Source organism: Notolepis coatsorum, assembly GCF_963971535.1.
Source record: "Notolepis coatsorum genome assembly, chromosome: 7".
NCBI classification, from domain to species: Eukaryota; Metazoa; Chordata; class Actinopteri; order Aulopiformes; family Paralepididae; genus Notolepis; species Notolepis coatsorum.
The window spans coordinates 19,631,846-19,703,934 of record NC_140171.1 but is presented as its reverse complement, the minus strand read 5'-3'; the positions used below and the strand labels follow the sequence as shown (position 1 = coordinate 19,703,934).

At 43.7% G+C, this 72,089-nt stretch overlaps 1 protein-coding gene across 1 annotated transcript; it reads left to right on the top strand.

Annotated features, from left to right (window-relative positions):
* Window positions 1-20,318: 20,318 nt before the first annotated feature.
* Window positions 20,319-69,693, top strand: lonrf1 (LON peptidase N-terminal domain and ring finger 1). Its single transcript, XM_084318581.1, has 12 exons — window positions 20,319-20,854; window positions 29,166-29,284; window positions 31,133-31,255; window positions 40,054-40,254; window positions 41,762-42,000; window positions 45,550-45,636; window positions 47,186-47,300; window positions 50,429-50,550; window positions 51,130-51,288; window positions 54,372-54,534; window positions 55,054-55,206; window positions 69,432-69,693. Exons 1-12 carry the CDS (start codon window positions 20,413-20,415, stop codon window positions 69,588-69,590), a joined length of 2,082 nt encoding a protein of 693 aa, XP_084174707.1. The 5' UTR covers window positions 20,319-20,412; the 3' UTR covers window positions 69,591-69,693.
* Window positions 69,694-72,089: the final 2,396 nt, after the last annotated feature.

The window sequence follows — 72,089 nt, the reverse complement described above, 5'->3', positions numbered from 1 at the left end:
TATAATGTTCGGGCGGAACTCTTGTTCCTAACAATAGTTCCGTGGGTGAATTATGTACAATTAACAATCACTACAATCTCCACATTAAAGGTATTAGTTGCATATTCCTGCTTTAAAGATACAGTACACTGACAATACAGTACAATTGTCATTGCAATTTTCTTGTTACAGAAGGTACGTATGTTCATAACTGTTGTTGTGAAAATGATGACTATCCCCCTGGATATCAACTAAATCAAGTCGTTTAAGATATCCAATCTGCTTCCTCTGAAATATTGCATAATAGCGATTGGCCCATCAGTCACATCTAGCTACTCTGATTGGCCCATCGGTCACATCTAGCTGAGTGAGAGGACTCAAGAGAGGAGGAGCATCTATAGAGTCTAGTGAACAGAAGGCCACGCCCCCTCAGCCTACTGAGAGTTGGCTGTGCTCAGAGTGGGTGACCTAAAACACTTGTAACAAATCAAATGATACTTCTGGAACTGAAAAAATATACTTATTATGACGTTAACAGTCCACAATAAGTAATTTATGTGTGAAATAAAACATCATTGTACTGTATCTTTCAGAGCTATTTAATGGTGTGGAAGCGCTAACGACGTATTGCAAGTTATCGAGGCAGAAATAAATGTTTCCTCAGCAATAACTGTCGTATTCGATTTATATAGAATAATCTTCAGGATGAAGAGATAGCGTTTATATATTTATTCAAAGGTAAGTATCATTCAGCATGAGTGTAACTCCATTCACGGCTGGCAGCCAACTGACTGTCAGGACCCCTGGTCAGGTATACATAAGCAAGGTGCGCCTGGCGCGCCTGTCGTAAATGATATATTCACAGCATGAATAATATAGTAAAGATATATTCAAAGCATGAATATTACATCCTCCTTCTTTTAAAGAAAGCTTAATAAGCTATGAACAAAATTGAAATTAAGAAGGGTTGTGCAATACTCTGTAAGAGTTTCTTTGTAAACAATAACAAGTGCGTTACCTGTGTCAGGACCAGGCAATGTAAACAGGTAGGAATAATATGTTAAACATAAAGATTCATGTATCAAGGTATTACAGTTCGTATTGTGTGCCCTCTTATTCTGGATAGTCTGCTTTAATATTTGAATACTTCAGCTGTGAATAAGGTATGTATTCATGGCTTATTTGGTCGTGTCTCAACACTCTTACCATATGCAGTTCTTATTTGTAGAAGTAGCTTGCTAACAAAATGGGAAAATATCGACAATTAAGCAAGGTAAGTAGGTCATAGATTCAACACATATAGTAAGTCATCATTTCAGCATACATTAATATTTGTTACATTTCACCACCCCCTTTTTTTTTTTTTTTTTTTTTTTTCAATTGGGCAAATGGTGTTATAATAGGGCAGCGATCCGCCTGCACCCTGTACATTTATAGGTCTAAAATGTCCCGAGGCTTCACTGCTCGGCCGGATCTGGTGTAGTATGAAGCTGAGTTCTCTTCTGAGTCCTTTGACAGTTCAGGGTCGTTGGTCTCCGGCGGTTGATCGACGCACTCTGGACTTGGCATACCGTCGCTGTCCTGGAAGTGTTCCTCTTTTGTGTCCCTCAGGTGCCTGCGGTTGCGGCGGTATTCGCGTCCATCTTGGGTGCGAACGTGGTATGACCGCGCAGTGTCGGCTGGTTGTATGACTACTGCTGGCCTCCAGCGTCCAAGTTCTTGTAGCCTGACAGATTCACCACACTGTAGTGGGGGCAGCGGTCTGGCTGACCTGTCATAGTATTTCTTCTGGTGCTTTTGTCTCTGCACTCGCTTGTCATGTCCATCTTTTTGGCTTACTACCCCTGGCCGCAGCTGTTGGTTGGTGCTCGGGAGGGTTGAGCGTAGCCTGCGGCTCATCAACAGCTGTGCCGGCGATTTGAAGTTGTCGACTGGGGTGTTACGATATTCCAGGAGGCTTAGGTACGGGTCTCTTCCGTCTGCCTTAGCCTTGTCCATGAGTGATTTTGCCGTCTTCACGGTTCTCTCCGCTAGTCCGTTGCTTTGCGGATAGTGTGGGCTTGACGTGACGTGTGTAAACTCCCACGACTTGGCGAATGCCTCGAACTCTTTAGACTTGTATTGTGGTCCGTTGTCTGAGACTATGGTCTCTGGGACGCCATGCCTGGCACAGGCTGCCTTTAGCTTGTGGACAACAGCTGCCGATGTGGTGCTGTGAAGTCTGTCTAGTTCGAAGAATCTGCTGTAGTAGTTGACGGTCACAACATAGTCCTGGTTGTTCCAGTTAAAGAGATCTGTCCCTACAACCTGCCAGGGGCGGTCTGGGATACGATGAGGCATCATGGGCTCCTTGGTGTTTGATGGGCGGCGCTCTTGGCATATTGAGCACTTCTCCACGACTTGCTCTATATGTCTACCCATTCCAGGCCAGAACATGATGTCTCGTGCTCTCAGTTTGCATTTTTCCATTCCCATGTGGCCTGCATGGATCTTGATCAGCATCTCTCCTCTGAGGCTGGTAGGGATGACTATTTTCTCCCCTTTGAAAATTATTCCATTCGTCTTGGATAGTTCATCTCTGTGATTCCAGTATTCGGTGATGTTCTGGGGGCATTGTTTCCTTTCCTCAGGCCATCCCTCCAGGATAGCCTGGCTGAGCAGCTTTAGCTGTGTGTCATTGTCTGTTGTTTCTCTGATCTCCTGTAGCCTGTCGTCGTGTACAGGTAAGCTGTTGTACACCATGTGTACCTGAAGGTCCATCCCTTCACTGAGACCGTCGTCGTGAGAGGTGAGTGATTTCCTGGACAGCGTGTCGGCTACTGGGATGTCTTTCCCAGGGCGGTGCACGATCGTGAAGTTGTACTTGTGTAGTTGTAGTATCATCCTCTGTAACCGCGGTGGGGCTGCGGCGATCGGCTTCTTCATGATCGACTCCAGGGGCTTGTGGTCAGATTGCACCATAACATGGCGACCGTAGGCATATTGGTGGAAACGTTTGAATCCATAAAGGACTGCGTACATCTCTTTTTCGATTTGTGCGTAGTTGACCTCGCTGTCCGTGAGTGATCTGGATGCGTAGCTAATGGGCCTTCCTTCCTGCATCAGCACAGCACCCAGACCATACTTTGATGCGTCCACTTGTAAGCTGAGCTCCTTATCTGGGTCAAAGTAGATGAGGACTGGCCCAGGTTCACTGGTAAGTATGTCTTTCATCTTTTGGAATGCAGCGTCGTGCTGCGCATCCCACAGGAACTCATTCGATTGTTTAAGCAGCTGTCTCATGGGTGCGTTGATCTCGGAGAGGCTCGGGGCGAATTTCGCCAGATAGTTGACCATACCTAGCACGGTCTCCAGTTCTGCACGGCTCTTTGGCGCCTCCATCTCCTTGATGGCAGCTATCTTGCCTGGGTCAGGCTTCATGCCGTCAGCTGAAAGGATGTGCCCGAAGTAGCTCACTTCGGTGGCTCCGATGGTGCACTTGTCTGCATTGAGCCGAACGCCTCTCTCCCGTGATCTCACCATCATTGCATGTAGGTTCTTATCGTGTTCCTCTCTGGTCGCGCCATATACAAGGATGTCGTCTACTATAGCTGCTACTCCGTTCAGTCCCTCGTATGTCTCGTCGATTTTTCGTTGGAACTCGTCCTGGGCAGAAGCGAGCCCAAATGGTAATCGTAGGAATCTGTAACGTCCAAACGGTGTGTTGAACGTCGTCAGCTTCGATGATTCTGTGGAGAGCTTGATGGACCAGTATCCCGACCTTGCATCCAGTACGCTGAAATAGCGTGCGCCTGTTAGTCTGGGTGTGATGTCCTCTAGTGTCGGCAGAGGGTAGTGCGGGCGCTTGATAGCCTTGTTTAGCTCCTTGGGATCCAAACATAGTCTGAGCTTGCCTGTGCGTGGTTTCTCAACAATGACCAGTGCACTGACCCACTCCGTCGGTTCGATGACTCTAGCGATGATCTGTGTGTCTTCCATACTCTGTAGCTCCTTCTTTAGTCGGCCACGCAGGGCGATCGGTGTCCTTCTCAGTGGGCAGACTACTGGCGTGGCGTCTGGGTCTATATGGATGTGACACTCTCCTGGGAATAGTCCTATCCCTTTAAACACGTCGTGGTATTCTTCCATGATGGTCTGTTTATCTGTGTGTGCATTTACTGACAATACTAGTTTAATGAGGTCCATATTCAGGCATGCCTGTAAACCTAGAACTGGGGGTGCCTGAGTGTCTACTATGTAAAAGTCTAACAACATGCCACGCTCTTTGTATTTACACTTTAACGTGCATGTGCCCTTTACCACTAGCTTCTCTCCACCATATCCTGTCAGTCTGCGTGAAGTAGGCTGTATTTTTCGTTTATCTTGTAAACTGTGATACTCTCGCAAAGGAATTACATTTACTTGTGCACCTGTGTCTAACTTAAATTTAAGCTCTGTGCCCTGTTTTCCTACTTGTATGTCTGCGAACGCTTGTTCTGTTGCATCAAACCGTCTGTCTGTCACGGTGTCTACATACAGTTCGTCTGACTCTTCTCCTGACTCAGAGCGCATGCTAATCTCGTGTACTGACTTTTTCTGGAAGCTACCGGCCCTGCAGACTTTGGCAAAGTGGTTCCATTTTCCACACTTCGTGCACTGTTTTCCCCTAGCTACACAGTTATCCCCTTCCTTGTGAGCTCTACCCCCACAGTATCCACAGTTCTTACGTGTGTCTGTGTCGCTCGCTCTGTTCGCTCTCTCTGTCCACTCTGCTCTGGGGCGATATCTCTGAGCGCTATACTTCTGTTCATGTCTGTGCACCTCGTGCACGAGCTGCTCCTGCGCGCTGCTCGTGGCGCCAGTAAAGCTCTTTATCTGTGATTGTGCTAGCTTTTGCTGAGTGTATGCCAAACACTATGCGGTCTCTAACCATCTCATCATTGTTCACATATGCACAGTCTTTCACCAGTAGTTTCAATGCAGTGACAAATTGTTCGAATGACTCGCTCGGTTGCTGGGTTTTCTCATGGAATTTGTACCTGGCGAAAATTGTGTTCCTCCTTGGAAGTACGTATGCTTCGAAATTGTCATAGTAGTTCTTCAATACCTTTGCTTCATCTTCACTGAGAGTCCATGTGTTGTGAATGTCTCTCCCTCTTTCTCCGCTCCACAATAGCAGGTAGCTACATTTCTCGTCCTCTCCTTTCTTCTTGAGTGGGCCCGAAAACATCAACTCTGCATGCTGCCTGAACTTCTTCCATTCTCCCGGTAAGTCCAGAGAATCCCAATTCATCCGTGGCGACGGGACTCCGTTGATATCCATGTTCATCCTGCTTCTGACACCATGTCGTATTCGATTTATATAGAATAATCTTCAGGACGAAGAGATAGCGTTTATATATTTATTCAAAGGTAAGTATCATTCAGCATGAGTGTAACTCCATTCACGGCTGGCAGCCAACTGACTGTCAGGACCCCTGGTCAGGTATACATAAGCAAGGTGCGCCTGGCGCGCCTGTCGTAAATGATATATTCACAGCATGAATAATATAGTAAAGATATATTCAAAGCATGAATATTACAATAACCTCTGTTTTCCATAACTTAACTCGTCACTAAATCGCTTTTTTAAAACTTTTTATTACAAAAGTTGAGCTTCTCTTTTCTTTCTCTACCAGTCGGGTCTTACTTGAACCTCGTCTATTGTTCGACAATCCGAGGTTATCTTACTCAATTGGAGTCGGACACAGGTTCAAGTTAAATGGTATTGATAAGCATAGTCTATCATATGAACACATCGTGATATTGTTCTTATTCAACGTTTTAACACATGTATAGACAAAACAGACACACTCCCAACTCCCCACTACAAGACACCATACATGCACAACAACAACAGCACAACAACAACAATGGAAATGTACTAAACAACCTCCCCCCTTCGAGCCTAAACATATGTCATGTCTTAAAAACGGACAGGCACATATACAGCAGTATTCTTACATGGCTTTGTGTAAGAGACAAATTCACAGCTGCCATTCAGTCCACATAGTCCAAACTAAATCATTGTACAACGTGCCATCAGGCTGTCAGGCGATCAAGAGTCTCTTCAGTTGAGGACATGCCTTTAGAACAAGGAGCTGAGGGGGAGAAACACAACAAGAAAAAAAAAATGTTCTCTATAAGTTCACATTGTTCATCCATATCACATATCACCTTTGACGGCCAGGTAATCCCCCTCTCCCCCTCAGTCACAAATCTGGGGGTTCGATTTGACCCCCACCTGACCTTCAACATCCACATAAAACACCTCTGCAAGACCTCATTCTATCACCTAAAAAATATATCAAAACTCCGTCCCACTTTAACCCTGTCAGACGCAGAGAAGCTTGTCCATGCCTTTATCTCCTCAAGACTGGACTACTGTAACGGACTCTTCATCGGATTCCCGGCAAGAGCATCCAAAAGCTGCAATACATCCAGAACAGCGCTGCCAGGATCCTGATGAGAGTCCGTAAACACGAGCACATAACCCCCATCCTCCACTCACTACACTACTATCTGTTTAAAAAGGCCTTTGACTGTTAGCTTTTTATTTTTATTTTCTTGTGCTGTTGTTTTAAATGTTCTGTTTATACTATGTTTTTAACTATGTTCTATTTTTATCTTATTTTTATTCTGTATTTTATTTGTTTTACTAATAACTATTTAATTTTTTTAACTATGTTTTAACCCTGTAGCACTTTGGGATCCCGGAGAACAAAAAGTGCAATACAAATTCAATTTATTATTATTATTATTAGACATCTGTAGTACGTGTATAAACACATCTTATCAATAATGTATGTCACACAGCTTTTTAAGATGATGAGGGAAGCATGTTAAGAGAAAAGGCTGGACATACAGATCACTCAGAGAATTCTTCTTTGAGAGACTTGTTTCAGTTTATAATTCCCCCCCCTAAGCTATCACATCAGTAGGAGTTGTTGCTTGTTTGTGGGCGCCGTACCAACCACACTAAACCAGTACAGCTTTTAATTTTTTTGTATCTACTTTTTTTCTCCCATTTTCTATTTTTCTCCCATCCCAATTTCGTATCGTCCAATTCTACCCTCCCCTGTCTCGAACGCTGTTAGGCCATGCCTCCCACAAGCCGGCTGCAATGTGGACGAAGCCTTACATCACATGTCCCCTCCGGTACTCGAGGAAGCAGCAGTCGCATCTTTTCACCTGCACAGCGCGATCTCTCAGCGTCGGGGGTCTGCGTTTGGAGGGCACGCCGCCCCCGTCGCTTCCTGATTCTGCTGCGCAGGCGCACCAACCGACCTGTAGGAGTCGCTGTCCACAACGTCCGATCCCCACCCATCAGCTTCCCACCCCCTAATACTGCCAATTGTATTAGTATGAACGACCAGCCAAGCTGATAGCAATGCGGAGAGCTGGGCTCGAACCCAGCGTCTCCCGCATTGGTGGTGAGCGCCTTGCCCACTGCACCACCTAGCCGCCCCCAGTACAGCTTTCTGAGTCACGTCTCCACCTCTCTATCCAACCCCTTATTCTAATAGAGAGTTATAGCTAAATAAATCCACTTAGTCTAGCCTTTATGAATTATAAAGGTATTGACTTATTGATCAACCAAGCAAAGCCCTTCTCAGCACGAGTGCACAGAGTGCTTCACAGCATTTTAAAACATCAGTGAAAAGATAGTAAACAAGAAAACAGATGGTTGCCTAGCAACATACATTTCGAGTCTAATTTACCAAGAGACCGTCGATGCTATGAAAGAGTTCATTGTGAAAAGATATTACGGGACTAAGCATAATTCATACCAGCGATTGTCTTGCAGTGAATGGGTGGAAAAAGTGAAACAGCTGGAAGCTAGCCTAGCATCCCAGCAGCGGCTTTTTACACAGGTGAAGGAGTCAAAAGAAAACACTACCAGGGCTAACGACGCTAATCACTAAACACTACCAAGGCTAACGATGCTAATCACTAAACACTGCCAGGGCTAGTTATGAAGTGGCTATGCTAATCACTAAACACTACCAGGGCTAGTTATGAAGTGGTGATGCTAATCACTAAACACTACCAGGGCTAGTTATGAAGTGGCGATGCTAAACACTACCAGGGCTAGTTATGAAGTGGCTATGCTAATCACTAAACACTACCAGGGCTAGTTATGAAGTGGTGATGCTAATCACTAAACACTACCAGGGCTAGTTATGAAGTGGCGATGCTAAACACTACCAGGGCTAGTTATGAAGTGGCGATGCTAATCACTAATCACTACCAGGGCTAGTTATGAAGTGGCGATGCTAATCACTAATCACTACCAGGGCTAGTTATGAAGTGGTGGATGCTAATCAATCACTAAACACTACCAGGGCTAGTTATGAAGTGGTAATGATAATCACTAATCACTATACCAGGGCTAGTTATGAAGTGGCTATGCTAATCACTAAACACGATGCTAATCACTAAACACTACCAGGGCTATATGAAGTGGTGATGCTAATCAATCACTAAACACTACCAGGGCTAGTTATGAAGTGGTGATGATAATCACTAATCACTACCAGGGCTAGTTATGAAGTGGTGATGATAATTGCAAAACATGGAAAGCCTTTTGCAGAGGGCAAATACTGTGTAGGCCTACTGTGGATAAAATTTGCTCTGAAAAGAAGCAGGTTACAAATGTTTGCCTTGCTTTCAACACTATGGCACAGAGAATCGAAGAAAGACATCAAGAGACAAGTGAGTAGCAGGGGGCGGATTTAGATTCCCCCCCCCCCCATTTGCTTATTTTAGGAACAGAGGCCTTGCACTGGATGTTTGTGTAGTTCTTTATCTTCCAGCAAATGCCTAATTTCTGTGCAGTGGTAGAGGAGTTAACACACTGGAAAAGCACGCTATTGCTATTCTACTATTAATTATTTACAAGATCCAGTTATAAGACACCCAATTATTATGTGGTTGTTGATATATTTCTCATAAATCAACACATAGCGACCATTGTTTTTGCACACAGCAACCATTGTCTCTCGCACAAAATAATGGTTGCTATATTACAGGCAGCCATGCTGGAAGAAAGATAACTACACAAACACTGATGTGCAATGATGGTATGAACATTTCAGAAAAACTACTTGACCTCCAGAGTCAAATAAGGGACAGATAAGAGGGATGGATTTATTCAGTTAATCTCTTCAGTTCTTCACATTCTTTCTATTCTCTTTTATGATGGCCTTATGCAAGCTGCAAAACCATCTCCACTCATTCCCTCATACAAATCAAACCCTGCGGGGGAAAGAAACCCTGTGATGTTGTGAATAAGTATGTAAGGCCAGAGAATAAGGGTAGAATGGGTTAGAATAATTCGTTCATATTCTCCTTTGACAGACTATCAACTGAACCTTTTTTGGCGTCGCTCAGAACAGCCAGGTACCATCAGGTTACCAAATCTGGCCCTCTGTGTAAAAAGACACCCCTGACCAATGTAAGTCTCTACAACAAACAGTTCATGAGATATGAAAGGGGGGACGTTTTCAGAGGAACAATGTTTTCAACCTTTATTATCTTAATGGTACCTTAAGAGTATTGTTGATTGATTTGGAGTGATTTTACAACTGCAAATACAGCTGAACGGACGTTCATCATTATGGTTCATCAGTACAAGGGTTCAACGATGACACAATACTGGTTGTTATGGAGATTTGAGAATAGTTCTGCATTTTCACCCCAATGCAAGAGCAATGTCTCCTCTAATGTATTCTCTGTGGGCAGTCCCTCTAATGTATTCTCTATGGTTCCTCTCCATTCATACACAGCATGCATACCGAGAGAAGTGTGCATTTTAGATCAAATAGTGAATTCTATCTAGTCTGCTAGATCCACAAAGAATGGATTGCACAGAGCAATTACTTAAAATTCATTATGAATTGAAAATGGGGGACCCTGATGTAAACAAGACGAAAGTCTTTCTCTGGTCTGCATCCCCTTAACAATTGTGTGTATTGAGCCGTACTGTATTGTACCCATTCTGCAATCTGTTAATAACATTTTCATTCAATCAATCACCGTGCAGATTGATTGATTGAATGAAAATTTTATTAACAGATTGCAGAATGGGTACAATGGGCGTAGAGAGGTGGAGAGTCTACCAGGTGAGGCGTAGAGAGGTGGAGGGTCTACCAGGTGAGGCGTAGAGAGGTGGAGAGTCTACCAGGTAAGGCGTGGAGAGTCTACCAGGTGAGGCGTAGAGAGGTGGAGGGTCTACCAGGTGAGGCGTAGAGAGGTGGAGAGTCTACCAGGTGAGGCGTGGAGAGTCTACCAGGTGAGGCGTAGAGAGGTGGAGGGTCTACCAGGTGAGGCGTAGAGAGGTGGAGAGTCTACCAGGTGAGGCGTGGAGAGTCTACCAGGTGAGGCGTAGAGAGGTGGAGGGTCTGCAGGTGAGGCGTGGCCATGAGAAAACTGGGGCGAGGCGGAGGGTCTACACTTGGACTCGACTCAGGCTCTTCTTTGGTGACTTGGACTTGAACTCGGATTTGAACACTGGGGACTCGAGACTCGAGACTACAACACTGGTCAACACACAGTGGTCGGAGATCATACTTTTAAATGCAGCAAAAGAAGGAAGAGCCTTCAGCTTCATAGTCAATTGGAGGGCATTCCAGGTGCTGGACGCATCAAAGGAAAAAGCTGTTTTTCCTAGTTTAGAGCAAACCCGAACGTATAGAATTAGGTTCCAAGATTCCATTCCAACACTGTGATGTAAAGGGGAAGTTTACCAGTAAGGGCTTTAAAAAATAAACAAATACCAATGATAGTTACATCTTTCAACCAGAGAAGGCTGTCCAATCTTTTCATAACCTCTTAACGTGCAGCGGCTCCTATACGTCCCGTTTCGCACTCGCGCGCATGTCGCAGAACTTTGCTCTCGTCTGCCGGTTCGGGGCTGCATTTTTCGCAGATCATGTAATATACCGTTCGAAAGGTGAATTTGCCGCCTTTCAAACGCCACCTCACTCGACCAATTGTGTGCCTCTGTTCTCGAGTTACATGACGATTTGTCAGGCGGGCGTCTTTTTACAGGCCACGCGTCAAATGACCACGTCTGACTGTATACGCCCTCGAACTGACCAATCGCAGCTGATTGCGAAAATTATTGGTCAGCGTTGTAGCCAACGAGCGTCTGCTCTCAACGATACCCCACCTGGGGGGTGCGAGCGGGGGAAGTAGGTGAAAGTTGACAAGCGGAAATTAGTTGGGACTAAAGCTTCAGAATGCACAGAGGTGGATAGCCATTTTGGATACAAAAAAAATTTGGTACACGTTTACCTTTCTCAAGCAAATTTTTTTATGGATTTTTATTAAATGTGGACCTGTACTACATAAGACTTCAGGCTATGGAACCGCAGTGTATCAAATCAAATCAAATCAAATGTATTTGTAAGGCCCGACAACACACGTTAATGTCCCCATGGGCCGGACACGTCTTCTTTAAACAAGTCAAGAAGAAACAACACAATAAGTCAAGAACAAAACAAAAACACCATAAAGTCCAATTTTTTTTTAAATAAATGCAACACTCCCAGACATACCCCATGCGAAGGTAAGGAAAAACTCACTAAGACCTAGCAATAGGAAAAAATGCACCACAGGCAGTGTGGAGCAGAGAAACCTTAGAAGGGCCATTCAAGGGGGGATCTCCCTTCTTAGATGGCGGTGATAGTAGTTTTGCAGTAAAACAGTTGGTAAGCATGCACTCATATATGTGGTGAGACACAGATAAGTGCATGCGATAGCAACTGAACATTTTGAAAGATTAAAGATAGAGCTGATAGCGGATCTATTTGAGGCAACAGAGAGAGGGTCGCATCCTCCCGGTCATCATCATGGGACGTCCAACACTCCGATCATCACTCCGAGACAGCCACTCACAGGGAGACGGGACAGGTGTTAGACAGTTCGCGTGATTGTGATGGGCGGACATAGCAATAGATACAAGTGGTAAGCATATATGTGAATAGAATAGATATATGTAGTAAGCATATTATGTGAATAGAATAGAAGTACTTAACCTAATGAACTCCACGTCTAAACCACGTTGACAGACCACGGACAGAAGACGGTAAGAAGCTGATCCATGGCCTCGGTGGTGCACGTAGAACAGTCACTGCAATCTTGGCCAAGACCCGAGACATCCACCACCTTGGTCAGCACAACGAGACAACCACTCAGAGAGATGGGGGGGGGGCAGGGGTTAGAGAGTTCCCGTGTTTGTAGTGGGCGGGAGATGGAGCAATAAATACATGTAGTGAGCATATGCATGCATGGTGACAGTAGAATCATAGTATATCATAGTATTCCAGCTCATACCTCTATGCTGGAACTTAAAGAACGGGAATCTGGCAACCACTGAAGATAAATGTGAGTACACAAGTTCAAACCTCTGTTACTCTATTTCATTAGCACTAAAAGTGATTATCCTTTTTTGCTTTAGTAACTTTAGAATGTCACCTTTCAAAAGAGACCAGGCTCATGCATGTGCTATATGTATAAAGCTAAGCTTTTGCAAAAGAAGTATGTAGTCCTCAAAAACTAAAACTAAAAATAAAATGGCCACTTTTTGGCTCACCTGAGGATAAAGGACACAGCGGTGCGTATCATATCTGTCACCAGTACGTTTGAATCCGTGGCCTGGTGATTAATATGAAGGGACAGCCAGGAGAGGAAGTAATAATGGGCAGGTGTTTTCCCCCCTTTTTATAATGTTTATTATCTCTCTTCTATAACATTACATGGTTGCACCTGCTCATTTTATTTAACTTTCTTTTTTGTGATCACATTTTTATTTCCATTGCTTTCATTTCCACATAACAAGAGACAACACAATACAGTAATAATAATAATAATACACAAGACATCACAGGACAGTACTTCAACACTAATAATAAAGAAAGTGCAAGACAATTAAATTAAATCAAATTAAATTAATCAATAAAGCAGTATAAATAATATATATTTTCTCTGCCTGATTTTCTATGCTTTTCCTCCCATCCCAATTTAGTCGTTTTATGCCAATTCCCCTCCTCCCCTACCTGGTCGTTGTGCGCATGTTCCCCCTACTGGTCGGTACAAGGGAACCCTGAAGTCTACCACATGCTTCCTCCGACACATGCGGAGACAGACAGCGGCTCTCTTTTCACCTGGCAGCGAGGACTCTCATTGGTGAAGTGTAACGCGTGGAGACAGACAGCGGCTCTCTTTTCACCTGGCAGCGAGGACTCTCATTGGTGAAGTGTAACGAGTGGGAGGTCACGCTGCCTTCACCACTTCCTGCCTTGATAGTGGCAGCCAAAAAAGCTTTAACTAAGCTGTGGTACAAGGTAGAAGTGCCGACGAAGGACCAATGGATAGAGATAGTAGAGGGAATACAGGAAATGGAGAGAATCACACATCTGCTGAGGCTGCAAGAAGAAAAGTTTGAATGGAAATGGGGAAAGTGGGAAGAATATAGGAGGGGAAGGAACGACATAACAGGGGATTGAAAAGGATACGAAGAAATGAATGAAAATGTAAATAAATAATGCAAATATAGAATGGACCGAAGGACCCATGCCACACTTTTTCTTTTCTCATTTTTGTCTATTTGTTTTATATTTATGTACTGTTGATATGTTGAAATGTATTGTCTATGAATGTTGTCTATGTATGTTGTTGAAAAAAAATGAAAATATAAACTTAAGTAAAAGAAAAAGACCACAATGTTGAAGTCAGAGGTTCTGTGTAGGATTGTTAGTAACTGTCTAACTGCATGTATAACTGTTTCCACTAGTGGGCGCTCTAGGCGGAGCCACTCAGGAACACCACCAGGTGGCGAGTATAAATAGAGATGTCTCCTCCCACTCTTCCTCTTTCCCCCCAGCCTCTCAGTGAGAGAACTCTAGAACTGCTGCTCATACCATGTAAATAAATAAACCACGCCAGTTAAAGGCTTTAAAGGAGGTTTATGGACACAGTGAAGGAGGACATGCAGGCAGTGGGAGTGACGGAGGACGACGCAGATGACAGAAACAGATGGAAACGGATGATCCACTGTGGCGACCCCTGACGGGAAAAGCCGAAAGAAAAAGAAGAAGAAGAAGAAGAAGAAGAAGAAGAAGAAGAAGAAGAAGAAGAAGAAGAAGAAGAAGAAGAAGAAGAAGAAGAAGAGTTAAAGGCTAAAGATAGAAACCATGCCTCTTGACCACATTATTGTCGCCCTATAGCCGGATTCTGTCAACAGGGAAACAGCATGATACACAGGAGAAACATAAAGCCACAGTAACAAACATCAAAACAGGTTGGAGGGAGGGGGTTATGGGTGGGGAAGGTTGAAGGCTAGGGAGAACAGGTGGGTTTTGAGGCGAGATTTGAAGGTGGAGAGTGTGGGGGAGTCTCTGATGGTCTGAGGGAGGGAGTTCCAGAGTCGGGGTGCAGTGCGTGAGAAGGCCCGATCACCAACGTTTTTAAGTTTGGATGACGGTACAGTGAGGGAAGCAGTGGAGGAGGACCGGAGGGAACGGGTGGGGCGGTAAGGAAGAGGGAGATCAGTCAGGAAGGGGGGGGGGGGGGGGGGGCAGGCTATGGAGGGCTTTGAAGGTGAGGAGTAATGTTTTGAAGTTGATGCGTTCCTTGATCGGGAGCCAGTGGAGAGAGTGGAGGACAGGAGTGATGTGTTCACGGGACCGGGTGTTTGTGAGGAGGCGGGCGGCTGAATTTGCATTTATGGAGGGAGCGGGAGGTGATGCCAGAGAGGAGGGAGTTGCAATAGTCGAGGCGGGAGGCGATGAAGGCGTGTATGAGGGATTCAGCGGCAGGGGGGGAGAGAGGCAGTGTCGAATTTTGGCGATGTTGCGGATGTGGAAGTATGAGGTTTTGACAATGAAGCGGACATGGGGGTCGAATGAGAGGGTGGGGTCGAGGATGACACCGAGGTTGCGGACTAGGGGGGAAGGGGTGATGATAGAATCATTGATGGTGAGTGTGATGGGTCCGGGTCTACTGAGGGCAATGGCATAACTCTGTTGCTAGTGGTGCGTGGGACAGATTAGGGGGCGTGGTCAGTGACGTCGCAGGGCGGGGGTAGCCTACCTAATATTTTTTTTCTAATACCAGGTGTGCAATACGCATTTTCCCAGGCGGTGGCGCCTCTTGTAATGTTAGTGAAAATTGTTTAACTCTGTCAAAATAAACGAGCTGCATAGGCATAATAAACTGTGAGCGACATATACATGTTTGCACTGTCTTTTTTCTATTATAAAGTGCCTCTCGGGTGCATAACACATGAACAGATCAGTCATTTGATTTTAATGCAGGTGCTCGCATTATAAATCGAATGTATTATTATTATTATAACACATGAACAGATCAGTAGGGTGGGCATTTGATTTGCAGCACCTCGGCGGGTGTATTATAAATCGAATGTATTATTATTAAAACACAACTCACCATAATGCAGCCCTGCCCTGGGCTTATTATTGTTTCGGTCCTCCAAAATCCCAACTTTGAAACATGTCAAATGTCCACTCGCGTTGAATGCAACTACTTTATCTTCTGCAACTTGAACACAGTTGCGTCATTGCCTCGTGTTGCCATGTCAACACGCGAGAGTCACCTGTTGCGATAAACCCGTATTTTAAGCATGACTCTTGTTTATTAAAATAAGCTTTATAGGTCGTAGGCTCCTCTTCTGGCTCATCAGTTGGTATTTCCCCGTTGCAAAGAAGCTATCCAAAGACGTTTGTTTTGGTTCTTTTTTTGTTTTTGCAAACGTTCGCTCGCATGATCGATTCGCATCCCAAACGAGGAAGTGAAAGTGAAATTCCATTGGTTCTCCCAGTCCACGTGACCATTTCTAGCATTTCAATTGGCTATAGTGACAGACATAGATATGATGAAGACCTGAACTCAGAGATGGAACAAGCAGTTAGTGCCGGGTCACCGTTTATTATCATGTAACATTGTTTTTGGATGGTAAAAACGTGGGGGGGACAATAACTCTATTCTGAAATCATGCGGGGGACATTTCCCGGGGACCCCCGCCTAAGTTACGCCCCTGACTGAGGGTGGTTTTGGTGCCGATGATGAAGAGTTCCGTCTTGTCGCTGTTTAGTTTGAAGAGGTTATGCGTCATCCAGGTTTGAAGTTATGAAATGCAGGACTCAATGTGACTGAGGGGTGGGTTGTGGGGGGATTGTGTGCTGATGTATATTTGGGTGTCGTCAGCGTAGCAGTGGAAGTTGAGGTTGTATTTACGAATGATGTGACCGAGGGGGAGAATGTAGCAGTTCTACTAAAGTGAAATATCCCTTTAAATCAGATGGTTTCATGAACAACACATTATGTCACTGATGGTTTCATAAATGTCGCAATAGGGTGAGACAAAAAAATTGAAGCAGGGGACAAGTTTTGTGTAGTCTTTCTCATTGATTTCGCTTGCCCCAGTGTTGACACAGACCTGACAGAGAACTGTCAACAAGACAATTCTCATTCTCCAACGGACTTATGACAAAAAGGGCTTTCTCTTAGGGCCATTTGAGACCTTTTCGGGCAAGACATGAATATAGACAATATATTATAATATAATATTAATTATATATGTTTTATTGGGACGGTTGGTGAATCCCAAAATCGGCCCGAAAAGGTCTCAAATGGCCCTAAGATAAAGCCCTTTTTGTCGTAAGTCCTTGGTGAATGAGACCCGATTTTCGATCAGAATTTGTGTTTAAAGTAGTCATCTATGTGCCTTTCTTTGAAGCAAAATCCTTATGGAATTTTTTCACATGTTAGATTTACAGAATCAAATCAAGTGTATTTGTAAAGCCCGCAATCACACATTAATGTCCCCATGGGCTGGACAAGTCTTCTTTAAACAGGTCAAGAAGAAACATCACAATAAATCAAGAACAAAAAACCCACCATGAAATCCAAAACAACACTCCCTGCAGACATACCCCAGAGAAGGGAAGGAAAAACTCACTAAAAACCTAGCAATAGGAAAAAAGCACCACAGGCGGAGGAGAGAAACCTTAGAAGGGCCGTTAAAGGGGGGATCCCCCTTCTTGGATGTCGGTGATAGTAGTGTTGCTATGGATAATCGATGGGTGGAGAATAAAACAGGTGAAATAGTTGGTATGTATGAACATATACGTGTAATAAAAACACAAATATGTACATGCGGTAGCAACTGGGGTACATAAGAACTTTTTTGAAAGATTGAAATAGAATAGAGCTAAGAACAACAACAACAAAAGAGAACGCATAGGGAGATGAGCACTAGTGTGAAAATAGGATAAATGTCAAGGCTCGGAGCTCAAAATATCAGAGTCATTCCGTTTTTGCACATGAGTATATGTACTCCGTTCGGATCCATCCGGAGCACGGGGGGCGATGCAGAGAGGATCACACCATCCCGGCTATCATCACAGGGCATCCACCACCCTGGCCATCACCACGAGACATCCACTCACAGAGAGACAGGGAGACAGGCATTAGACAATTTGCGTGTTTGTGGTGGGCGGACATAGCATACATGTAGTAAGCATATATGTGAATAGAATAGATACATGTAGTAAGCATATATGTGAATAGAATATAAGTACTTAACCCAGCAATGAACTACTACAGCTATTGTAAGGAGTAAATAGACTGCATTTATATATATATTTAATTATATATTTATATATAATTGCAATATTTAAAAACTCATGCCTCACATTCACAGCGGAGGCCACCATGCAAGGTGCCAAGCTGCTCATCAGGAGCAGTTAGGGGTTAAAAGTGTCTTGCTCAATGACACTTCGTCACGCTGCTCGGGAGGAGCCGGAATCAAACCGGGAACCTTCAGATTACCAGACGACGGCTCTACCTCCTGAGCCACTGTCGCCCCCAGAAGACAACCGAGATCCCAATTTGTAATATAGGTTACAGTCTGGTTTTTTGCCTCCGCGCTGTAAGCGAGGTCAGCGTGATAAACGACTGGCCCAGAGGTTAGACGTCTCCAGTGGCGATAAGCAGGTGACAAGCAGGGCACTGTGTCGTAACCGCTGCACCGTTACTTAATGTGACACTTAATGTCCGGGGACAAGCTCCAGCCGGCGTGTGCGTGTCTGGGTATGATGCGTAGTGGTCACGAAGCCACAGACGTCCACACATATGCAGTCATTGTGGTTTGAATCCAGCTTGTTCAACGCAGAACACTTGCCAATTACTTCCGCCGTGGTTGAAAATGGGTTGAGCTTTTGTAACGATACAGCGCTTTCTGCTCGGCTCTGCTGCGGTGCTGTACTGCATAACCACACATGACCTTGAGGGAGTCGAATGACCCATATATTATAACATACACACGCATAAGAGGGCCGTGTGTGAGGTTATGTCAGTGGTTCCTGTGTTGCCCTTGTTCTTCTTGCTAATGTATAGTGAATTAAGACCACTTGGTTGATGTTGCCGTGTCTATATGGTTACAAGCTACACACAAGTGCAATCTGTTAAGATACATGTCTTGTAGCCTTGTGTTGATATGACAAATAAAACACTAGGCTATTTGTGTTGCGCCCTTGATTATAAATGATAATGCCCTAGATCAGTGGTCACCAACCTTTTTAAGCCCAAGATCACTTTTTTTTGTTGGTGAAGGCAATATCTACCTATTGAAGCGTTGAGAGAAAAAGACAGCCAAGATTGTAGGCCTACTTTAAACTAAATGACTTTTATTTGCCTGTATTCTAATTACATGCAATGCTTTGGTCCAACATTAAAACGTCAAAGTAGAACTGTAATATGTACTTTCTCAGTCAGTGCTAAGTGCAGTCATCTTATGCAGCATCACTTTTCACATCAAAACAAAAGTAGAACTGTAATGTGGACTTTCTCATATTATTAACATTGCCAAACATATTTACAATTAGCATTTTATAAAGTAGAACTGTAATGTGTACTTTCTCAGTCAGTGCTAAGTGCAGTCATCTTATGCAGCATCACTTTTCACATCAAAACAAAAGTAGAACTGTAATGTGGACTCTCATATTATTAACATTATAAAATGCTAATTGTAAATATGTTTGTCAAAGTAGAACTGTAATGTGTACTTTCTCAGTCAGTGCTAAGTGCAGTCATCTTATGCAGCATCACTTTTGACATCAAAACAAAAGTAGAACTGTAATGTGGACTTTCTCATATTATTAACATTGCCAAACATATTTACAATTAGCATTTTATAAAGTAGAACTGTAATGTGTACTTTCTCAGTCAGTGCTAACTAAGTGCAGTCATCTTATGCAGCATCACTTTTCACATCAAAACAAAAGTAGAACTGTAATGTGGACTCTCATATTATTAACATTATAAAATGCTAATTGTAAATATGTTTGTCAAAGTAGAACTGTAATGTGTACTTTCTCAGTCAGTGCTAAGTGCAGTAATCTTATGCAGCATCACTTTTCACATCAAAACAAAAGTAGAACTGTAATGTGGACTCTCGGGGAAAGATCTAAAAAAATTAAAAATAAATAAAGATTTATTTTTTTATTTGTTTACATATTTTTATTTTTCAGGGAAAGATCTACAGGGAAAGTCTCAAAGATCGACCAGTCGATCGCGATCGACGGGTTGGTGACCAAAGATGATCCCAGACATGTCATCATCTCAATGTGGGTAATAACTAGGCGATTGTGTGAACATTCAAATATCTTGTTCGGTGGAGTGATGTAACTGTTTTAAATCTGACTGTCTATTTGAAATAATTGTCCGTCAGTGACTGTGCAGATTTGCCAAATTCTGATTAATTAGCTACACAGTAAACACAGCTTGTATTACAAAAAGTAAGATATTTTAAAGATAGGTATCGTGGAGAATCAATAATGTAAAGTATCCCAGGCAAATGTGTGCTACACTACACTACACTACAGTACTGTGCCACCACCATCAACACCACGAGAGCCACGGTCCTGTAGACTAGAGGCTACTTCCGCAGTTATGAAACTTCCCAACATAGGTTTTGTAATCGAGACGCGCTGGCCAATCACGGCGCGACACTGGTGGTCACGTGATGGCGTTTTTATGTAATAAACGGGTGTCCGCTGTAAAGTCGAGCCCCACCACAGCAGTATACAGTATAGTGCTGCTGCCTATAGACATGTATAGACAGTTACACCGAGGCTTACTTGAAATAATATGCATAGTTTCTTTTATGCCACCATGTCCTTATTACAGCTGCCCGAAGACGCGATCATAACGAAGGACGCGCGGCTGGAGGAAAGGAGCGGATTCTTTATTATAGATGATCTCGAATTAGAATACGGTCACCGGGGCGAGGAGGATGAGCGCGGCTTGGACCGCCATCAACTTATTCTACAGAAAGCCGATGCACTTGCATCGGGAAACTGTCTGAAAGAAGCGATCGATTGTTTCTCAATGGCAATGAGATGTGGCCAAGTGCTCCCGGGGCAATTAATCACTTTAGTGGACTGTGTTCTGCGCAACTTCATCAAGAGAACGAGCGCAGAATCACCATCGGACGCTCTTTCTGGGACGGATCATCATCACGATGATATGTTCGACTGTCCCAGTTGTCGTGGCTTCTTGGGCGCAGAACCTGTGACAGTAGCCTGTGGACACTCGTACTGCAGGAGGTGTTTGTTACGACACGGGCTGCTCTCCAAGTGCAAGCTGTGCGGTGAAGCGGTCACCGTGAGAGACGCGAGACTGAGAGCCAACGTTATTCTGTGCGCACTGTTAGATAAACTGTTCCCCGACGAGCTGAGACGATCCAAAGCTATTAGTGAAATAGACGAGCTGTCGAGGAGAAAACTTTACACAGAGGCCGTGTCACTAGCGACCGATGTGATCGAATCCGGTAAGTGTCCGTTCCGTTATTATTATTATCGCGTCAACAACAAGCGCGTCTCTCTCTCTCTCTCTGCGCGTCTCTGCTCGCTCTGGATGAAAACGTGTGTTTATTGTATTGTCTCTTAATCGTGCAGTGTGTCTATAGTATACACTATTATGAGTTCTACTACTGACCAATATTTTGAAAATGTTATATATCACGGCACGCGTCGCACGGTGCGCCCGTCTGCCGCTGCGCCCTCCGTTACTCCAATAGGGTCCAGCTGCAGCGCCGGAGCTCCTCTCACTTAAAACAGACCATATGATTATCTATGGTGCTGGCCTACTTTTCGTAGCTCCATTTCTGCAGACCCCTCTCTGATTGGTTGGAGCCCATTCCTGCAGACCCCTCTCTGATTGGCCGAGCGCGCGCATGCGCATGAGCCGCGACAAGCACATTTATATTAATTAACCCAGTTAATGCCTTAAGAGAAAGAGTCTGGTGGTCAATTGCTACGGAAATGTTGTGTCTTACTAATAATTAATTCCTTGGTCAATAGAAGTCTCTGTGATACTTTCTGAATATGATTTGGGAACATCAAATGGGCAGGAAAGACAGTGTAAACAATATAATTAACTCTGAATATAATGAGGAAAAATAAACAGGATACACAACAAGGTGCATGAGATGAGGTTATATGTAGAACATGGTACAGTTACAGTAAGTGGGGAGTGCGTCATGGTACAGTTACAGTAAGTGGGGAGTGTAAACACTAGTGATTCAATCAAACCCCCTCAATGTACAGTTTCTGACAGCTGGGCTGTGTTGAACTTGTCACGTGAAATAACGTTATGTGAATAAACCGCAAAATAACATAACGTTACAATGTACAGTTTCTGACAGCTGGCTGTGTTGTGAAATGTGCATAACGTTATGAATAAACCGCGAAGTCACGCGAAATAACGTTATACGCGAATCTGGTAGTACATTTCTTTTTATCTTCTTGATATGATAACATTACATCCGCCTTTTACCGCGTGACGAGCTAAACCAATCAGAGAGGGGCTTCGCTCAACCAATCAGAGAGGGGTCTGCAGAAATGGAGCTACGAAAAATAGAGACGACGAGCTAAACCAATCAGAGAGGGGCTTCGCTCAACCAATCAGAGAGGGGTCTGCAGAAATGGAGCTCAACCAATCAGAGAGGGGTCTGCAGAAATGGAGCTACGAAAAGTAGAGACGTGCGTGCCACAGGCTTGCCCAGTGAGAGGACTCACCGGCGCTGCAGCTGGACCCTACTTCTCCGTTGGGCTGCTATCACGTGACCCGATTACGAAATTCCACACTTGGGCATGCGCATTGGATACAGCATTGCATAAGGCTGGATGTGACCTGATGTGACACTATACTGTAAAAAGATTGAGTAACTTTAGCGAGTAGGAGGGGATTATTTAGTTCTAAATTTGATAGCATTTAAGCCTAATTATACCCCACAGATTACAGGACTGTTAGGGTGTACAGGAAGCCGCAGACATATCGTCTGTCTCCGTGTCTCGATATGTGCAGCAATACACTTTTGTAACATTATACAATGGACTAAACATTATGAGCTATTTGTGTCTATCACGTGGATTTGAGATAATCCAATTGTTATGCCTTAACAACTGTAAACACAGTCCCCTCTTAAGATATAGTCATGCCACGTGATGCTGCAGTCGTAAAATTGCTCTGCACTTATAAAGGATGGCTTATTGAAGTCGGTTGGCCTATCCCCCCCCCCCCCCTATGGTAGTCATTGACTCAGACTGTAGTGTAGGCAGGGGGGTAGTGAGCTGCTCTATCACAAGGTCCAGACAGGTTTCAGAGAATCAGAGATCAGGCTAATAATCCACACCCTTTTCCTCTTGAGCATCTTATTTAGTCATCCCCACGCTTCAAAAGGGTCCGTTTCCATCAAAGTTACTAATCATATATAGGCTGAATGTTGTCTTTTCCTTTACATAAATAGAAGACATTAAATAAAAGACATTTCCACCATAAATTGATTGCAGAGAAAAGTCACAAATTGGTGCATAAACAACACCAGAATGCAGGACATGAAGTGTTTGATGCTCAAAATGGCCTGGGGGACGACCCTCTCTGCTTGTTGAAACCAAACCTACGCCCCAGGTTTCCATAGAAGACCCTTACAGAACATGGCACAAGGCCACGGCCACACTGTCAGGTTATGAATATATACACACTAGGCCTCAACTACAGCCTCGTCAAGTCGGTTCAAGTGTTCCATTAATGAAGGAACACTTCATTACGGCTGTAGACGACGACCATGTTTGAGTAACAAGAGAGGTCAGGTGTTTTTTTGTTTTGTTATTGTGTACAGTCAAGCAGTCGTCGTTTATATTCTTGCGTTGGACACAGTGCCAGGACATTGGAAGGTGTGACGCAGTACCTCGAAGATGGATGGCGTGTTCCTTCAATGCGCTCAAATGTGCTGCTCATCTTAACCCTTTCACTGCCACACTATACAGAAGGTTAACCGGCTGTCGTGTGGCAGTGAAAAGGTTTTAACCTTCTGTGTATTGTTGCAGTGAAAGGGTTTTAACCGTTTGGTAGTGCGGCAGTGAAAGGGTTAAAGGTTGACATGAACCGAGATAAGAAAATCATATCGATAAAATGTGTTTAAACCGGCGTTGAGTGTTGTATCAAAGGGCCAGGCGACACATTCATATTATATTGTTTATCGTCTTGTTGTCAGTGTGATCGTATTGTGTTGTCTTTTTTTTTATTGTAGCACACAATTTCATTATAAGCACATGTGAAGTAAAATGTCTCACAAAAACGTCTGAAATATTCGAAGATTACAGTTTTAGTTTGATATCACACTTCCAATTAAGATAAGATAAGATATTCCTTCCCCTTGGGGAAATTCAGGTAATGCATTACCATGCGAGATGTGATTTTCATAAATATATATAAAAAAAACAAAAAAAAACATCTCTTTCAATTAATGTGATATACTGCATATATATATATATATATATATATATATATATATATATATATATATATATATATATATATATATATATATATATATATATATATATATATATATATTCTCTGCATTGATGAAGCCTAATAACCAGTGAGCACCTTCTGGCAGACAGGGACCTATAGAGTCATCCATCTGCACTGGACACATTGCTGGCTCTCTGGGCTGGTTGGTAGACGGCCAGGGCCTCAATATAGAACGTTCTAGATGTTCAACTGTGCCTCCTCTGACGTCACGATGACATAATAGCATTCCTGAGCCGCGACGGTTAGGCCGTAGGTGCTCATCCGCACGGAATCCATTTACCGTGTTCCTGTACATCAATGATTCTCAGAACCGTTTCACGTCAAGGACCCTCTCAGATTGATACGCAGTTGGCCAAGCACCCCCATTTGATAAGATGTTGTCCCAGGGCCCCCCCATCTGACAAGATATTTGATGTCACATCATGGTATGATTTAATCCAGGATTCCATAACTGTCTATATTATTCTGTAGGTGGAGATATTTAGAGGAGAGAGCAGAATAGTCACTCTTATAGCCCCTCTCTCTGTACTAACATCTAGTGGAGAATAAGATAAGATATATTCCTTTATTGATCCCCTTGGGGAAATTCAGGCATCATAGCAGCATGGGATTATACCCCTGCACCTATCTGTAATTTGCACTGTTTGCACTTTTATATTTAGTATATGTTTTGTATATGTATTTTCTTTTTTGCTCTATGTTTTATCTGTGAAGCACTTTGGTACAGTCACAACTGTTGTAAATGTGCTATATAAATAAAAAATTATTGATTGATGGGGAGGGGAGGTACAGGTAGGCTACATGGTAATAGTAGAAGACATAATGCAGGTAATAAAAATGAGGCAGTGTAAACAATATAATTAGCTCTGAGTATGTACGCATATGAGCAAGTGGGTAGTTTAATCAAGGTGCAGATGAGGGTCTGTAGCCCTATCAGTTATATTATGCATTACAATAAATATGGTTACAATTGACTAGGGCTGACCCCTATTAGTCTAATAGTCGACTAATCGATCGAAAGGAGCCGTAGTCGACTGCCAACCTCGACTTAGTCGAATACAAAAAATAAATAAAAATGCATTAATTTTTTGAAATTCTTTTATCATTCTTTCCAAAAGAAAAGAGGCCTAGAAGCGTGGCTAACGCTAATGGCACGCATACCAGAGGCTAACTGCCTAAGAAAACAGGCACAGAGGCACTGAAAGAGGATTTCACCCATCTAATGAACACACTAGACTAGACAAATATCAAGATGTATCCATCAGTGGACCAATTGCATGCTTTTGCAGAGGACAAGAAGCCTTCAGTTGACTCCTTCAGACATTAAGCACCCCCCACAGCCCAAATGTAATGATAAAAAAAATATATATATACTTTTATTTTTCCAAAAAAAAACGTTTCATAGTCGACTAATAGTCGACTATCTTGGCTAATTTCGGCCAATCATAGTCAACTATCCAAATCCTTAGTCGGGGACAGCCCTACAATTGACACTAGGACCTAAATATATACTATGAGTAAGTAAGTATACAGTATACACAGGGTGCAGTATGAATAAGGTACGTATGGCGTGATATACATAATACGTTGTAGTCCGTTTAGGTCAGAAACACTCTGTGATCAGACATTCCTAGTAGTTCCCGAGTTCCACTGCCGTTAGTTCAGTCCCTGCCCACTGTTGTGGAGCCTGATGGCCGCTGGTACGAAGGACTGGCCGAGGCGGTTAGTTGAGTGTGCATATTAGTGAAATTAATTATTATCTTTGCTTGGGACCCCCTCCAGGACCCCTGGGGGTCCCTGTACCCCACTTTGAGAACCACTGCTGTATGTTATTACAAGTTGACACTTTGGGTAAATTGCGGATGTCTTCCTCAACACTTTGAGTGCCAGCGACACGTTTTGTCGTTATTTCATGCCCCCCGTTGAGTGCTGACGACGCTAATTGTCGTTTTTATTTTTTATTAGCGATCTGAATTCATATTTCATCAACCGAGTCTCCCGTTGGTACAGCAGCCCCTCTAGGAGCTCCGATGGGAAAATACCGCCCCCTATCGTCTATCCCTGTGTAACTGCAGGCCATTCGATTAGACTGGTGGATGTGTGGTGGATGTGTGGGGGGGGAGCCTACTGGCTCCACTATGCTGGCGAGCCGTCTGATGAAGAGGGAAGTGATCGCGAGATGGAAAGCAGCCTGGATTATATATTTACAGCAGCCAATAATCAATCAATAAACGCGATCGATATTTGGAATGGCGATCAGGAATTGGAATAATCTTTTTGGAGAACATCTGATCTAGGGCTGGGCGATAAAACGATAACGATAACTATCGCGATAAATTATTTCCTCGAAAATAAACATGAAACGTGGTCGCAAAGTTTCGATATATCGATTTTCCAAGCTTGGATATGAACACACGCACTAACAACCAATCAGTGAAGGAGATGGCCGACAGTGAAGGAGACCCGCGGTGCACCTCTGGGTAGAGAGGTAGGACTCTAGTAGTAAACAAGGCTGGCTAGGATAACTAGCTTGCACGGCACTATTTTATATATTTACGTGCCGAGTATGTGTGTGGAGTGAATTCTGAGGCCACGTTTATAGTAGTGTGGGGTATACAGTGGACGTTGTTTCAATATATTGGGGCGGAAGAGAGTATTTTAGGGTAATATTTAGTACATTGTCATGGAATACACCGCTTAGAAACAAGAGGCTGGCTAGGATAACTAGCTTGCACGGCACTATTTTATATATTTACGTGCCGAGTATGTGTGTGGAGTGAATTCTGAGGCCACGTTTATAGTAGTGTGGGGTATATAGTGGACGTCGTTTCAATATATTGGGGCGGAAGAGAGTATTTTAGGGTAATATTTATTAAATTGTCATGAGATACTCCGCTTGTCGGCTAACTGCTAACGTGCGCGGACTGATGACGACATCAACTCGACTCGAGACATTCGCTTAGAAACAACAGGCTGGCTAGGATAACTAGCTTGCACGGCGCTGTTTTATATATTTACGTGCAGAGTATGTGTGTGGCTTGAATTCTGAGGCCACGTTTATAGTAGTGTGGGGAATACAGTGGACGTCGTTTCAATATATTGTGGCGGAAGAGAGTATTTTAGTGTCATATTTATTAAATTGTCATGAGATACTCCCTTGTCGGCTAACTGCTAACGTGCGCGGCCTGATGACGACATCAACTCGACTCGAGACATTCGCAGCAGCAGAAGTTAATTAAACTTGACAGACATTATATCGACGATAATTATCGATATCGAATTGTATGAAAATAATTTTATAATTTTATCGCAATAACGTTTTTGGTCATATCGCCCAGCCCTAATCTGATCTAAGGTAAGGAATCTATGTTACCAGTCTTGGGGTAATCGGAGCTGTTTTCACTGAGATAACAGCGTGTCCCGTATGTGTGTGTGTGTGTGTGTGTGTGTGTGTGTGTGTGTGTGCTGTTGAGGAAATAAGAGAATCGATTTCTCAGCTCGCTTCTATAGCGTGCATAAGTACACATATACTATCGATAATCTAGCGTTTATTTGAAAACGATTCATAAATAGGCAGACAAATGACAACGTGTCTAGTGTATTCGAGATTATTCCAATAAATGCCGTTTATGACGGAATCTTTCTATTTTCCTGAAATTTTCGAGAAAACGATAGCTTTTCTAAATGCTATAAAAAGGATATGAACCGATTTAAAAAAACAATCCGTTTCGACAATGTTGACTGCAAACAAGTCATTGATAAGCGACGGGCAGATTAGACACATAGCCATAATTTAAAACATAGATTATGCGCTTTTAACGCTATCATTGAAGTGGGTGGTGGCATTCAACGGGGTAAATAGGAAACGGAGGCCGGCACTGAAAGTGTTAACGACAACAACTCTGTAACTTCTCACACAATCCAAGAGATCCACTTTCACTGAGCTGCGAGTTTGTTTCGAGTGATGCCAGGATTTGACATTGATGTCACGAGGCTGCGCCGGCATTAGCCAATCAGAAAGAGAGATGTGTGATATATAATCCATTGATCTACTCTTATTGTTATATCACTGTTCCCACACAGGAAGAGGCTTATGCAACCTGTCCATTATGCTTATTGTGACATAGCAACGAACGCACAGTAGACACGTCTTTATTACAGAAGACGGAGTGCATAACCTAGTAATGTTTTATAAAATATTATGCATTCATTGGTGATATGATGACACACCATTGCAGCACAAATCCGCTTCAAGGCCCTCGACCTGGCATACCGTGCGGCAAAGGGAACCTCCCCCGCCTACCTCCGGTCAATGGTCTCTAACTACACACCCTCAAGACCCCTACGCTCTGCATCTTCTGGCCGTCTCAGACCTACTCCTATCCGAGCTCCGGGAGGGTCATCAAGGAGAATCCGCCTTTTCTCAGTCCTTGCCCCACAATGGTGGAACGAACTGCCCACCCCAGTTAGGACAGCCGAAACCCGTTCAAAATTTCGCCGTCGACTAAAGACGCACTTCTACAACCATTATCTGAAATTAAAAAAAATATAAAAAATCAAACCCTAACCAAACCTTACTGTCATGCACTTGTCCTACTAACCTACACTGTAGCACTCAACACTTTGATGAACATTGTTACTCAGCTGATAGAGTTGTGCCCTTCCCGATGACTTGTCGTACAGAACTTGTAAGTCGCTGGATAAAAGCCTCAGCTAAATGACTAAATGTAAATGTAAATTTTCTAGATAATTTAAATCTTAAAGGAACACGCCAACATTTTGGGAAATTAGCTCACTGTCTTCTCCAGAGAGAGACAAGAAGATAGATACCAGTTTCCTCTCTGTGCGTCCATTAGAAGGCGATTTGGCTGCACGTTAGCCTAGCTTAGCACAATGAATGGAAGCGGACATGGCCGGCTAGCCCAGGCATTGTCCAACTAACACCTCTCCCGAAGGCTAACCGGCCATGTCTGCATCCATTCATTGTTCTAAGCTAGGCTAACGTACAGCCAGATGCCGTCTGGGACTGGCTGCGGTCCACCTATTAGTGACCTATGATGAGACCTATTAGTTACCCATGATGACCTATTAGTGACCTATGTCTTAAAACAAAGGAATGCAGTTGTGTTATAAACAATGCATCAAATCTGAAATGCACCCGTTTCCAACATCTAATGGTAAAACTCTACTCTAAAGTGTCTAATGAAGACTTTTATGTCCTCCACCTCTCCCTCCCTCCATCCCTCCCTGTCTCCCGGTAGACCCAGGGGCTGCGGCCGGGGCCCGGTTGTCCCGTGCGGAGGCCTACGCGGCTCTCAGACAGTACCGACTGGCTCTGGAGGACACGGAGCAGTGCCTCAGCTCCAGCCACTCTGCAGAGGTAGGTCACCGGACCGACTGCACACGCCGCACTAGTGATGCATAGAAGAGGAACCGGCGGCGCTACAGAACATCTGCCTCTTCACTGTTTACTGCCCCTATTCCTATTTCTCACCACATAGGCAACGCGATGTATGATTATTTTTAGGGCTGTCAGTTTTTCTCGCGTTAATTAGATTAATTAATTACACAGCAAATTATCGCATTATGAAAATTAACTCAAAATTTATTTTTATTTTTTTATTTATTTTATTTATCTCATTCATTCCATAAGAACGTAGAATACACATTTACATACTTCTTTTTTAATATGGTCCATTTGCATGTTCTTGGTATCTGATTCTAGGGACATCTATCTCAGGGAATGTGTTCCCAGTGTCAGAAATACTGTGTTTGTTACTAGGCTTGAGTAAATTGTAATGAACCAAATGAGAATATCAATAATTTTTTTTTAATCTTTGACTGTGAATAACACCATGCTAAAATTTACCAGACCTGAAAAATCTAAGCAAATGAATAAATGGAAGATGATTAAACAGAAGGTTTTGTAGATACAGTACTGAATTCTGCCATCCGGACACATACCATTTGAAATATGATTATAGAATATAGAATATCAGGCCTAAAATGGTTATGCGATTAAAATGCGATAATTAGATAAATTAATTACAAATCCTGTAATTAATTAGATACATTTTTTTAATCGCCTGACAGCACTAATTATTATTTTTCAGATTTTATGACTCATTGATGAAAATCACATCAAGCAGGATCAGTAGGTTCATTCAATGTGGTTGAACCGTGTTGAGTTATTTTTGATGATGCTCATAGAGCAGTAATGTAATTTGTCCTTGTTCAACGCCCCAACCCTGGACACTTTCAAAACAGCTCTCAAGACGCACCTTTTCACCAAGGCCTTCCCCACTAGTTAGTTTAGATTAGATTTAGGTTTCATTATCCCTCTATCTAGGGCTGGGCGATATAACGATAACGATAAATATCGCGATATATTTTAATAATCGATATCGAATATCGAAATTAAAAAAAAATCGAAAAATCGTTTTTTTTTTTTTTTTTTTTTTACCTGCAACAGGGCAGTTTTAAAACCAGAGACAGTGGACAGACTTGTCTTTCTTGCCTGCAACTTAAAGTAATGGCTTTGCTTGTCCAAATGACAATACTGACCAAATTCAGATTTCTTTTTCTCTTGTCCATTTATTTTGTTTGCTTTCTAATTTAAAATACATTTTGAAACCGTCTGTACACAGTAGGCTATGTGTACTAGCAGAACTAGACTCCAGTCACGAGTCACAGTGCACATGTGCGGTGGTTTGTCCACCAAAAAAGCGCCAAAAGATCGAAAATAAACGAGCAGAGCCAGAACTGTTCAACTCCTCTGGAGCCACAGCCAGCAGAGAAGCCGGTTTACTTTAGCTTTTAAACCAGCTGCAGCCTGAGAACTGGAGTGTGAGGGGATGTAACACTAAAGATGGCGGCAATGACAAATAATTGCTGCAAAATAAACATACATCTGTTGTTAAAAAAAAAAAAAAAAAAATGTTTTTTTTTTTTTTTAATTTTTTTTATACTTATAACAATTCGATAATTATCGATATCGAGAAATAAAATAAAATTATCATATCGTTATCGCGATAAGATTTTTTTCCATATCGCCCAGCCCTACCTCTATCTGCCCCCTCATCACACCCATTTCCCCTATTGCCCCTTTTCCCTAGCCCTCTTGACTTGTGAAGCGACCTTGGGTTTCTTGAAAGGTGCTATATAAATTTGATTTCTTCTTATTATTATTCATTAGAGAACATCTAAAATATTTCTCTCTCTCTCCCAGGGTTTCTTCAGGAAAGCCATGGTGCTGCAGGAGATGGGACAGGTGGACGAGTCCCTTCAGGTCTTCCTTCACTGCCTGGCTGTGAACGAGGACTTCCCCTTCGCTAAGCGACAGGTGGAAATGGTGAGTGGATCAGAGGAGAGTGTGAGGGGCGAGGCGTGAGAGGTGAGTGTGTGAGGCGTGAGAGGAGTGTGTGAGAGGAGTGTGTGAGAGGAGAGTGTGTGAGAGGAGAGTGTGAGGGGTGAGGCGTGAGAGGTGAGTGTGTGAGGCGTGAGAGGAGTGTGTGAGAGGAGAGTGTGAGGGGCGAGGTGTGAGAGGTGAGTGTGTGAGGCGTGAGAGGAGAGTGTGAGAGGAGAGTGTGAGGGGCGAGGCATGAGAGGAGAGTGTGAGAGGAGAGTGTGAGAGGAGAGTGTATTAGGGGTGAGGCGTGAGAGGAGAGTGTGTGAGAGGAGAGTGTGAGGGGTGAGGCATGAGAGGAGAGTGTGAGAGGAGAGTGTATTAGGGGCGAGGCGTGAGAGGAGAGTGAGGGGTGAGGCATGAGAGGAGAGTGTGTGAGAGGAGAGTGTGAGAGGAGAGTGTGAGAGGAGAGTGTATTAGGGGCGAGGCGTGAGAGGAGAGTGTGTGAGAGGAGAGTGTATTAGGGGCGAGGCGTGAGAGGAGAGTGTGTGATGCGTGAGAGGAGAGTGTGTGAGAGGAGAGTGTGTTAGGGGCGAGGCGTGAGAGGAGAGTGTGAGAGGAGTGTGAGGGGCGAGGCGTGAGAGGAGAGTGTGAGGGGTGAGGTGAGGGGTGAGGCGAGGTGTAAGGGGTGACGCGTGAGGGGTGAGGAAACTAACTAAACTACTAGGTATTTTCATCATCAAAGCTATCTGGATCCACTCCTTGCTCAGGTGAAATGACCAGTGCTGCCCACCCTGCACTACTCAGGTTCCACTCTGCTCACATGCTCTGTTATTTTATATATATAACAGAGCATGTGAGCAGAGTGGAGCGTGATACATACAGTATATATATATATATATATATATATATATATATATATATATATATATATATATATATATATATATATATATATATATATATATATATATATATATATATATATATATATATATATATATATATATATATATATATATATATATTACTGTATGTCAGGCATTTTCTGTGTTAAATGATGCAAGGCAGTCAACAAAATTCTTTAGAATTCCCATCCCATGTCACATGTTAAACAGATACGTTTCCGTGAAATTGCATAAAAAAGAGAGTGGGTGCCTTGTGACTTTGCTGTAATGACATTAGTCCCACATATACAGTACAGCTGCCCACTCAAGCGAAAGGCCCTACATACAGTATGAATATATATAATTTACCTTTGACATTATTAGACAATTTGTTGTGTCAGCGGAATTGAACTGAAATGAAGGTAATGAATTGTGATGTAAAGGAAAGATACTCATATTGGACTAATGTTCCCTGTGGTGCTCTCAGCAACATTTCGAGCAGAACTCTTTCGAGAGTGTAATTCCACCGTGTGGTTAGCAGCTTCACTTCACTTCACTCTACTCGCCTTCTTTTGGTTTTCCATCGGGCAGAATGTGTGGATAGTACCCGGTACCTTTTTCCTTTCCGTTGAGGTTCCAACATTTGGAATTTGGACTAATCGGTGCTGTTGTGTTGTAAGTGACAATTATCTCAGACCAATCGGTGGTCTGCAGTGGTTTAGCCTCATCTTTTGGTATCGATACTTTTTTTTATCTTTTAAAAAGTAACTAGTTACTAGTTACAGTTACTAGTTACTTCTTCCAAAAAGTAACTAAATTACTTACTCAGTTACAAATTATAAAAGTAACTAGTTACTTCAGAAAGTAACTATTGCGTTACTTTCAAGTACATTTTTTACATAAACAACATACACAAATACAAAAAAACTATTTTAATGTTGCTGTGGGACAAAGTGAGACTAGCCTCCAATCAAATGCCATGTATATGTAGATATTATAATTACTATGTTTATATAGTGGATCATACAAATACAAACACAATAGATGTTTTGGAACTTTTGATATGTATTGCCCCTCAACAGGCCACAACTGGGCAACATTAAATTATGCTTGTTAAGCACTATACCAAAAATAAATAACAAATATATACTGATTGATTGAACATTTTAATGAACAGATTGCAGAATGAGTACAGTACAGTACAGCTCAATACACACAATTGTTAAGGGGATGCAGACCACTGGGCCCTATTCCCCATACCTGGTTCAACTAAGTCGATCAAAAGTCCCATTATGCAGATTCAATTAACCCGATGTTTGAATCCATGCTTTCCCTGTTCTTCGAACGCTGATTCAGTCTCGTTAATTCGAACCAGACTTGATACTCAGGATAATTGTGTGCGGCCGCCTCAGCTGAAAAGACAGCAGGTGTCGATCGCAGAAATCCTGATTTTCTAACGGCATTGATTGATTGATTTAAAACTTTATTAACAGATTGCAGAATGGGTACAATATACAGTACGGCTCAATAGCCTTGCCGACAAGTTAAATGCATAATCTATAGGCTAATTTTAAGTCCCTCATTACCCCAATCAATCAGATTATATTTCTTTAAATGTGCCTGCTGGCAGTAGGCTTAATGGAATGAATAATCAAATGAGATCTTGCTAGCGAAAATAATTAGTTCAACTCTTTCAGAATAAGGATAAAAACAAGCCCAAATAGTATATCTAATTGATATGAATTATATTATGAGGATATCTGTACTGTATGTGCTTAGGTATTATGTACAATATAAATATTATACATGGTTCATTCATCAAAAACGTCAAAGGCTCATTCAATTTATCAAGTCACGTCACGTCATCAAATCCATCAAACAGCGCATCTCCTCATATATTTTAAACCCAGTTACAATATCACAATAACGTGTGACACTGCCACAGTGACAGTGATACGATTAAACAATCCACAGATTAAGATTCCTCATAATTCATATCCACAATCCGCGCATAGACGCTTCAATTTCTGCTTGAATGAAACACAATCCGGGCACTCCGTTAAGCAAATACACAGCGAAGAATATTAAACTAATCAGAGCCAAACGCCCGATATGTTTCATTCATTAAAAATATCCCTGCGGCCCGCGGGATTCACATTTGCAATGCTCCGTTTAGTCCGTTATTAAAATGTGTGTGTCGCGAGCGCCGTAGCCGTATAAATATGACGTGCATTATATAGGACAAAGTAAATTCATAGGCTGAATATGATTTATATTATTTTACATTTCAAAAGCCCCCTCTAGAAAAACGAAGCACAAAAACATAATTCAGAATGGTATAATGGGATCTAGACTGTGAGAATTATTTCAGGAAGGGAGCTGGCATTTCTTTGCGAGGGTGTGGCCATGCAGGTTATCCAGCTAACTGAACTAAACCCTGCCCTCAACCAGGTTCAAACTTTCTGATCTGTTACCATGGTGATTTAGACAATCCGACGTCGGGGAACGGAAAGGTCTGGCTTAAGTCAAGCTATCCTGAAAATTATCCGGCTAACTCAGTTAGCCAGGTACGAGGAACAGGGCCCAGAGAAAGACTTTCGTCTTGTTTACATCAGGGTCCCCCATTTTCAATTCATGACATTTATGACATACACAACATACAGATATAAGAATCTAATCTAATCATCTAAACTAATCTAATCATGACATTTAAGACATGCATGACATACAGATATATATATATCTCTGAGCACCTGAAGACTGTGCTATTAAACCAGGAAGTGCAGCACTATGTTGATAAGGCTGTCAGCACTGGCAGTAGAGCCTCCACTACTGTAGTGCCCTGTGCTGCAACACAACTAACACAAGAGTGAACAAAAACCGCTCATGAACCTGCGGTCTGTCGTTGACTGTGACTCGCTTGTGTTGTCGCTGTGTGTCAGACTCTGCATGCTTTCGAACACCCGCCCACCTCTACCTCTGATTGGCTTACCATGACATTTTACTCAACCTCAGCCAATCGTCAGCATTAGTGATGCATGATATATCGGCCGATATGGCAGTTTTTTTACACATCGGTATTGGTCCGATATGGGCAGATATAATTTTATTTTATTTTATTATTATTATTATTTTTTTTAAATCTTTTTTTCTTTTTCTTTTTACATGCTTTTGCCTTAAATAGTTTCAAAATATCAGTCATTTCTGAAAATAAGTTACAAAAGTAAAAAAAAAAAAAAAAAAAAAAAAAAAAAAAGCGTTTTGGATAATAGCTCTTTATTTGATTATCATAAAAAAGTGTTTTCTATACAGAGATATCGACATCGGTAAATATCGGTATCGGCCAGAGCAGCAATATTAATATCGGTTATCGGTATCGGCCACAATTTTCACATCGGTGCATCACTAGTCAGCATGTATGCGCTTGTCTCGTGCACTGCCCACTAACCAAGGAAGAACAGAGATCTGTCTGATGAAAGAAACAGCTTCAATCATAGTAACGCGCAGCATTTTTTGGCAGTAACGGTAACGGCTTTATTAAGATTGGAAGAGTAATCCGTTAGATTACTTGTTACTGAAAAAACGAACGCCGTTAGTAACGCCGTTATTTATAACGCCGTTATTCCCATCACTGCTTACAAGACAACAGCACTGTCATCTTCTTACCGACCAGGAAATGCGCTCATGTGAAAATCGTATTAGAAGTTGATAAATATAGTGATCTGTGCACAAACACGATTATTTGTTTCAGCTAATCACTTTGTTAAAACAACATTGTGGAAGTAGCTAAGCAGGGTTGTGCTGACTGACAGGTGAGGTGTTTGTAATGCTGCTTGGCGAAACAGGGCGGCTGCTCCGGCCAGAATAGTGTTGCTAGAGCACCCGTCCTGTTTTGCCAAATAGTGAACATTGGAAATACTTCACCTATAATCACAACCCTGCTTAGATCACTTTTATGAACTTCTAATACGAGTTACATGCATAGAACTAGGTTTTACGTGAGCATTTCCTGGTTTATAAGAAGATGAAGTGAACATTAAATACTTAACCTGCAAACATAAGACTGTTCTGACATCGCAATATTAATGTAACATAATAAGACTGTTCTGACATCGCAATATTAATGTAACATAAGACTGTTCTGACATCGCAATATTAATGTAACATAAGACTGTTTCTGACATCGCAATATTAATGTAACATGAGACTGTTCTGACATCGCAATATTAATGTAACTTAAGGCTGTTTCTGACATCGCAATATTAATGTAACATAAGGCTGTTTCTGACATCGCAATATTAATGTAACATGAGACTGTTCTGACATCGCAATATTAATGTAACATAAGACTGTTCTGACATCGCAATATTAATGTAACATAAGACTGTCCTGACATCGCAATATTAATGTAACATATAAGACTGTTCTGACATCGCAATATTAATGTAACATAACATAAGACTGTTCTGACATCGCAATATTAATGTAACATAACATTTTTCTGACAGCATTATATTGATGTAACTAAGAGAGTTCCAGAGCGCGTCTCCTGGCGGCTAGATAAGCATCCGCTCCCGTCAGGTGCGAGCGGACATCAGCGTGCATTATTAAATGGCCAGTTCGGAATTTTACAGCAGTCTTTTTTTACACATGTATATCAACGACAATACGAGTCACTATGGCATTAAACGGGGTGCCAGAGAGCTGCGTGGACCAGAAGAAGCAGTCGGGGTGACCAATTAAATCAGTTCGGGGCGTGGCGGTTTCATGCGGCGATGCGGCACTATCCTCAGTGGGAAAAACAAAGTACCGTCCTGGTACCAGAAGCGGCGTAAAAGAGGCTTACATGTACAGCGGGGGGGAAACGGGCCTTGATGCTTGGCCAGTAGCTACAGTATGTGTGGTATGTAGAGGGAGACTGAGCACTGAGGAGGGATTATGAAAAGAGTTGAAGAAACGAACAAAGAAAGGTCTTTCCGCTTACGCAGCTATAGAGGAACTGTGGTGAAGAAAACACACATAGGTGTAGGTTTAGGGGGGGGGGGGTTGCAGGGGACATGTCGCCCTGTATGAAATACTATGAAATACTTATTCTACCTCAGGGATTGCATTGTATGTATTCTTGTATGTTTTTATATTGTATGTTTTTTATGCTGAAATGAGCATTGCACACAGAGACAAATCCCAATCAACCATGTGTTGAAATGGCAATAAAGTATCTATCTATCTATATCCTGAAGAGGTAAATTTGTCCCCCTCAAAAAATAGAGCTTATGTGAAAGACAACCCCCTCTCCAAAAGAGGTAAAAAGAAAATAGCCTTTGCGCGAGGTATTGCAGCCAGTGTAGTAGGTAGTATACTCAGGTTTTGATCCTTTGATCTTTTCCCTTTGATCCCCGTTCTATACACTCAGCCGGAGCTCCCTATGTCTCCCTGGCTCATCTGCATACTTTGGAATGGCAATGACGATCGAATCACACCAGGTGGCAGTATCGCCTACCTTTTGAACTGGGGATATCGCTTGTCCCCAGTACTGAGTTTACCACCGGCTGTTTCCACCTAGGAGTGGATCACAACATAGCAATCGGTGGAAGATTTGGTGCATCAGAGCTATTCTTTCCTGTATGGTAACCATCCAATATACACGAGTAATTGCGATCGCCATGGGATCGACTGGGATTTATTCATTTTGGAGTACTTTCTGACTGAGGTAAGGTCTATCTTAGGTAACCTGCTGGTACCTTTTTTAACGTAAAACATGCTTCTGTACCGATTTGGGCATATTGCATATAACGTGTCATATCTTGCGATCTATGAAAAAAGACTGGATTATTTTGGAAAGGGGCGATGTTTAGCGTGTAATAGCGCACAAACTACAGTATGTAGAAGTGAACTGATTAGTCAGTGATGGACTATGAACAATGCCTGTCAAATGAGCCATACTATTGTCTCCATAGCTATAATACAGAACACACAATGGGTCTGCAAACATCGCTAAAATGGTCAATAACGCATTGAGTACAGATGGGGAAAGAGGGTGGCGCCCAATGAGTTAATGTAAAAGAAAATAACCCAAAACACGTGTGATGTGTTTTGAATGTGCAGGAACAATACAAGAGAATAAATATTTGAAAGCAATACAGAATGCCTGAGAGCCTTACTGCAATGTGTCAGCGGGTACCTGAATATAGTATTTTCCTTTACATAAATAAAGACATTTCCACCATAAATTGATGCAGAAAAAGGCACACATTTGTGCATAAAAGTACACCAGAATGCAGGAAATGAAGTGTTTGATGCTCAAAATCTCCTGAAACCAAACCTTACGCCCCTTGCATCCAGGACAGATGGAGCGAGAGCGGATCTGGGGCTCTGATGCTTCACCAAACCGCTAGCTAAATAAATATTGACCTCAGCAAACCCAAGCCTGTACCATCGGGGGTGAAGTAAGGACAGAACGCCTGGCTGGTGGCCACCACCATGGGGTCAGCCAAACCGCGGTGGCACTTGGCCCTCTGCTTCGAATTCATACTGGGAGTAGCCTGGCTGCCTCGCTGACTGACCGCCCTCCACCCCTCCATGTGCCTCTCGTCCATGGGAAGCCCGGCCGTTTTGTCGCTGTGTCGTCATGGCGATGCGTTTCATCGTACTGCGGGGGTTTGCGATACGTTGGCCGTTTATTCATGAATGGGTGCGTCATTTACTTATTCTTTCTTCACTTGCTCGGACAAGGGAAGCAACAGTTGCGGGCGACAGTGGCTCGGGAGTTAGAGCAGGCGTCTGGTAATCCAGAGGCTCCCGGTTCGATTCCCGGGCAGCCTGTTGAAGTGTCCTTGAGCAACCCCTAATTGCTCCCATTGAGCAGTTTGGCACCTTGCATGGTTGCCATCGGTGTGTGAGTGTGTGAATGTGAGGAACAAAATTGTAAAGCGCTTTGGATAAAAAGCGCTATATATAAATGCACCATTTAGTTGCGATTGGAGGATCAAGAAAAGAGGGCAGGGATTTGACGTAGGTCAATACATTTCTAGAATCTAAACGGCTCCAGAAGATTTGATTTTTGATTTTGATTTTATTAGGGATCCCCATTAGCTGGTGCCATAGCAACCAGCTAGTCTTCCTGGGGTCCACACACAAAAAAACATACAAAAACAATTATTATTGCAAAAACTTAATTATTAAAAGTCAGTACACACAATGCATAATGAAACTACTGTAACAATTAAGATAGCTCAAATTACATTACAGTGTAAAACAAAAACAAAAAATTACTTTTACAGTGTTAAAGGCAGGTTTTGAGGCAGGTTATTCCAAAGAGTTAATGCTCTAAAAATAAAAGATCTCCTTAAAGCGTTGGTTTTAGGACCTGGCAATTCAAGCTGCCCACTACTGGAACCTCTAGTGTAATGCTCGTGCACAGTATTACTAAAAACAATCTGATTATGTATAAAAACAGGAGTTTTACTGCTCATGACCAACTTGAACAGCACAAGTATATTTAAAAGACAATCTATTTTCAACGTTAAGCCAAGAGAGGCGGGCATGCATACGGCTCACATTAGACCACCTTAGTGAGCAGCCCAGTACCAACCGTGCTGCCCTGTTCTGGACCACCTGGAGCTTGCTGAGGTCACCACTGGCAGCAGATGACCACATCGCAGAGCAATAGTCAAGATGACATATAAAACTAAACTTTGCACTATCAATCTGACATAAAAGGGGACGGGCAACAAAAGAAGCACATTTCCTGGAAATACCAATTGCTCTTCCCATTTTTAAAACCAATATAATTAATATGCTGAGACCAAGACGGAGTGCAGTCCAGCATCACTCCCAAGAGACGTCCTTTTGAGGTCGCCTCTCTCATTTTCATGCCTCCTATGACCAACACAGTTTATTTTTTTATTTTTTCCCCAGCTACTCTGTGACCTACTATCTCCGGCTGGTGAGAATGTCAAGGTGGGCCTGAGGGAGACGGCACACAGCAGCTCGCCGCGCCTCCGCAGCAAGACTCTAGTGGCTGATGCACAGGTCCAGAACCTGCAGCAGAGTCCGGTTCAGCAGCAGCAACACGCGGTCCAGAACCTGCAGCAGAGTCCGGTTCAGCAGCAACACGCGGTCCAGAACCTGCAGCAGAGTCCGGTTCAGCAGCAACACGCGGTCCAGAACCTGCAGCAGAGTCCGGTTCAGCAGCAACAACACGCGGTCCAGAACCTGCAGCAGAGTCCGGTTCAGCAGCAACACACGGTCCAGAACCTGCAGCAGAGTCCGGTTCAGCAGCAACACGCGGCCCAGAACCTGCAGCAGAGTCCGGTTCAGCAGCAACAACACGCGGTCCAGAACCTGCAGCAGAGTCCGGTTCAGCAGCAACAACACGCGGTCCAGAACCTGCAGCAGAGTCCGGTTCAGCAGCAACACGCGGTCCAGAACCTGCAGCAGAGTCCGGTTCAGCAGCAACACGCGGCCCAGGACCTGCAGCAGAGTCCGGTTCAGCAGCAACACGCGGCCCAGAACCTGCAGCAGAGTCCGGTTCAGCAGCAACACGCGGTCCAGAACCCGCATCAGAGTCCGGTTCAGCAGCAACACGCGGCCCAGAACCTGCAGCAGAGTCCGGGTCAGCAGCAACACGCGGTCCAGGACCTGCAGCAGAGTCCGGTTCAGCAGCAACACGCGGTCCAGAACCTGCAGCAGAGTCCGGTTCAGCAGCAACACGCGGTCCAGGACCTGCAGCAGAGTCCGGTTCAGCAGCAACACGCGGTCCAGAACCTGCGGCAGAGTCCGGTTCAGCAGCAACACGCGGTCCAGGACCTGCGGCAGAGTCCGGTTCAGCAGCAACACGCGGTCCAGGACCTGCAGCAGAGTCCGGTTCAGCAGCAACACATGGCCCACGCTGCCTCAGCGCACCACTGTTCTAACAACCTGGAGGTACCGGCACCAGAACCAGCCCCATCACGCTTAAAATACATGGATAAAGTAGTTATCAGCCGCAGGAAACAGTATGTATAATGTATGTATAAGTGTATGTTATGTTATAGCCGATATCGGTGGCTGAAACGCAAAAACCTCCTATCTGAAAATGTCACTTTTTTGAGAAAACTAAAAAAAAACAATTGTTGTTTTCTTGCAGAATGCAATTTATTTTAAGGATACCCAATACAATACAATACAATACAATACAATACAATACAACACACTGCTTTTGGCTTTTGGAAGATATCTTGCAGACAGACTGAATAGGTGCAGATCAGGATGTTGCTCATCATCCAAAGTGAAATCAGAAAATCGGAAATTTTGCAGATAAGAGGTTTTGCCTTTCAGCCATCGATATGTAATATATTTACGTATTGTATAATGTATTATATTTACGTTTCGTATCGACGAAGGTCCAAAAAAGAAATTATGTGAATATATTACGTATGGCTATAACATAATGTACATTATGTACCTTTTTTCCCTGTGGTCGAGATTAGTACTTTATTTATGTTTTCTGATGAGACCGTGTTGCCATAATACATGGTGTTCGGCAGTATGACGGTGTGACATTTGAAAGCAATTAGTACTCCTGTTTATATATGCGGAATTGTGATCAAGAACGGTCTTTCTCCCGTCTCTCTTTTATGTGTAGAAACTGGGACGTGCAGAAAGCCTGGAGCGCCTGGGGCTGAGCCGGCCCCATTCGCCACGAGAGGAGGGGCTAAAGAGAGTGTGCTCCGCCCCTCAGCTGGGGGACCAGGAGAGGGGGGGCCTGTTGAAGAGGAAGCTGTCGGGGGCGGGGCCCTGCGTCGTCTACAGTGGGAGCAGCGTGAAACATAAAAAGCAAGGTCAGCCACCGGTCGCACCGCTGGAGGTCGTCGGTTCTGTGGCGTACTGTACTTCATTTCTAACCGCATGGCAGAATTGGTGAAATATCTGAGCTTTTCTGGATTTCCTCGCAAGATAACTAAACGCTGGGAGTAAAAGTATTATCGAGAGTAATTGTATTTGAATGATGCAAATTCAGTCCTCTTCAAAAAAAATTTCATCGTCAGGATATTCTAAATCCCAGTATAAATCTATTCAGTTGCAGGCATTAAAGCGTTCCGTCTTGAGACGGATATCCGTCCATTTGATTAGGAGATTCCGTCATTTGATTCTGAGTCGTGACGGATTTGAACCTGAGCCAATCAGAGGCGTCAAGCAGTCATTTGCGAGCAATCGTTTACAGCGCTTTCACCCGCCTCCGCTGTGCTCAGCACCAATGGGAAGCGACTATTTGCTTTTTCAGTTTCTGAAATGTCGGCCATTGCTTTAGCTCTACTCGAGGAGTAAACTTGACTCAACAACACTGAACATGCGGCAACTTTTCCGAGATAGTAAGTTCATTTTACTTATTCTAGTCTAAAGAAACATATATATTACTATTGCTATTGATAAATCTAGGTAACGTGAATGCCACAAAACTAATGCCTTTTGTTAATCAGAACGCTATTTACGCGACAACCAGTGTGCTGTGTTGTTGTTGCGTGCGTGTGTGCTTGCGCCGCTCGCTTTCCGTGTATGACAAATGTACATATGAATGTTGATAAATCTAGGTAACGTTAATGCCACAAAACGAATGCCTTTGTTAATCAGAACGTTATTTGCGTTATCAATTGTTTTTAAGCTCAATAAACTCTTGACCGGAATTTCTCCCATTTGTCCCGGAGATTGAAATCTTCAAGGACACGGAGACCGGCACCATTTTTTTCCTAACGGAAACCTAGGCTACTGGGGGCTGTCTGTAGTGGTGAGTTGTTTACTTGTTCCGTGTGCCGCAACTATTTCAAAAAGAAAAACAGAAACAACACATTTGTCATTGTCGTGTTACTTCACAGTACCCCCTCCTAATGTACAGTCTCTTCCCCATCATATGTATAATCTCTGTTAGGATCTCTGGGTAACAGTACTGTATATTTGCATATCGTATATGTCACAAATGTAACAGTACTATATACCTGTAGTATGTCATGTATGTCACTATGAATTGAAAATGGGGGACCCTGATGTAAACAAGACGAACGTGTTTCTCTGGTCTGCATCCCCTTAACAATTGTGTGTATTGAGCTGTACTGTATTGTACCCATTCTGCAATCTGTTAAATATTGATTGATTGATTGTTATTAACAGATTGCAGAATGGTTCCAATACAGTACAGCTCAATACATACAATTGTTAAGGGGATGCAGACCAGAGAAATACTTTGGATTATCGACGAAACCTTACTTGGTCCCACTAGAGGGTCTCATGTAAATAAAGTTTTCATTCATTCATTCACTCTGGATCTGGTAAATCCAGTAGCAATACACACAATTGTTAAGGGGATGCAGACCAGAGAAAGGCGTGTGTCTTGTTTACATCATCAGGGTCCCCCATTTTCAATTCATAGTGACATTTATGACATACACAACATACAGGACATCATGACATTTATGACATAGGGACATACATGACTTACAGGTATATAGTACTGTTACATTTGTCACATATACGATATGCAAATATACAGTACTGTTACCCAGAGATCCTAACAGTAAATATATACATATGATGAGGAGGAGACTGTACATTAGGAGGGAGGTGGGTGGTAAAAAATATATACAAATGGTGGGGAGGAGACTGTCCATTGTTGTTGTGGCATAATTGCGAAACGTGTTTAGTCCCTTGTTTGTATGATAACAAGCCGTTTAGTTCATGGTTCAAAGTAATGGGAAAAGGGTGCTAGCTCGCCATCAATCAGAAGCTAGCCACAAGACTTGCATTCACACTCTCCAGCACACAGCCTCCCTGCCTGGCACAACAACCACAACAGTAGGGTCTATATTCACACTCAGGACAGTAGGCTCTACAAGTAGGCTCCCTTAAAACGCTAACGCTATTAAAAAAAAAATACAGTGGAGGTTAAAATAAGAATATGACTTGGCCAGAAAAAAAGTTCAGTCAGGAGATTCTTTTTGCTTTAATCCCTGAATAATCTTTAATATAGGGATGCACCGAAATTCCGGTCACTGAAAATAACAATTAATAACGCGTACGGCATTTGGCAAAACATCTTTGACCAAATGTGTATTTGGAGTTTTCTTTGTTATTGTAACAAAAGTATAAACGTTAATAATTCCATTTTCTATGTCTGTTTTGTTGCTCTTCTATTGATGACACGTTCAAACCACATCCCATTCATTTCCTATGAGAGCCTGAAGCAAACGTTGTCGTCAAGCTCCTCCCACTCAGCCGCTCAGACCGTGGTTCAAACAGTGTCGTCAAGCTCCTCCCACTCAGCCGCTCAGACCGTGGTTCAAACAGTGTCGTCAAGCTCCTCCCACTCAGCCGCTCAGACCATGGTTCAAATAATGTCATCAAGCTCCTCCCACTCAGCCGCTCAGACCATGGTTCAAACAGTGTCATCAAGCTCCTCCCACTCAGCCGCTCAGACTGTGGTTCAAACAGTGTCGTCAAGCTCCTCCAACTCAGCCACTCAGACCATGGTTCAAACAATGTTGTCAAGCTCCTCCCACTCAGCCGCTCAGACCGTGGTTCTTCAAACAGTGTCGTCAAGCTCCTCCCACTCAGCCGCTCAGACCGCGGTTCAAACAGTGTTGTCAAGCTCCTCTTACTCAGCCGCTCAGACTGTGGTTCAAAAAGTGCCAGCAACCCATGCTGTTCTGCGAATGCAATGCACTCCGGAGTCTGAACCCCTTATACTGCATCACAACTGTACTTGATCCATGGTATAAAGGCTCTTCTGCTCTTCTGTGCTGCGTGCCTCGTCTCCATCGTCAACTGGCATTTCAATTAAATCCAATTTACCCTGGATCAATGGTCTTTATACCACGAATCAAGTACAGTCGCAATAGCCCTCTTGGATATTGGAGGACCAATCGAGGCCTCTTTCCAGGGCTGGGACAGATGGCATGCAGGTACTTGTCTGCCCCATCCACAAGCACAGACGGTGACTCATTTATTTATTTATTTTCAGTTATTGTGCTTTTTTGGTATAATATCTGATGGACAATAGACAATAATAACACGTTTTTTCATCACCTTGTCGTTTTTGTAATAGATTTTTGTCATTGAAAAGCATAAATCAAAAGCGATATAAATTTAATTTAGTTCATGCAATGGTACAAATGAGCAGAGTGCAACCTGAGTAGTGCAGAGGAGAGGAGCGCTGGTCATTTCACCAGAGCAAGGAGTGGATCCAGATAGCTTTGATGAGTTCGCTTTTGGGCCAACAATTTTCATTCCGGTGCATCCCTACTTCAATATATTCTTTCATAGAGCATACATTAAGGCGCAGCCTCACAGCTGATGTCACTAACAGTGAAGTAACCCTGACGGCAGAGAGACCTTCATGTATTCTCTCTCTCTCTCTCCTCACTGTGTAACAGGGGCCTCCAGCCAGGCGGCTGCCACAACCAAAGCACCCAGAGCCGTGGTTCAGGACCTGCTGGACCCCAACGATCTGGAGTGCTCCCTGTGCATGAGGTGGGAGCACACACACACACACACACACACACACACACACACACACACACACATACACACACACACACACACACACACACCTACACACACACACACACACACACACACACACACACACACACACACACACACACACACACACACACACACACACACACACACACACACACACACACACACACACACACACACACACACACACACACACACACACACACACGCTCTTTCAAACTGTACATAATTGATTGTGCCCAACCCTCATGGGTTTATAAGACACCAAAAATACTGTTGCAGTGTTCCATTATTACAGTCATTACACATTACATTTCATGATCTAAATACGGATTACATAAATACAGATCACAGCTCGGTCTTAAACAAAGTATTGTGACTTCTCTCCCAAGCTTGGCAAAATAAAATCTGCAAAAAAAAAATAAAAAATCCTTCCTGAAGCGCAACTCGAGTATTTCATATTCATCCAGCTCAAGACAATCTATATAAATGGAGGACATACCCTTACGTGCTCGTGAACAGGATACCAGGATACGAACAGTGAATACCACGATCACAACACCAGAGGGAGCTCCACAAATCATGTTAAACCCAGATTCGGCTCAAACAAGGGACTAAACACGTTTCGCAATTATGCCACATCAATGTGGAATGCCCTACCTAAAGCTGTAAATGAATGTGAATCACTACCCACTTTCAAAAACACTCTCAAAGAACACCTACGGGAGACTGCAATTCGAAACTGGCCCCTGTAAATGTCCTAACCCAACCCAATGTACAGTAAATGACCAAGTATGGTTTTGTCAATATTCCAATGTACAGTTTTGCTTGTACAGGTGTACAGTGTCCCACCCCACCCACCCAACCTCCTCCAATGTATAGCCTCCCCCACCTACCCTCCAATGTACAGTTTCTACGTCAAATGTATATACTCTCTTTTCTGGACTCTTGGTATCACAAACGGTACTGTATTTGCAAATCTGATATGTCATAAATGTATAGATGTAGCAGTACTGTCTATCTGTATGTCATGTATGTCATGTTATGATGAATTGAAAATGGGGGACCCTGATGTAAACAAGACGAAAGTCTTTCTCTGGTCTGCATCCCCTTAACAATTGTATGTATTGAGCTGTACTGTACTGTACCCATTCTGCAATCTGTTCATAAAGTTTTCAATCAATCAATAGTAAAACTCAAAACCTCATTCTCAATTTCACCTACAGTGAGCTCACGCACCAAACAAAGCCTGTACTCCTCTGGCATTAAACCTACCCATCCCTGACCGTATCCGTGCACACTGCACATAGGGATCTTTATTTGTCTTTTGTTTAAATTATACTTAACATAAGGTTCTTCACTTTAACTATCTTTTATGAGACAGTAAGCTCGTCATTTCTCTTTATACCATATATATCAACAGACAATTTTTCTTTGTACATGAGAAACATTTTTACTCCTAATCTCCCTGAATGACATTTATGTGTGAAAAGACTTGAGAAGGGCGTGTTTTTCACGACTGTGTTTCTCTTCGCAGGCTGTTCTACGAGCCGGTCACCACGCCCTGTGGCCACAGCTTCTGCAGGGACTGTCTGGAGCGCTGCCTGGACCACACGCCTCAGTGTCCGCTCTGCAAAGAGAGCCTCAAAGAGGTAAGAACACAAGCCTCCTCCTTGTCTTAACTCATTCACGGCCAATCACGTAATATCACGTGTTTGCATGCAGGGGAGGAAACTAACTTTTTGGCTTACCAGCCAACTGGCGAGTATCTGATTTTTTTTACCAGCCAAACAGATTTTTTACCAGACAAAAAAAATCGCTAATTGTGATAATTACTTCTTTGTATGTCTTCGTCTAAATAGATTTTCAATCATAGTAAAATAATCACACCGTGTCTCTACTCTTTAAAATATGTATTAGCATAAAACATTAATCTCTACTCTTCACAATATTAGCATAAAACATATTAACATGAAAGAGGTATCTATTCTGGACTGGGTTGGGCTGAACTGGGCAGTGAAAGATGCTGGGTTGGACTGGGTTGGGCAGTGAAAGAAAAAAACCGAAGTATGTTGTGAAGTGTATAGATAGATGTGAAATATATAGATGTAGCAGTAGTCTATCTGTATGTCATATGTTATGATGAATTGAAAATGCCGTACTGTATTGTACCCATTCTGCAATCTGTTAATAAAGTTTTCAATCAATCAAGTTAACTTTGAACCTCGGTTGTCAAGCCTCGTCAATGTTGTGTATGCATCTGGGTAGGCACACTGTGCCTTTAAGACAGCACGGTGGTCTTACGACAGTACCGTCAAGTGTTGTGATAACGTCAGTTGGGTTGGTGTGCTGTTGTACACAGTGCACTGGTTGAGCTTAGCTAGCCCCTTTCGTGACTGCGATGTGCAAACCAGGGGCTTTTGAGCATGAAATAAAATGTCTAACCTTACGTCGTAGTCCGGTGCTTTTTTGGAAACATTATAGTCATAACAGATACACCTAGCTGGCTGCTTTGAGCACACGGGGCTAACGTTAGCTAGCAAGCAGCTATCGCTAAAACTAGAAGCTAACCACTGTATACATTTCCAGTAGACTAACATTACACCTCTGTGATTTAAATGTGTCCTTAGTAACTTATACTCGAGGGTTGTACTAGGGTTGGATGCAGTTCCCCGTTGGTCAGTCTGTCTGTTTTCCATCTTCTGCTGTGTTTAACGTTATCCGTTTGAGAGTGCTCCTGATGGCTAGCCTAGTAACGCAGGACTTTTATCATTATATGTCCGCGGGTTGGCCAGTACTGCGCAAACTTTTATTAAACATTATATGTCCGCGGGTGGTCTTGTGCAGTGCTCTCGTGGCACTGTCAACTAAAGCGAGCACTCAGAAGACGCGCACCGTTTGCCAGTGCAGTGATTGCAGAATGTTTTTTTTTTTTTATACTCGCCAGACTGGCGAGTGGTCTTCATGAATCACTCGCCAAACGTAAAAAATACTCGCATTTGGCGAGTAAAGTGGCCTAATTTCCTCCCCTGTTTGCATGCCAACCGTTGGGCGCCTAAAACGTAATATTACGTTTTTAGATCGTTAATTTCTTTTATTCGATTTTAATATCAATATTACACTCACGGACCTATATGTTACCGCTGAAAGCCATGCTGAGACCCTGAGAGTGCAGTACCGGCCAGATCCTGCTAGGTGGCAGTATCGCCCACCCTTTGAAACCCTGTTCCAGACTGTGTGTCACATCTAATGTCGTCCGGGCGGAGAATTTTGGTTCAGGCAAGTCTAACGCTTCACCCAAGCAACTTGAACCGCGTCGAGCACACTCTATCCATAAGTTGTGCCAAATTATGTCCGGGACCAGATGGACATCAATACTGGAAATCGCGATCGGACAATTGGAATATTCTTTTTGGAATAACCCTGATCTAAGGTAAGGACTATCTGACGTCAATTCCACCTTGATCCTACAATGATTTCATATTAATCCAGCCGATCAGCGTGTGTGGTGTTCAAAACGAATGCCGATCAGAGCATACAAAAACGACCCCCCCCCCCTTTGATGCATTCATGATGAAACATAATACCTATTATATACATTTGATTTGGAAATAGTAGCGTGTCTAGGCGAGAAACGCCAACGAGTTTAGCTAAATCCACATAGCGCCCTATAACTCAGCTTTTCAGGAATTAGCCCGGATCACTCTGAAACTACACAATATTCACCACGGGATAACGCGCGAACATATACATGAAAAATTTTACTTTTTTGCATGTTGGACGAGAGATAGTGACTGTCAAAGGAGCCATAGTATTGTCTCCATAGCTATAATATAGAATATAGATATAGCTCTGCAAACATAGTGACGCACAGTGAAAATAGGCAATGGAAAGCTGGCGCATTGACTACAGGGATGAGGGTAATGGCTGGCGCTGAGGTGCTGTAAGTGGTATTTTTTTGTTTGTTAAAATGAGTGGTCTATAGCTCTACATTCCGACAGCCATCACTGATATAGAATGTTTGGTCAGTAACATGGGTCTCTCATTTCCTCCTGGTCTGCAGTAAACAGAAAATAACATTTCTGGTATCCCTTCCGACTTTATCCAATCAGGACCGTTTACAGACACTGCAAAAATGGTCTGACAAAAATAAGAAATAAAAAAACATAATAGTTTTAAGCAAATGTGTTCTTGAAACAAGTAAGCAGTAAGCTAATTTAACTTTGCAAGATTTCTTGAAATACGTTTAATTTTTTTTTATGTGAATCAGGGATCTAGGTGAACAACTCAATTCTTTAACAGGAAGCCAAATTAATTGAAGATCTTTATGAAATTTGGATATGTACTACATAAGGCTTCGGGCTATGGCTCGGTCTGGATTTGTAAGCCATACCACCTTCTGGGGAAATACTACCTCTGGACTACTAACTACTACAGAAAAACTTGAGTAACAAGTACAACTCAAGTTCAGACCTATGTTACTCTATTACGTTAGCACTAAAAGTAAAAAAAAAAATCTTGAATCAGAAACTTCAGAATGTCATCTTTCAAAAGAGACCAGGCTCATGCATGTGCTATAAGTATAAAGTATGTTGTTTTGGTTTGCAAAGAAAGTATGCAGTCCTCAAAAACAAAAACTAAAATTACCAATTTTGTGGGCGCCTGTTTCTAAGGCGTGTGTGGTTGGCCAGATGGGTGAGCATGACTGACTCTCTTCTTTCATCCCCACCATACCTGCATATCTCTCTCTCTCTCTCTCCCTCACCCTCTCTCTCTGCAGTATCTAGCGTCCAGGAAGTATGTGGTGACCAGTATCCTGGATGCCTTAATTAAACAGTGTTTGAGCAACGAGCACGCAGAGAGGACCAAGACTCACCTAGAGGAGACCCAGGAGCTTTCAGAGTGAGTTCCATTCACACGTCTTCACCTCCATCTCTGTCTCAGTCTCTCACTCAGTTCAATATCAGGGTATCTGCGGGGGTTATGAAAAGTATTAAATAATAATTCTCAATTTAAGGCCTTAAAAGGTATTGAAAAGTCTTCCATTTCATTCGCACAGGTTGTCGGGAGATGAAATTATATTTAATACATGAAATGTTTTTGTATTCAGGCCGTTTTTTGCAGGGCTACCTAGAGCTTGGCGTGTCTGGGCGAGAGCTTGTATTAAATCAGCGCACAAGTGCAGCCGCCAGTTCAGTTCAGTGTCGCTGTGTGTGAAATTGGTATTAAATCTATCTCTAAAAAGGTCTTAAAAAGTCTTCAATATAACTTGTTGAAACCTGCAGATACCCTGGTCTCTGACTCAGTTCATTCAATATGAAAGAAGAAAGACAAAAGGAATGTAACTTATTATTCATCCCCCCCTCCACCGTCTGCAGTCTGACAAAGAATGTGCCTATCTTTGTGTGTACCATGGCCTATCCCACCGTGCCTTGCCCTCTATTCATCTCTCTTTCTCCCCCCCCCCCCCCCCCCGCCCAGTTTGACGAAGAATGTGCCCATCTTTGTGTGTACCATGGCCTATCCCACCGTGCCTTGCCCTCTGCACGTCTTCGAGCCGCGGTACCGCCTCATGATCCGCCGGTGCATGGAAACCGGCACGCGGCAGTTCGGGATGTGCATCAGCGATTCTCAGAAAGGGTAAGCACCGTGCACGCGTAGATGTCAGGGCACACGCACGCACACACGCGCACACACACACACACACACACACACACACACACACACACACACACACACACACACACACACACACACACACACACACACACACACACACACACACACACACACACTGTTCTGTTCGCCACCAGTGGGTTTCCTCTCTCATACCGCGCCCTGGGGAGATAATTAAAATGGCGTGGTGTCTGCCGGGACGAGATAATGAGAGGGAAAGGGAGCAGAGTGCTGTGGAAATCTCAGTTAATGGGATTTCGGACTAAATATTGGAGCATTGTAAGGGAGCTGAATAAACGTCTGGAAAAGGACAGATTTTTTAGAACAACAGCGGGGTGAAAAGTGAGGACTGTGCTGCTTTTCAAAACGCTGTTCCTCAAGCGCGTCGGGTAACAAAGTGGTATTACGAGGCGCTCTGGCCTCTCGTGCGGTTTCATCACTCTCCTTTTTTATTTCACTGTTTTTCGTTTCATTTCAAACCATTATTTTAAACTCAAAAGGCAACAGCGGTTTCCCCCGTTTACAGTCACGCCGAGTGTATTTATATGCCGTGTAAAATCACACGGCATATAAAGCAAGCAAGGATAACGAATCAATTAAAACATGTACAACTTGATTGACAAAGGATGGAGATCAAGGTTTTAAACTCTGCAACAGGAGGAGAGAATCTCAAGTCTTAAGGACTGTTGGAGTCCATTCTATGAGCTAGAGGCATCATAACAAAATGCAAATTTACTCAATTGTACAAAATGCAAACTCGAGGGACCTTAAGGACCAGCCAGTCACTAGAATGGCTTCCATAGGTTCCAAAATTCCATTCCAATAATGATGTAGTATAAGGAGGTAGCTTACCAATAATGATGTAGTATAAGGAGGTAGCTTACCATTAATGATGTAGTATAAGGAGGTAGCTTACTAATAATGATGTAGTATAAGGAGGTAGCGTACCAATAATGATGTAGTATAAGGAGGTAGCTTACCATTAATGATGTAGTATAAGGAGGTAGCTTACTAATAATGATGTAGTATAAGGAGGTAGCGTACCAATAATGATGTAGTATAAGGAGGTAGCTTACTAATAATGATGTAGTATAAGGAGGTAGCGTACCAATAATGATGTAGTATAAGGAGGTAGCGTACCAATAATGATGTAGTATAAGGAGGTAGCTTACCAATAATGATGTAGTATAAGGAGGTAGCGTACCAATAATGATGTAGTATAAGGAGGTAGCTTACCAATAATGATGTAGTATAAGGTGGTAGCTTACCAATAATGATGTAGTATAAGGAGGTAGCTTACCAATAATGATGTAGTATAAGGAGGTAGCTTACCAATAATGATGTAGTATAAGGAGGTAGCTTACCAATAATGATGTAGTATAAGGTGGTAGCTTACCAATAATGATGTAGTATAAGGAGGTAGCTTACCAATAATGATGTAGTATAAGGAGGTAGCTTACCAATAAGGATGTAGTATAAGGAGGTAGCTTACCAATAATGATGTAGTATAAGGTGGTAGCTTACCAATAATGATGTAGTATAAGGAGGTAGCGTACCAATAATGATGTAGTATAAGGAGGTAGCTTACCAATAATGATGTAGTATAAGGTGGTAGCTGACCAATAATGATGTAGTATAAGGAGGTAGCTTACCAATAATGATGTAGTATAAGGACGTAGCTTACCAATAATGATGTAGTAGGAGGTAGCTTACCAATAATGATGTAGTATAAGGAGATAGCTTACCAATAATGATGTAGTATAAGGACGTAGCTTACCAATAATGATGTAGTAGGAGGTAGCTTACCAATAATGATGTAGTATAAGGAGATAGCTTACCAATAATGATGTAGTATAAGGACGTAGCTTACCAATAAGGATGTAGTATAAGGAGATAGCTTACCAATAATGATGTAGTATAAGGAGATAGCTTACCAATAAGGATGTAGTAGGAGGTAGCGTACCAATAATGATGTAGTATAAGGAGGTAGCTTACCAATAATGATGTAGTATAAGGTGGTAGCTGACCAATAATGATGTAGTATAAGGAGGTAGCGTACCAATAATGATGTAGTAGGAGGTAGCTTACCAATAATGATGTAGTATAAGGAGATAGCTTACCAATAATGATGTAGTATAAGGACGTAGCTTACCAATAAGGATGTAGTATAAGGAGATAGCTTACCAATAATGATGTAGTATAAGGAGATAGCTTACCAATAATGATGTAGTATAAGGAGGTAGCTTACCAATAATGATGTAGTATAAGGAGGTAGCGTACCAATAATGATGTAGTATAAGGAGGTAGCGTACCAATAATGATGTAGTATAAGGAGGTAGCGTACCAATAATGATGTAGTATAAGGAGGTAGCTTACCAATAATGATGTAGTATAAGGACGTAGCTTACCAATAATGATGTAGTATAAGGAGGTAGCGTACCAATAATGATGTAGTATAAGGAGGTAGCGTACCAATAATGATGTAGTATAAGGAGGTAGCGTACCAATAATGATGTAGTAGGAGGTAGCTTACCAATAATGATGTAGTATAAGGAGGTAGCTTACCAATAATGATGTAGTATAAGGAGGTAGCGTACCAATAATGATGTAGTAGGAGGTAGCTTACCAATAATGATGTAGTATAAGGAGGTAGCGTACCAATAATGATGTAGTATAAGGAGGTAGCGTACCAATAATGATGTAGTAGGAGGTAGCTTACCAATAATGATGTAGTATAAGGAGGTAGCGTACCAATAATGATGTAGTATAAGGAGGTAGCTTACCAATAATGATGTAGTATAAGGAGGTAGCGTAAGCGTACCAATAATGATGTAGTATAAGGAGGTAGCTTACCAATAAGGGCCTTAAAAATGAACAAATACCAGTGTTTGTTGCGCTTCTCCATCAGAGAGAACCAACCAATCTTATAAAGGACATAGTGATGAATGTCATATCTATCATTAGTGATGAATCTGAGGGCAGAGTCCAGGGATTTTAAGTCTTAATCTCTTCATGTCTAAACTAACCTTTGGTTCTCTCCTCTCCAGGTTTGTGGATCACGGCTGCATGCTGATCATCCGGAGCGTCCACTTCCTGCCAGACGGCCGCTCGGTGGTGGACACCGTGGGGGGGAAGCGCTTCCGGGTGCTGTCCAGAGGGATGAGGGACGGCTACAGCATCGCAGACATCGAGCATCTGGAGGACACCAGAGTGAGTAGACGCCACTGGCCAGTATAGCTACCACCATAGTGTCTTTATACCTGTAACACTGTACATGCATCAGATTAGCATCATTATTGTTATTGCACTTTACTGCAAAATTTGCACTCTGGTTACAACTTTTTTTCATTGTACTGTACTTTTTTTTTTTTTTTTTTTTTTGTATTAATCAATCATTTATTTGGGGGAAAAGAAATACATTTATTCTACACGTTTATAAAAGCTCTGTGGATGTATTGTTTTAAAAAAACTGTACTGTACTTATGAATAATAATGAATGAATAATGACAATCAATTGTAATCTAATCTAAGAACCACCCCCTATTCTCATTTAACTCTTATGTATTGATTAGATTATATTAGATTCGTTGTCATTATACAGCACAAGTACAGTACAACAATTGTGTAGGGTTTTGGTAACAAACCAAACTGTTCGACTTACATTCCGATGATCCGTTTATTTTCAATATGAATTTGGTCCATTAATCGGTGGATTGTCTGGCCAATCAGGTGGAGGAGGGGGAGGAGCTGTCCAGACTGCAGGAGCTGCACGACGCGGTGTACGAGCAGGCCTGCACCTGGTTCCAGAACCTCAAGGTCCGCTTCCACAACCAGATCCTGCAGCACTTTGGGCCCATGCCGGAGAGGGAAGCTGACATCCAGGTAGACCTCAAATATAATGTCCATCCTGCAGTGTTTATACTATATATTAGGGCTGAACGATTAACCGATTTTTTAAATCGAAATCGCGATTTGAAATGATGCAATTAGCAAATCGCAAAAAAATATAATAATCGCAATTATTTTTTTATTTATTTAACCAGGAAGTCCCATTGAGATACAAGATCTCCTTTGCAAGTTGTTGTTATTGTTGTAGGAACGGTTTGGGAGAGGGAGGTAAGGGGTTTTAGATTGTGTGTTGTGAAGTTTAGACTTCAGAGAGGGAGAGTAAAGTACAGAAAAAAGGTACCGTTGGGTACCGGTATCGATTCCCAGGTAAAAAGAAACATTTTCAGGCTCGGTGTCCGGAACGGTTTGCGCGCCCTGATTGGCCTCTCAGCGCCCAGCGCGCCCTGATTGGCCTCTCAGCGCCCAATCGCATTAGCCCTACTATCGCCTAACAGCCCTACTATCGCCTAACTACTATCACCGTGCATCAACACGACAAGACAGTTTGCATCACTTCCCACGGTCCTCTGCACTTATTCTACCGGTAGTGCGGTAGCTGTTGCCACGGGTCTTTGGGTGAATACTTCATTGGCGGGGAAGAAGAACACTGATAGCGGGGTGTGGACCGTCCCGCGAGCCCCAGCGGCTCCCCAGAGTCTGGGGCTCGTGGGGCGGTGGTCTGCGGCTCGCGGGGCGGTGGTCTGGGGTTCGTGGGACGGTCCACACCCCGCTACCAGTGTTCTTCTTCCCCGCCAATGAAGTATTCACCCAAAGACCCAATACCGACCGTGGCAACAACTACCTGGTAGAATAAGTGCCGATTATAGAGAGTGTTGTGAAGGGCCAGATTAAACCGAATATATATATTTATTTATATATATATATTTAATTGTATTTGTATATTCTCTAATATTCCCTGATATCCCTTGTATATTCCTTGTACAATATGCATTGAATATCCATTCTAGCCTACTGAACATCCCATAATAGTCTCCATTCTACTATTGGTCGAGACCTTGGTGCCAGGCTGCCATACCCCTCAGACCCAGTTCAAACGTACCGCTCAACATGTACGAACAAGTCCTAGTTCCGCGTAGGAATCTGGCTACCGCACCACTAATGGGACTATTTGTTCATAGTGCGTATATATACTGCGCTACTAAAGTAGGACTTCCTTTTCAGTCCAGTTTCTTACCCTCCAATAGAGTCACAGACGTAAAGCCTCCCCGCGACGCCACGTGTGAGAGTAAGGCCAAGTTCGGCTTACCATCGGTATTGAGACATCGTGTATATTAATATTTGAATAGTCATATTTGGCACTATATCGTCGAGTTGGACGTAGTCTATTAAGCTAATAATAGTCTGTTAATATATAGTGCTTCGTGCGGTGAGAATACTACCGTAGTCAGTACCCCATCGTTTCGGGCAGAGAACTGGCTGCTTATACAGGGTGGTTGACCCCACGTGAAGCTGCACCCGAGGAGCCCCAGAGCCGACGAGCGAGTGGACCTGTATACCGGATTATTCTACCGACGACAGCCCGCCTTCCCCGGCACGGATTATGCTTTGTATACGTTGATTATTCCATGGATAAAGACCCCCGACACTGCCGTGTGTTGGAACCCCCCCCCCTGGAGAGGACGCAAGGTGAGGAGACGCTCTGCAAGACGAGGTCGCTTCACGTCTCTCCTCCGTGGACCGGAGGACGCCGGCCCACAAAGAGTCCACCTGCTTTCATCTGTGGTCCAAGGATCGCCGGCGCATTGAACGGCACTACAGTGGGTTCACCTGGGATACCCTTGGCCGGATGAGGCAGCCGGATTCTACCCCCCCCCCCTTCCTACTCCTGTCGGCTTACAAGCGACCGGATTAACCCCCCCTTAGTGTATCCAGTATATAATCATTAAAGTATCATTGCTGTTATTCCTTAAACTATTCCAGGTCGTATATGTACCACCTGCGCCTTCAGAGATTGGACATTCTCTATTGATATACCGACGAATACTCTTGCCATAAAAGTGCATACTAATTCCCATTCATAAATGTGATTGATTTGATTAAGTGCTTGCTCTACACACCATCGCTGTGTAGAAATAAAGACCTATTTCTAATTCATACATTTGTGTTGGATCCGTTTCATCTACGTGACAGTGTTCATCATAATATATTTATGCCGAGTACTGGGTGGCCGAATATTAAGTACAAAGGTAGTGGTAGTAAGTATCATATCTAGTAATACAGTCAGGGAATTGTACCCCTCAGTTACAATTGGTCCTTCGAGCCGGAGGGTAATCAGTGTAATATTAATATAGTGTTATTAATATTGAAATGAAATAATAGAACAGCTGATTAGACGGACAACACCCTCTCCCTCCGCCAGAGGCTCCAGGAACTCGTCTAGACACACCTCCAGGGCGGCATCCCCAAGCCGAGTAAACAACCCTGAACTTGACCAACAGACGAGGTCTATACCCCCCACAGACCACCTCCCCCCACCGGTCCAAGCGAGACCTAGCAACCGGGAAGGAGCAGCATATCCTGTGGAGAGGCTAAACCAGAGACTACAAGCACTGGATGACCTAACTGAAGACGGAGAGGAAGAGGAGGAGAACCACGCCCGACGACAGCACAGTACTCTACCGGACCAGGAGGTCCGGTACAGCCCAGGCTATACTCCCGCGGAGCTGCGCTACAGACCCCCGACTCTATACACGGGTGAGCACGACGCACGACCCGCACCGAGGAACAGCACCTGGACAAGCGGGCCATGGTACACTGCCGGTACCAGCCCATACCAAGGAGCGGGAGGAGACTCGCCTAGTAGGCCTCTCCCCCAACGCTCGCCGATGTATCCACAGTCAGCGTCATACATTGGCACGCCTATGGTACCCGACTTCACCCAAGAGAACCGGGCCCAGTATACAGAACTCCGCATGTGTCTGGAGACCATGTTGGTGGATGTATTGGATGAACGCCATAAATACGGCATCCTACTGAAGCACTTAAAGGTACCCCGCGCACATAATATAGCGCTCGCCTACGCGACTTCCACCACCCCATACACAGCAGCGCTGGTAGCATTGGACCAGAGGTATGGGCGCATATGGGATTACGTGATCCAGGAGATCCGACACATCGACCGCTTACCCCCAGCAATAGACAATCGAGCACTGGACGACCTGTCCATCAGAGTGCAGTCCCTGGTAGGGATGTTGGGAGCGCAGAGAGAGAAGGGGAGGCATGAACTTTACGCCAACTCAAATGTGGAAAGGATCTTGGAGAAGCTGCCGCCCGCTCGACAGGAGCGTTTCAGGCGGCAGAGGGACCACCGAGACCCGAATGGCCCCGAACCGAACCTCCTCGATCTAGCAGACTTCCTGGCGAGAGAAGTCAGCAGCCTACGGCTAGATACATTCGGACGGAGCACCCCTGGCTCCAGAGAAGGAACCAGACGACTAAATGATGGAAGAAGATCGGTGACTGTGATGCACCAATCGGAGTCAGTACCGAGCAGCAGGAGCCACAGTACCCCCTCCAGAACGGAGAAGTGGAAGATAGTGTGCCCCTACTGTGAGAAAGAACACTGGCTAGCGCAATGTGACTCCTTCCCCAAGCTGAACGCGGAGGAAGCAAGTCAATGGATAAAGTCCAACAAGCGCTGTTTTCGCTGTGCGCGCTCACACATGGCAGCCGAATGCCGCTTAAAGAAAAGGTGCACCAAGTGCGATGGAGCCCATCTGGACATACTTCACGACAGTAACAGACGGCGCCCTTCACCCGCACCATCCAGCAGCAAAGCGAGCGTCATGTACATCGATCCCGCCAGCAGCAGTGGAGCCCGAGTACTCCTAAAAGTAGTGCGTGTGACACTAAGCTACCAGAATAAAGTCCTGGACACTTACGCCGTCCTCGATGACGGGTCCGAGAAGACCCTTCTGCTCGCCTCCGCTGCGGCCCAGCTAGGGCTGCGGGGAAGCGAAACCCAAATGACAATTCGGACAATAAGACGAGATTTGAAGACGATAAAGGGCGAGAATGTCTCATTCTCTATCGCAGCAAGCGGCCAGCCTGAGCGACGGTACCAGATTACAGACGCTTTCACCAGCCAAGAAATAGGACTGTCGCGGTACACATACCCCGTCGCCAAGCTGATGGAGAAATATGCACATCTGCGCAAGTTACCGATCCCGCTCATAGACAATGCTATGCCGACCCTGTTGATAGGCTCCGACCATGCAGACCTCATTGTCCCGATAGACCGGGTTCATACCGGACCCCGAGGCTGTCCTGCAGCAGTCGAGACCCGTTTGGGATGGACTCTCCAAGGCCTGCTCGCCAAATCTCTCAACCGAAGTACAGCCACTAGATGTCTCCACTCCCGAGTCACGGAGGGAGAAACCGCACTCCTGCAACACGTAGAGCGGCTATGGACCTTGGAACAAATGCCCTTTAAGAACGGAAAGAAAGACATTCGCTCTAAAGATGACATTTACGCCATTCACCTCCTCGAGACAGGGACCAAGAGAGTCCCGGTCAACGGCGTGTTGAGATACGCCACGCCACTCCTGCGGCGAGAAGGAATGCCTACTTTCCACGCCAAGACAGACGCCACAGAACGGTACCTGCTGAACACGGAGCGGCGCTTAGCCAAGAACCCCGCCCAAGAGAGTGTATACCGCGCTGAGATTGAGAAGCTCATCACAGCGGGACACGTCACAAAGATGGACATTAAAGAGGCTGACCAGACCACTGAATCGTGGTACGTGCATCACCACAAGGTCCATCACAACGGTAAAGACCGCATAGTATTTAACTGCAGCTACCAGATCGGATCCCAAAATCTGAATAAAGAGTTACTGCCCGGTCCCACACTCGGCCCCTCCCTACTCGGCGTTCTACTCCGCTTCCGCCAGGAAAAGGTGGCCATCAGCGGGGACATTAAAGGAATGTTCCTGCAGGTGAGATTAGTAGAGGAGGACAAGCCCCTGTTACGGTTCCTATGGAGAGAGAAGCCAGGAGATGAGCACCCAGCCATCTACCAATGGGAAGTCCTCCCCTTCGGAACGACGTGCAGCCCCTGCTGTGCTACATTTGCACTACAGAAACATGTAGCAGAGGACCCAGCAGCGGACGAAGAGGTCCGACACAGCGTAAAGAACAGCTTCTACGTAGACAACTGTCTACAAAGCCTTTCAACCCAGGAAGAAGCTGAGGCTCTCCTGATTAAACTCCGCGCCTCATTGATCAAAGGCGGCTTTGATCTCAGGCAGTGGGCCAGCAGCGATCCGCAAGTACTGCGCAGCCTCTCCTCCGAGGACAAGGCAGCCAGCAGCGAGACCTGGATGGCTACAATCCCGGGAGAAGCCCAGGAGATGACCCTGGGATTGGTGTGGCGATTCAAAACAGATTCGCTTCACTACAGACACAAGCCCCTGACTACGGAGCAGGGAAGGCCGGCGGCGGCGCCGACCACCAGACGGAGTGTGTACACAACACTCGCCCGACAATATGACCCGCTAGGATGTATTCTACCGTACACCACCAGGGCAAAAATGATTGTACGAGCATTGTGGGACAAGGACCAGGGCTGGGACGACCCCATTCCCGCACACCTTGCATCCACCTGGAGAGAGTGGGAGATGGAGCTCCACTCACTCCCAGGCGTTAATATGCGCCGAAGCTACTTCCCACCCACGGTGAGGCCAGAGACATGTAAAATGGACTTACACGTCTTCAGTGACGCCTCAGAGGTCGCATACGGATCAGTAGCCTACTTGCGGGCCCAAGAAAGGGGGGGAGAGATCTACACAGCATTTGTCCTCGCCCGCTCGAGAATAGCCCCACGCAAGCAACAATCTATCCCACGTCTAGAGCTCTGCGCAGCCCTAGCCGGAGCGCACCTAGCCACGCTCATCCAACGTGAGCTCACCATACCGGTGTCTAGAACAATCCTGTGGTCAGATTCCACGACAGTACTCGCCTGGATCAAATCGGACTCATGCAAGTACAAAGTCTTCGTGGGAGTCAGAGTCACCGAGATTCAAGACTTAACCGAAGAGTTAACCGGAGAAACAGGGTGGCGCTACGTTGATACAAAACAGAACCCAGCTGACGTCATCACCCGGGGAATGCCCCTGGATGACCTCACCCGTCGCAATGTCTACAGCAGGGGTGTCAAACTCATTTTCACAGAGGGCCACATCAGCATTATGGTTGCCCTCAAAGGGCCAAAGACCGTATAAATGTTAATGTAATGTAAAATAAATGTAGCTACACATTTACATATTGTTAAACATGGTGTTTCTGTATTTATTACTTATTCAAGTTATACATATTGCATATTCATTTGCATAAATGTAAAAATATATGTTAGCTTATGTTATTTTAACAAATAATTTTAGTTTATCAGAACCCCATATTACTCCACCAATCAATGATCAAACCATTCAAGTAAATAACAAAGAAGAATATCATCAAATACAAGCTATGACATTAAGTTTGTTCAAAACCTTTTTGTCACAGTCAAGAGGGGCAGAACTAACAACTGAGCTGCAAAGAACACGTGGGACAGATGTAGCAGATGTTACAAAAACAAATGGCTGCACACAACCTTGCAGAGGCCATACATCCAACTAATGGAAGATAGTTTAATTAACTTTAATTAACAGATTGCAGAATGGGTACAGTACAGTACAGCTCAATACACACAATTGTTAAGGGGATGCAGACCAGAGAAAGACTTTCGACTTGTTTACATCAGGGTCCCCCATTTTCAATTCGTAATGAAATTGCTATTATGTGTCTGCATGAACACACAACTGTAACTGTACTCAAAAATAACAAAATAAGGGTTGTCTCAGTTCACAACTATATTGGTCAAGTTTTGGGTGGGACTTGTTTGCGTCCCTACAGCTTCTTATTCAATTGAGCGAGATGCTCGGTTATGTCACACAGCCAGTTTGCATCTGACAGTTCAGACAATATTTCTTCAACCCTTTGTTACCTATTCCGCCTGGATCGTTTTTGTATTTTGGGCTGTAAAATTGTCAAAGAATGTCTGAGGAGTAAGTGCTTTTGGCTTTTTTCCTTTGTTACCTCAGATGTTCAACATACATGTATGTGTAAGAATGTGTAATAACTAAGGCTGTCAAAGTTAAAGCTTTATTAACGCATTAACCCACAATTATTTTAACACTGGTATTTTTTAACCCAATATTAATGTAAAAAAAAAAAAAAAAAAAAAAACGTTTTTTTTTTTTTTTTTTTTTTTTTTTTTTACCTGAGCTCTTGGGGGGCCACATCAAATGACGTGGCGGGCCGGATTTGGCCCGCGGGCCGTGAGTTTGACACCTATGGTCTACAGTGACGGCCCAGCATTCCTAAAGCTCCCGGAAGGAGAGTGGCCCACGCCTATCCCGAGGGAAGCCAGTCAGGAGGAGGCTGAGAATAAGAAGCCTGTGTTCTGTGGATTGAGCACTGTTATCTCCGCAGACCCCAACACACTCCTGATGGGGCGGCTAGATCCTGCATTACCCCAGACAATGTACCGGCCTGAAGAAGCGAACGGCCGACGAATGTGGAGGTACAGCCAAGTATTAGCCGACAAGTTTTGGAGCAGTTTCCTACTGCACTACCTACCGTCTCTACAGACCCGCCAGAAGTGGGTAAAGGAGAGAGACAATTTGACAGAAGGAACAGTCGTCATGATTATTGATCAATCACTGCCCAGAGCTATGTGGCCGGCCGGCCGCGTAAGCAAAGTGATCACCGGTGCCGACGGCAAGGTCCGAGCAGCTGAAGTGCTTGTCCAGGGTCGCACTTACACCCGTCCCGTGGCGAGGCTCATAGAACTGCCCCGACTCCCAGACACAATCGATGATGACCATGACCCTATAACCCTATGACTTTGTGAAGTTGACTGACCCCTACAGCAAACCCTTATGTGTAAATAGACAACGCGATTAATCTGTCTCTGTTTAACTGATTAGGTCTGGGACCAATCAGGGGGTGGCTGTTGTGAAGGGCCAGATTAAACCGAATATATATATTTATTTATATATATATATTTAATTGTATTTGTATATTCTCTAATATTCCCTGATATCCCTTGTATATTCCTTGTACAATATGCATTGAATATCCATTCTAGCCTACTGAACATCCCATAATAGTCTCCATTCTACTATTGGTCGAGACCTTGGTGCCAGGCTGCCATACCCCTCAGACCCAGTTCAAACGTACCGCTCAACATGTACGAACAAGTCCTAGTTCCGCGTAGGAATCTGGCTACCGCACCACTAATGGGACTATTTGTTCATAGTGCGTATATATACTGCGCTACTAAAGTAGGACTTCCTTTTCAGTCCAGTTTCTTACCCTCCAATAGAGTCACAGACGTAAAGCCTCCCCGCGACGCCACGTGTGAGAGTAAGGCCAAGTTCGGCTTACCATCGGTATTGAGACATCGTGTATATTAATATTTGAATAGTCATATTTGGCACTATATCGTCGAGTTGGACGTAGTCTATTAAGCTAATAATAGTCTGTTAATATATAGTGCTTCGTGCGGTGAGAATACTACCGTAGTCAGTACCCCATCGTTTCGGGCAGAGAACTGGCTGCTTATACAGGGTGGTTGACCCCACGTGAAGCTGCACCCGAGGAGCCCCAGAGCCGACGAGCGAGTGGACCTGTATACCGGATTATTCTACCGACGACAGCCCGCCTTCCCCGGCACGGATTATGCTTTGTATACGTTGATTATTCCATGGATAAAGACCCCCGACACTGCCGTGTGTTGGAACCCCCCCCCCTGGAGAGGACGCAAGGTGAGGAGACGCTCTGCAAGACGAGGTCGCTTCACGTCTCTCCTCCGTGGACCGGAGGACGCCGGCCCACAAAGAGTCCACCTGCTTTCATCTGTGGTCCAAGGATCGCCGGCGCATTGAACGGCACTACAGTGGGTTCACCTGAGGCAGCCGGATTCTACCCCCCCCCTTCCTACTCCTGTCGGCTTACAAGCGACCGGATTAACCCCCCCTTAGTGTATCCAGTATATAATCATTAAAGTATCATTGCTGTTATTCCTTAAACTATTCCAGGTCGTATATGTACCACCTGCGCCTTCAGAGATTGGACATTCTCTATTGATATACCGACGAATACTCTTGCCATAAAAGTGCATACTAATTCCCATTCATAAATGTGATTGATTTGATTAAGTGCTTGCTCTACACACCATCGCTGTGTAGAAATAAAGACCTATTTCTAATTCGTACATTTGTGTTGGATCCGTTTCATCTACGTGACAGTGTTCATCATAATATATTTATGCCGAGTACTGGGTGGCCGAATATTAAGTACAAAGGTAGTGGTAGTAAGTATCATATCTAGTAATACAGTCAGGGAATTGTACCCCGCAGTTACAGAGAGGATTGATATGAATTGGATAATGCAGGCTGTTAGTAGAGGCAGAACTAGCGAGCCGTTAATATAGAGAGATACGTTATTTCGATTGATATGAATTGGATAATGCAGGCTGTTAGTAGAGGCAGAACTAGCGAGCCGTTAATATAGAGATACGTTATTTCGATTGATATGAATTGGATAATGCAGGCTGTTAGTAGAGGCAGAACTAGCGAGCCGTTAATATAGAGGACTTGGGCTGTGGAACTGAAAGCTGAGTAGTATATTGAGCGAGTAGTTAGGCGACAGTCGATTGGGCGCTGAGAGGCCAATCAGGGCGCGCAAACCGAACGCGGAAGGACAACTGCCTTGGGTAAAGTATTCACGCGTCCCGAACAGACCCACCGCGTAGGCCAGATGCAAGCCGCATTTTACAATACATTTCTGTGGGGCTGCTTAAAAAAATAATTATTATAATAGCAAATTTTATCGCAATCGCAATATCTGTCAGAAAAATCGCAATTACATTATTTCCCAAAATCGTGCAGCCCTACTATATATATACAGGGTTCCCACGGGGGCTTAAAAAGGCTTCCATTTAATAATTAAGATGTCTTAAAACTGTCTTAAATATGGTTTTGATATATATATATATAAGTTACTTCTATGTTGCGATAACTTTTCTCTGTATCACATTTGAATGTGTTTGGGGGATGATGTCCGGGCTGCAAAGGAAGCAGTGATCAGTTCCACACCCAGCCATTCGTATGGAAATAAATCAACATGGAACCAATAATCACTAACTTTGCCGCCCCTGGCGAGAACCCGGCTAGCAACTGTGCCTAGCAACCAAGCTGTCAGTCAGTCAGGGGTAAAGGGAGGTAAAGAGACACTTCGCGTTGCGATCATACCGTTCAGTCATTTTCATTCATACCTTTTTTTGCCAGTATGGCCGCAAAATAGGTATTCAATTCCATTCAAAGTGGTCTCTTAGGGTGTGTTCACATCTGAAAGTCCAGGGATAGTCCGGACTTTCTAATTTGTTTACAAAAATTAGATCCGCACCAAATGTGAAAATGATACATTGTTTAATTTTGGTCTGCGTTCACACTACCCTGTTTGGTGCGGATCTAATTTGTAAACAAATGACATGCTGTCGCATCTATTGGACTATAGCACTCACAAACGTAATAATCAGTTGCCGGCAGCGTAATGAGAGAGATACTATTATGTGTGTGTGAGAGAGAGAGCGAGAGAGAGCGAGAGAGAGCGAGAGAGAGCGAGAGAGAGCGAGAGAGAGCGAGCGAGCGAGAGAGAGAGAGAGAGAGAGAGAAAGAGAGAGACCCCTTTCCTTCCTGCGTAAGCTGTCAACTACTAGACAGCTGCATAGAAGCAGCTCGAGATGCGTTGTTGTTACAGAGCTGGTCCATGCTGCTATTATGAAATTACCCAAAAAGTATGTAAGCTTTTTTTTTCTTTATCTGAGAGAATGTCCGCGAATGTCCTCCTCACGCAGGAGAAAGTTGGGGGGTCCGCGCGCGGCGCGAGTCTAGAGTAGAGAGAGAGAGAGAGGAAGAGAGAGACTGCGTCTAGAGAGGAGAGAGAGAGAGGGAGGAAGAGAGAGACTGTCCGCGTGCGGCGCCAGTCTAGAGAGGAGTAGGCTACTTTGCTTCCTGGATTAGGTACTATAGTTCGATTGAAACGAACCGAGTCCCAACTTTTCAAGAGGACCATGGTTCGGTTGTTTGGTCCTCATTATAGTTCGGTTTGCGTTCACACCTGTACAAACCAAACGGACTATCGATCTAAAGGGACCATGGTCCACTTAAAGGGACCATGGTCCACTTAAAGTGGACCAAACAGAGTAGGTGTGAACGCGCCCTTACTGTAGTTTTACTGGTCCTCGTTGAACTGGTTGAAACCTGCAGGAACCCTATATAATATGTGTGTATAATATGTGTGTATATATGTTAGGGGTGGGAATCACCAGAGGCCTCACGATACGATACTATCGCGATACTTGAGTCACGATACGATAGTATTGCGATACTAAATATATTGCGATATGCTGAGTATTGCGATATTAATATTGCAATATATTGCGATTTATTACCTTTTTTCAACTGCAAAGTAAAACTTTGTCAACATGTTTTATCTAATAAAATAAAGTTCAGTCTGTTCATCTCACTTCAATCATTTCTATTGCAGAACATGGTATTTTCTCAAGCAGACAGATGTAAACACTGTGATCTGTGTTGCATGTACCTGACAAACGTATTACAGTCATATTCCAACTTAACTGAATGCACATGTGTGCGTGTGGACTACTGTACTATTACAGGTATTGAAATTAACAATGCAACTTCCTTATACAAAAAAAATAAAAAAAATTATGAATAGTTAAATATCGATACTTGGCGTCCCTGTATCGATACAGTATCGCCACGCAAAGTATTGCGATACTACTACGCATCGATTTTTTCCCCCACCCCTAATATATGTGTGTATGAGGGGGGGGGGGGGTTGGCACGGATTGGTAGTTTTACCAATCCGTGCCACATTTGGCTGACTTTGACGGTGACATCCCATTAGACAGTGGTGTTGGATTGATTATATCTGTGTTTCTAAGATCTAGCCATGTGCTGCCTCTACAGCCAGCATGGGGGTCATTGAGAGGCTGAGCTCTTTTCCTGACCAGCTCCATCTACATGGTCCTGTGGCTTAGCTACACACACAGGAAACGGCGGTGTTAATCTAGGGGGATTACAGCTCTGCTTTACTACTCCAGAATAGAGGCCAAGGGGGCGGGGACCACTGAACATGTAGACTAAATGCGTGCTCCTTGTCTTAATCCCTCTCGTCGTGTTACATCAGACATTAATAAGAGTTATGAGGAGGAGGTTCTCAAACACACACGCAGTTTCCTTCGTTGGATACAGGGAAACTATAAAAGAAGGAAGGAAGGACGTTGGTGCCAGTTCTTTTGAAGCTTGTATTAAAAATTCAAAATATACCAGCTATCTGAGGAAATATATCAACCAATATATCAAACGTTAGCTAGTTAACAACAAGGCAACAATTCGCAGATGATTCTGACATCCGAGGTAATAACCTGTTTAAATGGTCATAAACAAGGAGATGGCTCAACTCAATGTCGGCAGAACTGAAAGTTTCCACACTTGGCACTAGGGATGGGTACCTTTCACATTTGAACCGATACCGGTACCGGTACCTGTGAATCGATACCGGTACCCAACGGTACCTTTTTTCGGTACTTTAGTCTCAAGAAATTAAATTTACCTACCTCAGTCATAAAAAAAAAAAATCCAAACTTCAAATAACTACAATTTCGACAGTTTTCGGCTTGTCATTGCTCCGACTGCTTTGTTGTTGAATCAAGTCAAATCCTAGGTAAGCATATATTGTGCGTGTGAACGTTGACATGAAAAGAAAAAAGTAAAAAAAGGGAAAAAAGAATATATATATTTTTATTTTTATTTTTTTTCGGTTTCTCACTTGATTCTATACTCGGTAGTACCGACGTGTTTCGGTTCGGTGCCTCAAAAGTACCGAATTCGGTACCCATCCCTACTTGGCAGCACCCATGTGCGTTCACGCACCACACAGTGACGTGATGACCCTTCCTTCTTTAAATGTTACTTGTCCTTTTGGACAAGTTATGTTTTTGTAGGTTTTTATTGATTTTTGCTACCGGGCAGTCCGGTAGAGAGAGGGAGAGAGGAGGAACGGGAGATAGACCGGGGGAAGACATTGGGCAAGGATCACCGGGTCCGGGAGTCGAACCCGGGTCGGCCGCGTTGAACCGCAGTGCTGTATGCGGTGCGCCACTCGGGCGCCCCAACCCTTCCTCCTTTTATAGTTTCCTTGATTGGATATAATAAATGGTAAATGGGTGTACTTTTGGATTCATAGCTAAATATGACAATGCTTGGGTTAATTGCCAGTGATCTTGTCCTATAGTGGACCATAGCCCAGGCTGAATTTGATTAGCTTGTCCTAAGAGTTCGGTGCATGTTGTAGCTGTGGATATGGAATCCATAATGTCAGTTGTGTAAGCTGCTTACGTGGTTGATATTACAACCAGATGCGGTGTCAAGAGTTACATAGCTGGGGAAATCCCTCTTTTCTTAAAAGCTCATTTATCTTTAGTTTCTCCCAGATTTCAAATATGTCGGAGGGTTTTGTGATTAAATGATAGTTAAGCCTAATCAATAGATTATGTGGCTTGGTTCTAAATAGTGGCAATGGGGATTATTTTAAGGAAGTTCTTTTGAAATGTAGGGATGCTCGATATTGGCTTTTTTACCGATACCCATACCGATATTGTCCAATGTCCAACTCTTAATTTCCGATACCGATATCAACCGATACCGATATATGCAGGGTATATAATATAATAATATAATAATAATTTCAGGTAATTAACATTACATATGTTTTGTTGTGGAATTAACACAACATTATGCATACTTTTGACAATAAATAAAATCTGAATTTGTTCTTACTTGCTTGCCTGGGTAAATAAAGATTATAGAAATGTAAAAAAATATATATATATATTTAAACCGATACCGATATTTTCCGATATCACATTTTAATGCCAATATCGGTAGGCCGATAATATCGGACATCCCTATTGAAATGTCTTCGTCAGTATCACACGTTTTCCAAGAAAACCCTATGAATTTCCCCCACGATCCTAGCGACTATAGTAAACTATGAGTAAAACGTGGCCGGTGACATTCCGGCTTGTGGAATCACCGTATCTCGTGGTTCTTCTCCCTCTCCTCCAGGCGACTCCCAACGGACCCGCGTGCTGCTGGTGGCTCCTGGCCGTCCTGCCCATCGACCCGCGCTACCAGCTCTCTGTCCTCTCCATGACCGCCCTCCGAGAGCGCCTGATCAAGATCCAGCAGATCCTCGCCTACCTGCAGAGCATCCCCAGCGACTAGAGCTTCCTCTCCCGCCGCCCGCGCCGACCCTCCACGCTGGACGTTCAGCGGCCGACCCCCTTATCAACCTTAAAGCCTGCAGTGTTAAATGCCAAATCTCCCCCTCAAAGTCGGAAGCTTCCTACACGTTGTTCTCCCTGCCGCTGTCGGAGATATCTGTGAAACATCGTTCCAATGTCGGGGCCGGGTGTCCGAGTGAGATCAGAGCCAAACAGGAAGTGACTGTGGGACGTTGCTCACTGACTGCGGAGGAAATGACGACAAAGACGACAACCAGAGAAGCCACCCAGACAACTCGGGGATACTACACTCGGCACACAGACTTTGCCAGAGACAGTTAGAATATCGCTGATTTAACTCCAATAAAACATCTTTAGCCCTTTCACTGCCACACGACAGAAGGTTAACCCTTTAAAGGGTTAACCTTCTGTCGTGTGGCAGTGAAAGGGTTAACCGGCTGTCGTGTGGCAGCGAAAGGGTTAACCGTCTGTGTATTGTCGCAGTGAAAGGGTTAACCGTTTTGGTGGTGCGGCAGTGAAAGGGTTAAGAGACACTACTAAAAATGTTGCCATGTGGCCTCTGAGGAAGAGGTGCGAGCAGTCTGTTTCCCTTTGGCGTATTGTGTGGCATCCTGGGCAGTGGTTGGTACAGCAGCAGAGTGCATTCAGAATGTGCCACTAAAGAGGATATTACTCGAGTTGTGAAAGTAAAGGATAGAGTCTAGAGTAGAGGTAAAATAAAAGTCTATTTATGATCATCTATTTAATTGTATACTATCTCTCTACTGAAGTAGGCTACCTGAAAAGAAATGTTTTGTCGCGCTGCGTTCGTGGCCGAGAGCGTCTGATTGATTGATTGATTGAAAACGTTATTAACAGATTGCAGAATGGGTACAGTACAGTACAGCTCAATACATACAATTGTTAAGGGGATGCAGACCAGAGAAAGACTTTCGTCTTGTTTACATCAGGGTCCCCCATTTTCAATTCATCATTCAAAATACTGTCTCTGAAGTACAAATCCTGAATGCTGAAGTTAAGTCCCAACCAACAAAGGATGTTTTGGTGTTTGGAAAAGTGAAGCGCTTGTGTGTCTCTGCGGCGTTGTGACGTTTTGGGGATGGTGAACCGAAATGTGAAAAGAAAAGATGAGTTTTGTGTCAAACCGAGCGCAACGGCGTGCTGACGCTGGTTTAGGAAAATACTGAAAGAAGCATTAATCTTGCTCTTCCATGCATCTCATTCTGTCATGTTTATTCTATCTACCGTGCGGAACTTCAACCGTCGGCCCCCGGCAGCGGAACCCTCGTAATTGAAAGGGAAAGAGGCCTGTCCCCTTTGTGTCTCTGCTTTTTTTCTTCTCCGTTCTCAGCCTCTTCCAAGCGGCAGCCATTTTGTCTTTCTTCACACAAAGGTGGACGAACGATCGTATATTATTGACACACACAAACTCGGTTTTGTCCTTTTTTCAAAATGTTTTATTCTTCCACTTATCAGAGCTCACAAATCCAGACTTCCCAAATGCTGTTTTGTTTGTTGTTGTTGTTGCTGTTGTTGTTTTCTTATGGATTTAGATCCCTCCCAAATCCCAGGTAGTTTTTCTTCAGCACTTGATTCTGCAGTGAAGACTGTTTGAGAGCGTCTCTAAACATGTGTTTTTATCAACCCCTTCTAACTAAGTCAAACACCTTCCGTTTAATCCGATGCTAGCTAAGTCTTAGAAGAAATATCTATATATTTTGACCATGTGTTTGTATGTATTAATAATGGAACAAAGGGGAACTTGCAATATTATGACAAATGGTGAAAGAAAACGGTACGAGTAAGCTGGTGTCGGCGCTTCGCTGGTCCTGGTCGTTAACAGAAACCTGCGCTCTGCCCGTTTTGGAAGAGAAAGGACACTCTGGGTTGCCTGAATCAGCAGGACACATTTTGCCTTATACCATTTTTTTTGCATTCAGATTTGAACAGCATAATGTGTTGGCCTGGTTACCATTCCTGTCACCATAATGATACGTATGTTTTCATTTTATTTTCCTTTCGGTCGCCTCAGCGGGAATCGCCCACAGTATTTTAAAGAAAAAAAGAAAAAGATCGAAGCTTATGTTTTATCGTAAACCATTTGTAAAAAGAGAAAGTATTTTTGGACCGATCTTGCTTTTTGCTTAAATGTTATAAGTTATCAATTTTGAATAAATGCACTTTTTCAACTTCAGCCTCTCAAAGCCTCATTGTTACGGGAGAATATATGCACTGCCATTGTTCAGGAATGGCTAGTCTGACTATTCAGTGTTCTATTGACGCTGCATGGTTGAGCCACTGGGGGGCGATAGCGCCACATTATTGCTACATAACAATGGTTTCATAACTCACCCGTTGCCCTCTGCAGTTACTCAACCACTTTTACTATGAGAAATGCTCTTGCTTTGACTTATTTTACACCCCCAGTCATGCTGAAAGTATCACAGAGCAAATGCCACGATAGGAATGAAAGATAATG

Coding starts and splice junctions, on each gene's coding strand:
- lonrf1 (XM_084318581.1), top strand. CDS start 20,413: ATGGCAATGAGATGTGGCCAAGTGCTCCCGGGGCAATTAATCACTTTA. Junction 20,855..29,165: donor GACCGATGTGATCGAATCCG/GTAAGTGTCCGT, acceptor GTCTCCCGGTAG/ACCCAGGGGCTGCGGCCGGG. Junction 40,255..41,761: donor CGGTTCAGCAGCAACACGCG/GTCCAGAACCTG, acceptor TTTTATGTGTAG/AAACTGGGACGTGCAGAAAG.